Source organism: Cupressus sempervirens, chromosome 4 (genome assembly GCF_028749045.1).
Source record: "Cupressus sempervirens isolate cs-2001-9-10 chromosome 4, ASM2874904v1, whole genome shotgun sequence".
Classification (NCBI taxonomy): domain Eukaryota; kingdom Viridiplantae; phylum Streptophyta; class Pinopsida; order Cupressales; family Cupressaceae; genus Cupressus; species Cupressus sempervirens.
The window spans coordinates 407,914,810-407,986,898 of NC_143121.1; the positions used below are offsets into that span (position 1 = coordinate 407,914,810).

General features: G+C 35.9%; 3 pseudogenes across 3 annotated transcripts; 1 reads left to right on the top strand and 2 right to left on the bottom strand.

Annotated features, from left to right (window-relative positions):
* Positions 1-7,982: 7,982 nt before the first annotated feature.
* LOC149561776 (beta-phenylalanine coenzyme A ligase-like) lies at positions 7,983-13,172 on the top strand (annotated as a pseudogene). The gene is made up of 6 exons (XR_016363469.1): positions 7,983-9,154; positions 10,621-10,810; positions 12,173-12,318; positions 12,420-12,487; positions 12,684-12,786; positions 12,893-13,172. The product of XR_016363469.1 is annotated as a beta-phenylalanine coenzyme A ligase-like (transcript).
* A 1,890-nt stretch (positions 13,173-15,062) lies between these two features.
* On the bottom strand, positions 15,063-17,015 carry LOC149561777 (heat shock protein 82-like; annotated as a pseudogene). Its single transcript, XR_016364243.1, has 4 exons — positions 16,745-17,015; positions 16,584-16,635; positions 16,395-16,518; positions 15,063-16,300 (listed from the first exon to the last, which is right to left on the bottom strand). The product of XR_016364243.1 is annotated as a heat shock protein 82-like (transcript).
* Positions 17,016-28,630: 11,615 nt separating this feature from the next.
* Positions 28,631-31,561, bottom strand: LOC149561778 (pentatricopeptide repeat-containing protein At1g11290, chloroplastic pseudogene; annotated as a pseudogene). The gene has a single exon (XR_016363854.1). The product of XR_016363854.1 is annotated as a pentatricopeptide repeat-containing protein At1g11290, chloroplastic pseudogene (transcript).
* Positions 31,562-72,089: the final 40,528 nt, after the last annotated feature.

Genomic DNA, 72,089 nt, shown 5'->3' on the forward strand with positions numbered 1-72,089 from the left:
ATTAGACTAATCTTCTTCATTTGAATACAAACAATCTATATCTCTTTTAGGTTTGAACTTTCCTTTATACTTTTTCTCTTTTTTAGGACACTTACATGCATAATGACCAAATTCATTATAGGTCCAACATTTAAAGATTTTCTCACCATCTTTTCCTCTTCTTACTAGAAGGGCTACTCCTACCATTTTGTCCTCATTAGATCTGCTACTACTACCAAAATCTCCTCTAGCACTTGTGTTCCCTGATAGAATAGGTCAAATTCTTAGAGCACTGAAAGTTGTCTCTGTTCTAGATAATTCTTCGAACTATCTAAGCTCATTCTCGATTGCTTCAAGTCTCCCAAGTAATTTTTTCTTAGTGAAATCTTTGGTAGAAGAGATTAGCAACTACATCATTTGAACTATTAGTTTAAATGGTGGAGTTGAACTCTTCAATATCTTCCATATCACTTCATCATCTTCCATGGTTCCTCCTTGCGATTTGATACCTATAGCAATTTATAATATCCTACCTACATATGTTCTTATTGATTCATCTTCCATCATTTTAGCATTTTGAAATGCACAAATCCAATTTTGTAACCTCATATTCCTAGACTGTTCATCTCCTTCAAAGTTATTTTCCAAAGCTTTCCAAATCTTATGAGAAGTATCAAGTGATTTTACCTAGTTGTACTATATTTTAGGAAGTGCAGATAATAGTGCTTCTCTAGCTCTCATGTTGCATATGAAAAGTTCTCATCCTTGGTACAAGTTTCCAATGTACTTTCAACTATAACTGACTTTTCTAATTTTGTCAAAGATCTAATATCCCAAACCCATACACAGAAGATGTGTGTTCATCTTTTCTTTCCAAATGTCATAATTTGTTCCATCAAACCTTGGACTATCCTTTTTGAATAGGTTAGCCATGGATCTCCCAAAGTTGTTAAACTTTATCTTCGAGGACTTGATGCTTTGATACCAATTGTTAGAAATAATAGTCCACCAAACTAATTGAGGGGGGTGAATCAGCTATTCAATTAAAACATTTATAAACCTTAATTAATCTTGACCATTCATTCAAAGTAAATAGAAACCATAACAAGATGCACATACACAATTACACTAGATTTGTTAACTAGGGAAACCCTTGATTAGAGGGAAAACCCTAGTGGGAATGATGCCCACAAAGATATACCAATATTGTTAGAAATATAGAATATTGAGAGGGGGGGTGAATCAGTATCCACAAACTTTAGTTGCCATTTGGATATTATTAGTTACTTTAAACCATGCATAACAAAGCAATAAAGATATGTTGAACAGTAATAGTAATAATGCACAAGGATAACTCATAACACCATATTTTGTTAACTAGGGAAACCCTAGCCAAGAGAAAACCCCAGTAAGGATGATACCCACTAGATAATATACTGATATATAAGTTCTTTGTTAGAGGATGGACCCTATTAGGAGTCAATGAGAAAACTCAGTATAAGTAGTCATTTTTAGGAGACTTTGACTCCCTATTAGGAGATTCCAACCCTATTAGGAGTTATAGTACAATGAATGTAAGATGAGCCCACTGCCGAAAAATGCACTTCTAATTACAAGTAGAGCTCACTGCTTAAACAAGTAATCAAATTGAACATAAGTAATGTATCTTCTTCCCCGACTGATCTCTGATCTTCAACTCAGTCTCAGATCAACAAATAGCTCACATAAAACTTCACATATATTGCTTTCACAATAAGTTCACACATCACAATATTTGCATAACTTACATTACAAATTCACTTCTTATTGCAAAATGTCCTTTGCATAAATACTCTGCCTTTTCACAAATTGTTGTTGGGTCAGCTAAGACCGCAATCCACTTTTCCAACATAGAGTAAACATCTAGGATGTATCCCTAATTGGACAAGTAATTATCTTGTAAACAAAACAATTCTTTCCTTCAATTATGTTGTCTTGTTTTGCTTCAAACATGATTATCTATATTCCATACAGTTTGTACTAACTTCTTAGGTTATACATGTCATCACCAACATGTATACTATCTCTATGTAACTTTGCTAATCATAATATGACGTTAGCAACAAGTTATAAACAAAACAAAACAATACACTAATGTAAACCAAATTCTATACTTAGACAATTTTATGATTACCAAACACTAAGTATCTTTATTTTTTAGGTTTCCTATGAACATGTACATCATATGTTGCCATAAATGACAACAATTACATATCACTATTAGCCAATTGTCAACAATCTCTCCCTTTGGCATTGATGGCAACAAAATAGGGAAAATTGGCTAAGTGACAAAAACTTAACACCACAAAAATAAATAACACCTTACATTACATCTATTACAACTTGTTCATCTTTACATATGCTCCCCTTTACAATATACTTTACACTTTTATCTTCTCTTTACCTGATTTACAATTTTCACATTGTATCTCTCCCTCTTTGACATCAATGACAAAGGTCAAAATATCAAGATTCTATTCAAAAACTGTCCAAAAGTGTTGTCCTTCCTTATGTTGATATGATCTTCATGCAATCATCAAAATTAGCCTTCAGACTATCCATACCCTTAGTTCATGTTTCCTTGGTAGGTTCAGATGAAGTAAGAATTGCACATAAAGCATATGATGCAATCTCAACTACATCAAGATCTAAATACAAAAAGTTGGAATATGTGTCCTTGGCCTTGACACATTCCTCTAACTGCTTCTCAACAAAAGATAATTTTAGAGCAATAGATTCTCTGAAATCATATATCCTCTTCAAAATATGTTCCTTCTAAAGTTCTAGTTTCTTGATGTCACTGTGAATACTAGCCACTTGTCCTTCAAAATCATCTACTTTGTAAGATGGATGTTGGATCTGGCTGGATAAAGCCTCTAGCTCACTCATCTCTATCTCTATCTGACTATCAATGTCTTTAGTCAGTTTGTATGATAAGGTACACTTAACATACAAAGTTTTCCCATCTTGCTAGCATTTCCAAAGTTCTTTTATACAAGTATCAAGATTAACCAAGTCATTCTTGATATTCTAACAGCTGGTGCTAAACAAGTTAGCATCATGGGAAATTTGTGTCTTTGGCTTTGCAACATTCAATAAATTGGTAAACTCTTCATCTAATGATTTCAGCATTGCTTATGCCCTTTGTTCAGGATCTAGTTTTGTGTGTTGTACTGTCAAAGTACTGTGTAGTCTATTTGTAACTTTCATTAGGGTTCTTTGTAAACTCTTCACTTTCTTGTTCTTCTCGGGATGAGATTAGGTATGTTTGATCATCATCATCAATAGATAAACTGGCAAGAGAGAGCAGAGTGGATGAACTAGATGGTTTAGTATCATCCTCCCTTTGTTTCTTCACTGCTTCTTTTGTTCTTCTCTCTTCTTCTTTATTTTCTCTTTCCTCTCTTTCTCTCTTCTCTTCCAATCTCTTCTTTTCATCTTCCTCAATTTTCTTTCTCATCTGTTCTTCTACAATTCTTCTTTTTTCTTCCTCTTCCTTTCTTTTATTTTCTTCCTCAAGCAATTTCTTCTTGGCTTCCTCTATTTTCTTCTTCTCTGCTTCAAGTAGCCTCTTCTCTTCTTCAATTTGTCTCGACTTGACTTCAATATCCTCGATGTCTAGTTCATTAGGTTCAGAACCACCAAATGGATTGATATCATCAATGTTAATGGTAACATTGGTGTGATCAATTTGCATAGTGTCACCACTCACTAACACTTTTGAGGTTTTAGGTGTTGGAGGAGATGTTTTTTTTTACTCTAACATCATTTGACTGATAGTTGTTGTAGTCTCATTCCTTAGTTTATCCTTTTCACCAACCATAAATAGAAATGGTTTCAATTTATTCATTAAGTATGGTGTGAGGTTATTCAACAATCTTTTGATTTCATCTTCATCATTAGTCTTGCAAATAGTCCTAAGCATAGACTTCCAAAGTTCAAGATCTTCTTCCCTTGCAGGAGCCTTCTTCTGAATGAGTCTCTCATTGACTTTTTGGTTTATTAAGCTCTCAAGATCCTTCAATTTCATATTGTTTTCTATAATGTATCTCACAATAGATATATCAATCTATTACTTTTCAAAATTGTTATACAAATCATAAAACTTATTCATGTAAACAAAGTTACCTTCATTAGCAATCGTTGTATTGATCTTCTCTATCTTTGGCTTCCAAGGTTGCCGAGCTTTTCCTACTGCTTGCTTAAATGGAGTCACTTTTTCTGCTTGTTTGGTTTCTTGTTCCTCATCTTCTTCATCACTAGAATCAATTGTCAACAATATTTTCTATCTTTTTCCTAGTCCGATGGCCTGTTGTTTGACTCTCTTTGTCTTAGTAGACACTGCTTCTACCAATCTTTTAGATTTTCTTTTTAGTTCTCTAGGTTGGACATCAGACACTATTGCATACAGAATGCTCTGTTCTGAAGATGTCTCTACAACTGATACTGAAAAAGGTTGAATGTTCAGTATACCTTACATCATTGTTTGTCTTACAGCCTCAGATTCACTCTCTATCATTCCGGCCTCTGATAGTGCCTTCTTCATTATAGACTCAACTTTCTTGTGTGATGCCCTTTCTAAGGTTGCTTGATGAGCTAACTGTGTGATCTCATCATATGTACCAAATCTATATTCTAATTTATCTTTGTCATAATTTAATAACAAATCAATATAGCCAACTGCTATATCATCATTTAGTTCATAGCTCAAGGGATCAAGAAATGCTTCGAGAGGTTCCATTGCTTGAATGTATGTATGATCTGTATCAACCAAAATACAAATGTCTTCCCTAAATCTATCCACAATTGTAGGTGCAATTCTAAATCTCTATTTCATTTCATTCTAAAATGTCCTCATTATCAGGTTGCCACTATCTAATATCTTGTCTGCATGGTGCCTTCTGCATACCTCTGTAATCTTCTCCATTGTGCATCTGTCACTACTCATTAAGGACAATCCCCCGTGGCGAAGATTTACAAAAGCAGAATTGTACATGTAGCGGCCCTCCCTCCTACCTTGCCTTGTCCAAAATTGGTCATGGAGTGTGCATCCTGGTTTGATTTGGTTCGTCAGTCCATCATTTTTTATGAAGGGAATAGAGTGTTAGCCAGCATCAAAGAACAAGTGGTCAAAGAAGCATTTAGTATTCCCCAATACAAAAGCATGACAATGATAATGATGGATCAAGCGGCTAAGTTATTTCAGGATAATCAAAAGGCTTACTTCATTCATCTAAAGTAGAATTGGCTACACGAAGGCAAGAAAGGAGTCACTAGGTTAGATTTCAAATCAGAGTATGGTGATCTCATTGTGCTTCTCAACCGAATCATGGCCTTAACTCAAGGTATGCAATTTGAAAATTGGATGTACTTCTTTATTGATGAAATTGAGAATGGAAAAAGAAATTTTGATTGGGCTAGGATCATAAGCAAAAATTTAGAGTTGCAACTTAAGACTGTGCAAAATCAAAAGAAATTATATATGGCATCCTATCTTTTCTATCTGATTGTGAGACTATATGAAAATCCTAGACTTAAGCCCTTAGAAGTAGTCGGTAATGGGTTGGGGCAATATTTGGTGCATGAGTGCTATCCACAGCTTCATTTGCACAACACCAAAGATTATAAGTTGTTTTATGATGCCTTTGCCATGAAGACGGTAAGGATATTGCAAGGGACACCTGCTAAGAGGCTCTCAACAAAAGCAAAGGTAAAAGTTAAGAAGTATGAGAGTTGGTTCATCCAATTTCTATAATTCACATATATTAGAGTAGTAGGAAGTACAGTTTGTCCCAAGAGACTTCCAAGGTACCCACTTGACAAGGTAGTTTTGATGGAGTTGGCTAGGCAACTTGAGCATTATGACAAAATGATGAAACTTCAAGGTGAGACAGGGATTACCTTCTCATTTGGAATAGGCAATGATACTTGCCCCAATTTTGTCGCCTTTGCAGCTGCGGAGAAAGAGTTAGAATGGTATCATCTAGGATGGTACAGAGCAAGGCAAGGATTCGATTCTAATGGTCTTATCAAGGCATCTCATGGAAATACATTCAAACATGTTCCTACTATAGAAGATTTTTGGGCCAATGCATGGGATGACTTTCATTTAAGGAAGCTAGTTTTCTCAAGGTTATTAGTGAGCATAATGAGGGCAATCAGATGGAGAGGCCTTGATATTCCCGATCAACTAGAAGACGATGAAAATGTGCTAAGAGGAAATTATGATACAGTGGATGGAACAGAATTGAGTTTAGTAGATTGGGATGATCATCAGGATCCTTCCTTAGAGGCAGTTACAAGGATAGTTGATTTACACACTGAGTTGTGGTACAATGGGAAGTTAAGGAAATTACAAAGTCTGAGGGTACACCTTACTTATGGGAAGATGAAACCAAAGGAAAGTCCAAAGGAGTCAGTCAAACAGAAGGGTGATGGCAGTAGCCAGCAACAAAAAACAATTAAGAGCAAGAAGAGAAGTTTGGAAGTTGAGAAAAGTAAAGAACATCAGGAACCTCCAACAAAAAGACAGAATGTAGCACCATCAAGGGAGAGCATAATTGAGGCTAGGAGTCGAAAGGAGAACGTCAATGAGACAGAATTTGGATCAAGATTGGATGAGTTGGAGAAGGTTTCCATCAAGAAGAAACATTTGGGCACCCTTGCCTTCCTCAATGCCTTTATCGGATATGCAGAAGAATATGAGAATGATCATGAGAAAACACTGCAAGTAGCGAGCAACATGATGAATTCAGCTGAGCTCAAGATGAAACATACACTTTGCCCTCCCATGAAGGAAGTCAATGACATGTTAGCCAAGTGCATCACATTGGCTAAAAAGATGAAAGAAAAGGGTAGAAGTATATTAGATCATTTGATGTAAGCCCAAGTGGCAAATTCTCCTTCTTAGGTAGGATAGGTGTCTGATTCTAATTGGCTACCATTTTAGTGCCTTCTCACTGGTTGCCACTTTTTCTTCTTTTTCATTGGTCCATTGATGAGGCAGTATCTTCTTATTGGTCGATGGGGGTGGCAACCCTAATTAGGGTTTCTAAGATCCAATCTAGTTCATTGGTTTTGTCTTTTAATCTCCACTGTCGATCATAATTTTGGGCTTTTATATAAGGCCATTTGCTCTCATTTGTAAAGGGTCGAAGAAAATTGTTGCTAAGATAATACCAAAATTGTCTCTCGTTATCATTGTTGTGACTTGCATGGTGATTAAGAACATTTGGTGTTATTGCATGGTTTCTACTTCCAATAGTTAGAATTAGATTTCCTTTGAAGTTGCTAAAGTAAATTTCATTTTGAGAAAGTTGTTAAGTAAGAGTAGATAGATAGTTGCATGGTTATATTAGTGGATGTTTGATAAGGATCTATAACTAGGCCACTAGCATCCTAGCGGCCTGTTGGGAAGCCTTGTGTGGTAAACTAGTTCTTTTTTCTTGAATCATTGCATCTATAGAGGTAGAGCCGCTAGTTCGCTTTCATTAGATTTGATCTCTATCCATTTGCTAATCTTTCCATTCATAGGAGTAGGAGTAAAATAGCAAGTAGTTGAGTAATTGGATTTCATTCTAAGAAAGTTAAGAAGGTAAAAGTCATTAGAAGCATTATTGCCTTCTCCTCGCGCAATCAACATTATCACCACCACCATCAACATCATCTAGCACTAATACAAAATCATTACCATCACACCTAAAAAATCCAAGTCATCCTTGAACGAACAGTGTAGAGCTGCTTACGTGATTACCAACTAATCACATCAATAACTTACTTAGTATCCACAAGTATAAGGAACATTAGAGTTTTCTTCATGTCTTCATGAGTATTAACTTTTCAAAAGAGAAATTGAGTGTTTGATATTCTGTATCGGGAATTCAATTGTTATATGTTATGTAGTGATACAAAACTGGCATCAACAACATCCCACGAAATTTCTGATAAATCCATATTCTAATCTCAAATCGTAAACAGACCAACCAACCAGGCTACTTAATCTTATTGTATCCCCCACGCCTATCATGTGAAACCAGTTGTTTACAGAAGTTTTCTTTCTGAAAGCGAGAAACAGTTAGTTCAAAACTAATGGCAGAACCAACGGTATTTGGACCTAGAGGTCTCAAGATCGATCCCAACAGCGGGTAATGCAATACGAATTGCACCTACTACAGCAAACGAAAGCCACTAACTTTACCACAGGATGAATACCTGGACCTCCCAACCTTCATCTCTTCACAGTATCACTGGCCAAACAGCTCTAATTGACTTTGCAACAGGCGAAAAAATCTCCTTTTGCCAGGTATGGCGAAATGTGAGATCCTTAGCTGCAGGCTTAACACGGATTGGTGTCAAGAAAGGCGAGGTGATTCTGCTGGTTTGGCCCAACTCAGTTTACTTTCCCATCATCTCCATTGCCATCATGTCCATTGGTGCCATTCTCACCACAACCAATCCGCTGAACACTGCAACAGAAATCGCAAAGCAAGCGGCCAATTCAGAAGCAATACTGGCTTTTGTGACACCAGAACTGAGGAGCAAACTGGCCCACACCAATTTACAACTAGTTCTGATATCAACAAGAGATAATCTGTTTCCTTCAGATGTTCAAAAGGGGACAAACTCAAAGAATTTGAGCATATGGTCTTTAACAGAGCTTATGGTTTCAGACAGCACCCAAATGCCCAGAGCAGAAATCCATCACGATGACACTGCCATGCCACTTTACTCTTCTGGCACCACTGGCCTCAGCAAAGGTGTGATTACAACTCACAGAAATCTCATATCCATGGTGTGTATTGCGCTGACACCTTTCAAAAAGGCTACTTTTGTGTGCACTGTACCTATGTTTCATGTATTCGGCCTTGGTACCTTTGCTTGTGGGTCACTTTCCTCAGGATCTACTACAGTTATTCTGTCCAAGTTTGAGCTAAGTGATTTGCTTGGGGCTGTTGACAAGTATAGAGTGAACTATTTACCACTGGTGCCTCCAACTTTAACGGCTCTCGCAAAATCAGATATTATCGGCACCTATGATTTGGGGTCTTTGCATACTGTAGTCTGTGGAGGAGCTCCCCTGGTCAAAGAAACGACTCAAGAATTTGTTTCCAGGTTTCTCAAAATTGTAATATTGCAGGTGCGTTCTACTGATTTGTTTTCTTTCCACTTGTTAAGTCGTTCTACATAATGTCAAATCTAGATTTATCAACTCCTAAGTTCTCTAGAATTAGCAGCAAGATAACCTGTTATTAAAGCCTTTCACAGTCCACAACTGCCTGAGGTGGGTTTCCCCAAAAACCATTGACACCACATTACCAATTACCTGGACAAATAATGTGTTTGAGTTGAAGAATCAAGCCCCTTAAGGATGCCATCTTGTCTCAGTTTTGCCAGAAAAAATAAATTCAGACATATTAACAGCTAGTTCATCCCTCAATGCACATACGTTGCCAGTTCATCCTTTTGTGCATCACTTTCTATGCATAGTATTAGTGATTTTTTAATCAGTTTTCCCTGCATTGCTACTTTCTAGTTTAGCACTTCCAACTTCCAGATTGTCAATAGATTCATTCAAGTCTACAGTTTGGATCACACAACACAGTCCATCATAGAGCTACACATACCAGAGTTACCTATATAAAAAGCTTTACTCTGCAATCCAGAGAAAGTTTGTGTCTGGTGATGGATCATTTAACATTTAAAGAAATGTGGATTTAGATAATACAAATGCATACGCATCACCAACTTTTCTCTATATATAATATCGGCAAAATGGCTGCCTGTGTGTAGTTTTGGTTTTCTGGAATTGCAACATAGGATGCTATTGTCTCATAGTGTAGATTTACATTAAAAAGTAGCAGAACGTGAATCTGGATCCCACAATAGCCTGCTCTGGCCAGGAAAGCTATAAGCTGGCCATTGAGTTTGATCTTTGGGCACAAATCACAGTTTCAAGTAAAATGAGTTGCATTCAAATTCCGTAGTTTTCTGTTCTATGCCAGGCAGGGTTTAAACTAAAGACTCTAATATATTATATGTTCAAATTTCACAGTGGTGAAGTCTATGTCTACTGATGGTATGGATTCACCTCTACAAGTAATGATTCCAGTTCAATTCCCACAGTGCCCTGTTTGAAGAACTGTGGTTTCTTTATGTTGGCTTTCATTTTAACCTACATATTCAGTTCTAATTCCAAAATTGACTATTCTAAGCGAGAAGCTTATATTTTTCGTGGGGATTTGTGTTGAAACCAATCCTGTTCTGTTCTAAAAGAGGTTTGGCATGTTGGTCTTGGATTTACATTTTTAGGATGATTTGAATCTAGAATTTTCTGCTACTCTACATGCTCATCTCATTTCAGTTTTTTATTACTTGTTTGAAGGTGTTTTATTTGGATCAGTTTATTACAAACCTATTTGATGGAGATCAATAGCCTTTGTGTTCATTTTGGATTACGAATCCTTTCTTCAATACAATTGGCCACACTTAGCAACAAATGGACATGAAAATGAAATTGAATCAACTTTAGTTTTGTTCATGTCTATCTCTGTGAGATGTAAGGCTCTCGAATGATATTTTGAAAGCCCTGTTCTCCTCTGGCAGGGTTTTGGGATGACAGAAACAATGGGAATGGGCGCATTTTGAAACAGCGTAGAGGAAGGCAAACACTATGGATCAGTTGGAATGATCTGCCCAAATACTGAGGCAAAGATTGTGGATCCTCAATCTGGCATTGCTCTTCCTCCAAACCAAAGGGGAGAGTTGTGGCTTTGTGGCCCAACAATCATGAAAGGTATGAATTTTTCTAGTCCTTTATTTCTGTCAAGCAGGTCATAAAACACAAGAGATTTACAATTAGAGATTAAAATTACAGCAGAACAAAGTGTGAGAAAAGATAAAACAGTAAATTGATGCAAAATCTCCTGGTATCCTGCATACATTATATTAAGCAGTTTTAATCAAGTTTAACTTCTTTGGCTCCATTTCTTTAGTGATTGAGGCCAGGTAATGCAGGCGATCCTAGAAGAGATGCTTATTGTTTTTCAATTTAATTAGTGAGAAAAAACTGTCCAATCAGCCGAGTTCTGTGGCTGCACAGCCAACTCCAAACGCAGATACCTATAAGTCTTAAGTGATTATATCATAGAAATCCTTGATGTTGCTAACAGCCTGATAGTACAACATAGAAAATATACTGAGTATCAGTTATAGATAAAAGGAGAAAGTACCTTTCTTCCAAACAGAAGATTGATCAGCTAGGTGGTTTCCTAACCATTCATCAAATGGGAATTCTTGAAGGCATACAAAATAAAAAGCACTCAATAGGCTAGTCCGGTTTGCTTTAGTATTTGCAGCCTTTTCTCAGTAATAGATTTCTTTCTGTCTCAAGAGCTAGTTGTGTAAAGTCTTGGATTCTTATGTGTGTGTTAGAGTTTCCTATATGTTCAAGCACTGTCAAGTTAATATGCGAATTCCAGTAAACTTGATAGCATGACATTTATATCACAATTCAACCGCATGATCTTTCAGTCAAATTAATTGATCTATAAGTAATGGTTCACATAAATCCATTTCTTATGAGAGTGAATTATCTATTTAGCATTCATTCATTTAGCTGGCGCTCTCAAGAGTGACATAGGAAACTTCCGGAAAGGTTGCTTATTCTAATACTACTCCAACACAAGTGTACTTATTGGCTTCCCCCGAGATAAAGTCATCTTAAATTGGAGAATACTGGATGGATGATCTTCCAGGAAGTCATTAACACCTTACTTCTATGAATGCCATTTAGATTAAATGAGTGCTAAATGGACCATTCATTTTCATTAAAAATAAATTTCTATAAATAACTGTTTTAAAAAATATGGATCACTGACTAAATGATTAAATTCAATAAACTTCTTTTATAAAATATGGATCACTAACAACATAATTAAATTCTAATAGAAAAATCTTAATTTTAGTACACAGTAGAAATTACCTCATGCTTGTCAAAAGCCTGATATTAACTTAGTTTGAACATTGATAATTGCATCTTTTGAATGCTGAGATTTTTTACAGATATATATTCTTGATAAATACTAAATATCATTGCTATCATAGCCGAAAAAATATCCATATCACAACAATAATAACTGATGCTATTCAATGGCAGGCTACTTCAGCAATCAAGAAGCTACTGGTTCAGCTCTGGACAAAAATGGCTGGCAACATACGGGAGATATCTGTTGAATCGATAACGAGGGCTATGTATTTGTGGTAGACAGATTGAAAGAGCTAATAAAATTCAAAGGATATCAGGTATAAATTTTAGGTGTTTAGCATCTTACATGTAATTAATAAATTTTCATCTTATCCAAGACTCATAAGATGATTTAGCTTTGCTCTGCATCACATTGTAGGTTGCTCCAGCCGAATTAGAAGCAGTTCTGCTTTCTCATGCTGAGGTCACTGATGCTGCAGTGATACCGTAACCTATAATACCTTTTGCAAGCTCAATTTTAGGATTTAACTCTCTATATTTGGAACACTCTCTTCAACTCTGAGGATTCAAAATTTTGAAGGCCTATATCAACACCAGCATTCTCAGGGATAATATTAGATAATTTATGAGGATATTATTTACTGTATGACATTGATATTTAAAGTTCTTATGATGGGGCCAGGTTTCCTGACAAAGAAGCAGGGCAAGTTCCAATGGCATATGTAGTTAGGAAACAGGGCAACACACTCTCTGAAGCTGTTGTAACTGTTTTTGTTGCTAAACAGGTCATTTTCTCTTAAATATTGTTTGTTTTATGCATTTGAATACTCAATCTTGCTTTCAAACTCTACAACTGTCATAAAAATCCTAAATATTTATGTTTCATTGCAGGTTGCAGGCTACAAGAAAGTTAGAAGGGTGGCCTTTGTGATTAGAATTCCAAAAACTGCAGTAGGAAAGATATTAAGAAAGGATTTGATTAAACTTTACACGTCAAAGCTCTGAAACTCCCAAGAACAAACGAAAAATAAAAGGGATTGGAAGAGTATTAGTCGCTTAGAATAAGCAGGAAGAGCAATATGTTGTGAACACATGAACCACAAATAGGTTACTTTCCTTTGTATGTGGGTTGTTTGTGATAATAAAGAGTTGAAGTTAAGAGTTTTCCTAATCAGCGAGATAATATGATGAGGTCAAAGCATATTTAAAAAAAATTTTGTAGACATGTAAATAGTGTTGAGTTCAAATCTTTTTTAATATATATAAAGGAAATAATGTAATGATGGAATGAATGAACTATTAAAAGAACATTTAATGAAGAGAGAAGTCAAAATGAAAGTTATAGAAATATGGGGTGATAGTCGATTGATATTATATGTTCATTAAAATTTAAATCTCATAAAAAGATGATGATTTTTCTAAGTTTGTAGGGTGAATGATGATAAGAAAGGGGGAGAGTCTTCAATTCATGTTCAATCAATGTCTGACTAATTTTGTTTACAACCTGAAATGATGGAGTGAGAATTTCACTGAATTGTTATTTCAGCCATACATGTATCCTTAAAGTAGTTAAAACAATTTTCTATGTGGACTTCAAATATGATTTAATATGTTTTTCTCCATTTTCAATTGTCCTCTCTATTTTACAAATCGGTTTATTTGGCTTTTGCCAAGTTGATTTCAGTTGTGGACTTAAGATTTTGTTTGGAAATGTTTGAGAAAATTCATAGATTTTTTGACTTCTCTAATTTTCTCCTTATAATATTTTCGAACGGACTAATGAATTCAACTTAGATAAATGTTCTAAAAATGTTATATCTTATCTACCCTGCCCTTCTTATAGTTTTTCTACTTCGATTTTTGTATATTTCTTGTATGTTATGATATGAATATTTGAACTCTCTCTCTCAAAATTCTCCTAATTTTTCAATAGCCATCTCCTTAATTCTAGCTTTGATCCATACCCGTACAGGAAACACGTCCCCATCCTGGAAACTTCGTGTAAACATACGCGCACACACACAGATATATATGTGTGTGTGTGTGTGTGTGTGTGTGTGAGAGAGAGAGAGAGAGACATCCAAAATAAATAAATAAAGATCATGCATCTGCCCATCAGAATCTGGTAACCACATCAGCATCAGAAGCAGAATTGGGAACTTAGTAAGATAGTGAGCCTCCTCTTTTGGGTGTCTGTGATTTGTATAGAGATTATTGCAATAGCTGACTGTTGGAGCTTCTTCTAGCAGGGGATGAAGTGCTTCCCAGCCTCTCCATGCCTCAGAGTGCATTCGGTAGCCATTGCATTATAGCTGAAAATCTTTTAACCTGTTGTTTTATTGTAAATGTCCCAATGTATTGCAGGTTATCAGGAAATTAACAGAAGTTAAAAAAATATCTAAAAGTTTGACATTCACTTCAAGACAAGTTGAGTAAAAGAACAAGGAATACTATCACTGAAGCTTCACACAAGCACATGCATGTTGCTTATTATGATATCCATCTTCTTTATGGAAGTGGAGAGAATAGTACACTGAAGGGTGTAACTCTCTTCTTGATTTTTATTTCAACATTGTTCACCTACGCCATGTGAAGTTGATTAAGATTTGTTGGTGTTAGACTGAGCATAAACTGTTAATGTTAGAAACTCATTATCTAAATATTTAATGATTTGCCATCAGTTACGCTTTCAGCTAAGCATGAGTGTAGCAAGTGGTTTACCCAAGACTTACACCACATTTTTCTAAACTAAGTTTCTTCTCAAATAGTTTTTTTCCATTAGGAGAAATCCAACTCTATGGTATAGAGCTCTTATTTATTTTTTATTAAAAGTATTTCAAAGATTTTTTATTCAATTACAAATTAGTTGAACTAAATTATATAATATAACATCTTCATTTCTAAATCTGCCTTAAATAAAAAGAAATTCTCAGTTTTCATATATACTTCGAAAAAAAATTGCCTTCGAAAATCTTATTTATCTTAAAATATACGTTATTGTTATTTACCCCACACATCATTCTATGTTCGCTAAGCGAACAATGGCAAGCCTGGACCTTAATAATCTCAAAGGATTGCTTTAAAAATATATTAATGTTTGTTTCGTAAAATTTAGAAAAGTTTAAAAGAGGATTTCTTCTAGCTATGCCCCACCTGACACATATTAAAACAGAAAGCCATTTCCCAACTATAGATGGCATACACCAATTCCCACAAGACTACCTCTGTTGATTGTTTCCAACTCTAAGCTACACAGAAAAAACCCAATCCCCCACTGAGGCAGAGAAGAAGCAAAAGAAGAGGATTAATCTACCTCTTCCCTCTTGCTCTCCTCCTGGGCAGCAGCTTCTTCAAGAGGCGGCATCTCAGAGTCCACCTGCACAGAGAAATCCTCATCTATGTTGAGTCCCAACTTCAACATCCCGTGCTTTCTGGAAGCAAAGGTATTGGGATCATCAAGGCTATCCTGCAGAGCCTGAGCCTTCATTATTCTCTCCATGTTTGCAGTCCACCCATATTCCCCTGTCACAAGCACGCATGGGGATACCACAAACATGGTCAGATACCACGACCTTCTCTACCTTGTCTCCCAATATGTCCTTTTTTACTTTGCACTGGCTCTCAAATGCAGTTTTCCTCTCTTCTGCTTCTCTTCCTCAGCCTTCTTGCTCTCGTTGATAATGGAATAGATAAACTTCTACCCCTTTTTCATTCTGGTCACATAGTCTTTCAAACTGGTCATCTCATCACCACTCTTTGTAGAGTGGTACCTCAGCAGATCAGCCAATTTAGTCCTGTTTTGGCTGTCCTTGTGAATTCCAAGCTTGATGTTCTTGGAAAATGCTTCATAAAACTTGGCATAATCTTCCTTGTTCTCTGCAATTTCATTGAACAATTCTCAGCATTTCTTCACCAAATTCTTCCTGATTACCTTCAGAATCTTGTTCTGCTGTAGTATTTCTCGAGTGATATTGAGGGGCAGATCATCAGAGTCCACATAACCTTTGACAAAGCCCAAATATCGGGAATCAGCTCCTCACAATTGTCCATTATAAACAACTTTCTCACATAGAGCTTAATGTTGTGGGGCTTTTGCCTGGTGTCAAACAGGTCAAATGGAGCCCTCCTTGGAACAAACTGAATGTCCTTGAATTCCAATTGCCCTTCAACAGAGAAACGCTTGACAGCCAAGTGATCTTCCCAGTCATTTTTAAAGCTCTTGGAGAAATAAGCATACTCTTCCTTTGTAATCTCCTCTGGCTTTCACATCCAGATAGGCTTTTGCTTGTTAATGAGGATCTGCAGAAAAGCCAGAAATGTTGAATTAAGTACGGAGAAGCCCAAAGTTTGTTATATAGAAACCAGAAACCAGTATTGAGAAGAGATTTAGTACGTTCTTTGGCAGCAAAAATGGCAGGTGCTTGCAGTTGCCATGGTATTTGCAGCAGGGCTTCACACGGTTCAGGCAAAAAGCCAGGCATGGAATTCTTCCGTTGTGGAAAATCCAGAGATAGCCACTGAAATCATCGAAAGGTCATCAGGAATCTTCATTTTCTAAGGATTGTTCTCATTTTTGGTCCACAGATGAAATGATTGTTCTGGTTTGTTTGCAGAATATTTTCTTCTGTGTTCATCTGTTTGTTTAAACTTTGCAGAGACATTAACAGTTCCAGACTAGAGCTTGGCTATTTTAAGAGTGGGACAGGAAACCCTATTGATGATTGTTGGCACTGCGACTCAAACTGGCAACAAAACAGAAAGACTCGTAGACTGTGGCCTCAGATTCGGCAAGAAAGCCATTGTAGGAAAATTTGGAAGATTTTATGTCATCACGGATGCTCACAACGATGATCCAGTGAATCCCTGACCCGGCACTCTTTGACATGATGTGATTCCGTCTGAACCTCTGTGAATAATCTTTGCTGGAGACATGGTGATCCAGCTGAAAGAGGAGCTCATTATGAACAGTTACAAGACCATTGACAGAAGAGGCACTAATGTCCATATTGCTCATGGCCCCTGTATTTACTGTACAGTATGTGACTAACATTATTATCCATGGCATTCACATACACCACTGCCGCCCTGCTGAAAATGTCATGGTGCAGAGCTCACCAACTCATTATGGCTTGAGAATGATGTGCGACATTTCAATCTATTGTTTGGCAAATTAAATCTTTCCTTTGTCAAAACGGCTTTTACCAACACCTTTTAATGTTTTACCCAATGTGAGGAATTGGATTCCATTGGTAGGTCTTCCCAAGAAATATACCCTATCAGCTAATTAATCTAAACAAACGAAATATGCAAAATGACAAGAATTGATTGTGAGCACTGAGACTCTCCCATTTCCTCCTGATCAAATCATCTTTCTATTTACTTGAAGTGTTTCTCAACTTTTGTCCTTTTGCCATTCTCTAATCCAGACTAGTTGGATGAACCACTATAATTTCTGTGTCTGTTCTTGTATCTTTGAATTCTGTTTAGTTTTTCAGTTCTACTTTATTTTTGTATCTTTTTATTTTAGCTCAACAATTGGTATCAGAGCTGGTTAAGCTCGTTTGATTTTCTAGAAATCGATAAAGATTTATAGACGCCATGGATGAGGCGGATAAGTGGAAAATTGAAAAGTTTTTTGGTCAAAACTTTGGGCTATGGAAAGTGCAGATAGAGTCTTTACTCATCAAGCAAGATGTACAACCTGTGTTGCTTGGTAAGACAAAGGGCAAAGGATCATTAACAGACGAAGCATGGGAAAAATTGGATTTGAAAGCAAGGGCAATGATTTTCTTGGTACTCTCAAGTAACGTGTTGTTTAACGTTTCAGCTGAGAAGACAACTAGAGAGTTAGTTGAGAAATTATCTTCATTGTATGAGATACCTTCAGCTTCGAATAAAGTTTTTATACTGAAGAGGCTATATAATCTAAAAATGAAAGAAGGGGGAGTGATGTTGAATCATCTAAATGAGTTTAATACATTAGCCAGTCAACTCATTTCAGTCGGTATACCATTAGAGGATGACATAAAAGCTATTTTATTATTATGTTCACTTCCGAACAGCTGGGAAGGTGTAGTAATGGCTGTGAGCACTTCAATAGCAGCCAACAACACGCTGAAATTTGATGAAGTCGCAGCTACATTATTTAGTGAAGACATGCGAAGGAAACACTATGAATCCTCTTCCGGTGATGCTCTAACAATTGTGAGCACAAACAATAGAGGAAGAAGTCATGAAAGAGGTATAAATAGCAACAATAATAATGGAAGAGGCAGATTGAATCATCACTCGAAGTCTAGAGGAAGAAATGGCACTTGCTGGTTTTGTGGTAAACTAGGCCACAACAAGAAGCAATGTTGGAATTACAAGAAGGCTCAAAATAAAGTAATTCATGATGGTGTAAATGCTGCAACTGATGGAGCTTTGGTACTTGCAACTGGTGACATGGATTCAAATTCGTGGGTTCTCGATTCTGGCGCATCTTTTCATGCTACTCCATGTCGGAGTGCATTCATAAATTACCACGAAAGTTATGTTTGGTAAAGTTTTTCTTGGAGATAACAAAGAATGTGACATTGTTGGCAAAGGGGATATTTTATTGTCGCTGAAAAATGGCAGTCAATGGCTTTTAAAGGATGTTAGGCATGTTCCTACACTTAAACGTAATTTGATTTCAGTTAGTCAATTGTATACACAAGACTATAATGTAAATTCTGATCTTGATTCATAGAAAGTATCTAAAGGTCAGTCACTTTTGGTTAAAGGAAAGACATCTTAAAGTTTATATGTTTTAGAGTGCAATAGTGAAGTGGGAGCAGCCATGGCGGTTGTGGAAAGTAATGCTAAACTTTGGCATAAGAGGCTCGGCCACATGAGCAAAATGGGTCTTGAAGTCATGCTTCGAAGAGACCAGCTTTTGGGTCTTAAATCTCTTGATTTGGAGTTGTGTGAGCATTGTCTTTACAACAAGAAAAATCGCACCAGCTTCGTAAGGACGGGTCATGACAAGAAATCTTCTCCATTAGAACTTGTGCATTCCGATGTTTTCGGTCCTATGGAGGTACCTTCTCTCGGTAGTGCTAACTATTTTGTCACATTTCTTGATGATTGCACTCGAAAAGTTTGGGTTTATATGTTGAATAAGAAATCAAAAGTATTTTCAAAGTTTAAAATTTTTAAGGCCATGGTGGAAAATTAAATCGGGAAAAAGGTGGTAAGTTTTTCTCTTTGGAGTTTGATACTTTTTGTGCAGATCATGGTATTTGGAGGATTAAAATAGTCCCTTATACACCTCAAGAAAATGGTGCAGCGGCGAGATTGAATCGGACTATCTTGGAAAGGGCTCGATGTATGTTATCTAATGCCGGTTTGGGGAGAGAATTTTGGGCAAAGGCATGCAATATAGCAATTCATTTAATTAATCGAGCCCCTTCATCACGTCTTGAATTTGATATTCCGGAAAAGAGATGGATTGGTAAAAGAATTTCATTTTCTCATTTACAAGTGTTTGGTTGTGATGCGTACGTTCATGTTCCTAAAGAGCGCGAACAAAATTGGATTTTAAATCTAAAAGATGCATATTCTTGGGGTATGGTGAAGATCGATATGGTTTTCGATTGTGGGAACTAGTAGTTCAGAAAGTTGTTCGCAGTCACGATGTTATTTTCAATGAGAAATCATTCTCAATTTTGCAAATTCTAAATAATCCTACTGATTACATTCAATTTGATTTATTTGATAATGGGGGACAAAATAAGAGGACTCCTCGAGCTACATTTAATCCTACTCCTAGTATTATGTCTTCACCACAATATGGTCTCCCCACTTATACAAAATCTGCATCTTGCTCAATATCTAATTTACCTCTATCTACTAATTCCCCTGATGCCATTGCCACAAAGCATTACAATTTATTCCCAAACACTCACCAGCAGTAGTCCTCTTCATCTGAAATTGATATAGAGCAAATTGCTCTACCAATCACTACACCCACCCCATGCCTACACACCACACCTCTATCTCTATTTTCTACACCGCTACATATAGCTGAACGGCCACATAGTATAACGTCTCCTACACAAGACGTTACCTTTCACTCCACGCTAGGCATTCATTGCCCCAACATAGGCTCTGCACAACCCATTGAATCTGCGGCAACCCACACTCCATGTGGCCCACTGCCTAGAACGCCTAGACTCAATGATCCCCTATGGCAACATTGCTCCTATTCGCCACATCTAGCCGGTGACCAGCTACCCTCCAATCCCATGTTGACTGGTCCTCTCCAAGTCTGTGATCCCTCCATGTTGATGTCGATCCCATATAGATCCAAATGCCTATCCTTCGTCCACAACCACAATTTACTGTTGGAAATCCGAGTACTGAAATTGCATAGAATTTCAATAAGCCACAGCTCAAATGGATTTTGGCAATCAATCTCATCATACAAATCGAGCAAATAAACAAGGTACTGATACTGATTTTTCCACTGAACATAGAGAAGATGTTAATCAAATCCTACAGCAAAGGAAATCTACTAGAAAACGAAAATGTCCACGAAAATTTGATGATTATAAACTCTTATTTTCTTTGTGTTCTGATCAGACAGAACCTCAAACATATAAACAAGCATGTATTGATGTTAATTCAGCATTCTGGATGGATGCTATGAAAGATGAAATTGAGTCTTTATATACAAATCAGACATGGTATTTGGTTCCTCTTCCACCAAATCGTAAGGCATTGAAAAATAAATGGGTCTATCGGATAAAAGAGGATGGAGGACGTAAAAGGTACAGGGCCAGATTGGTAGTGAAGAGGTTTGCTCAACAAAAAGGTGTGGATTTTAATGAGATTTTCTCTCCAGTAGTTAAAATGAAAACCATTCGTTTGGTTTTAGGCATGGTAGCAGCTTGGGATCTTGAGCTTGAGCAACTCGATGTCAAAACAATGTTTCTACATGGGGATGTTGAAGAGGAATTGTATATGAAGCAGCCACAGGGATTCATTAAACAGGGGCAAAAGCATTTATATTGCAGATTAAAGAGGAAACTATATGAGTTGAAGCAGGCTCCACGTCAATGGTACTTAAAATTTGATAATTTCATGACACAAGAAGGATTCACACGCTACGAATCAGACCCGTGTGTTTACCACAAAAGGCTTTCTACTGGTGAGTTTGTGATTTTACTACTGTATGTTGATGATATGTTGACTGCTCAAAATAGTATGAGAGTTATTTAGGAGCTGAAGACGCATTTGGCTCTACGTTTTGCCATGAAAAATTTAGAGGCAGCGAAGAGGATTCTAGAGATGGATATAATCCGTGATAAGACATAAAAGAGAAATTAGATTATCTCAAGAAAAGTATATTCTCAAAATTTTAGAAAAGTTTAATATGTCAAATGCCAAATCAGTTGCCACTCTATTGGCTGATCATTTTCGATTGTGTTCAAAGATGTATCTGTCTACTCTAGAAGAAAAATATAACATGGATGGTATTCCTTATTCTTCAGTAGTTGGAAGTTTAATGTATGCAATGGTTAGCACACGTCTAGATCTTGCTCATGCAGTGGGAATCGTAAGTGATTTTATGAGTAATCCAAGTAAAACTCATTAGCAAGCAATTCAATGGATTTTTCAGTATTTGAGAGGCACTTCCTCTCATGTTTTATGTTTTACTAACAAGACTCCTTATATTTGCAGATATGTCGATTCTGATATGGCTGGAGATTTAAATAAAAGGAGGTCTACAACTGAAATGTCCATTTTTTGATTTTGTATGATATTTTCAACCTCTACGCAGATCTTTAAGATCAAACAACTAATATCACAAAGATCCACCAAATTTCTCAAGAAACCCCAAATCGGGTATGCTGAAAATAGTGCCAAAAGCTTCACAACTTCACAAATTATTAATAAATCTGAAAGTGGACATTTTTACAGAAATTTCAGCAGCATAACAGCCTACAAAATGACATTTCCAAATCTGTATAGCCTTTACACAACAATTCTCAAATGTAGGACAAAAACTATGCTCATCGGGCTCCCGAAATTAACACAAAAATGCCCGAAAACACCACAAAAACACTAATAATCTATCTCAGAAGTTTAATCACGTCCCAATACATATATTCAGCTCTATTTTAACACCTTAAAGTCTGAAATACAGCAGCAACCCAAACTGATATGAAATAATCAACTGAAAACACCAAACTCATACAAAAAACACACCCCAAAACCCACAAATCTGCACTATTCAGCACAAAGGCAAACTCTGTATGAGCATGCACATGGAATGGCTTCAAACTCCCGTCCTTAGCCTTCCTAGAAACCTACAAACTCTCGTTCTTGGGTCTCCCTAAAAACCTATAAACTCCCGTTCTTGGGTCTCCTTCTCCACAAGTTTGGCAGCCTCTGAAGAATAACAAAGAAAATGAGCAAAATCAAGTTCTGGAATCCGCCCAAAATGCTTCCAAACCCCTTAAAAGAGGGCATAACCGTAACTCACGTCCAAGAGAGGTTAATGAAACATATTTTAATAATAATTTTCATTTATTAGTCCAACGGTTTCTAAAGATTAACCCCCTTTTTTCGAAACTTCACTTTCTTGGGCCTACCTGCCTTAGCAAAGATTATTTTTTTTTTAATTATTTGAAAAGGGGACATGACAAGTCCTCCCCTCCCAAACATTGCTTGTCCTCAAGCAATGGTTGAACAATAAACCAATCAATCAACCTGGATCCCAAATGTAGTCATGAACTATACTACTACTAATTAACACAGGCTCCTGCAATATCCTCTGCAATATGACCAAGAGGAATCCATAATCAAACTGACAATTATAGCTCAACCAAACTCCAAAATCACCACTACCACAGTCAAAAACCCATGAGACACAAACTCTTAGAACATCAAAACCCAAGTAAAGTGGAAAAATCAAACTACCAACACAGTAAATACCATCAACGCATCCCATTGGCCTATACGGAATGTACAATCCAACTCTGCAGCAATGGTGAATGCTCTCGAATGAAACTGTACCAAGTATCGAGAATCCACACACTGTACAACTCCTGCAGTCAACACAACTCTGCAAATCACCGGCCACTATCTCATAACCATAACTCCCATGCACTGCTGATGGTGAAAAGACATTACAAGATAAAGAGTAAGAAATGGAATCCAAACCAAATTTGCCTGCCATCAACTCCTCAAAACAAGGATCAAATGCTAACTGATGTACATACCCTGCAATATAATGTTGATTAAAAAAACAAACCTCAGTCAATAGCTCACCATGAACAAGTGATACAACCCACTGTGACTGATCACTAGCTAAGTCAGGAGATGTCATAGCCAAAGGAGTAGAATCAATAACAACACCCACTGAAGCATCACTCCCAAACTCCTGCTCTAAGTCACATATTATCAAGCTGTCAACTGCAGAACCTATCACCATGTCATGCCCATCACAACTCTCATCTTGAGGCATCAAACTGTCCCATAATTGATGATAAGCACTAGGAACCAAAGTACATCTCTGTATCATCATCTCATCAACATGGTCATCAAAGGTAAATTGATGAGCGTACCTCATAGTGTAATGCCGATAGAATTCGCCAATCTCAGTCAGTGGCTCCGACTGTAATCTAGATGAAACTAACTGCAATTGATCATTAACCATGTTGGAACTGACTACTACCTCCAAAGATATCACCAAGGGAGTAGTATTACTAGCCGGAACCATGCCAACTGCCGACTCACCAACATCACACATGATCTTTGATACATCTCTAGTCTTCGTGCCATCAGTACTAGAGGCCACCACCATGTCAGGCATACAACAATCTGCTACAACACCCAACTCAACTAAACCTGACTCTAGTGGGAATGAACCTGATATGCCAATGTTAGTATCAAGGATGGATGCATCCCTATCTCCATTGTCTCTGAAAATCTCAGCCATGGACATCCTCGGATCACCAAACACCACAACTTGTGACTGTATAGAATCAGGTAAAGACTGTAGTCACTCTAACTCCATGGTCACCTTAGCCAAATGAAACTGTGACTCCTTGAAATCCAACAGTGTACTCTCAAGAATCTCAGAAGTCACCTCAAGCTGCTCAGTAAGCTCACTCACCTCATCTTCCTTGGCCAACAATGCATCATATGCTGTACTGCCCCACTCCATAAGATAATCTCTGTCGGCTACCAACTGCATATAATTCTGTCTCAAAATCCGAATAACCTCCCATAAAGAGTGGATCTCTGTCAAGGAAAGATAACTGCCTTCCTGCTCATCACTAGTAGGAGAACTCCATCCATAAACTGCTAACAACTGACGAGCAGCATCAAAATGCTGGCAAGTGACAGCAATGTCTCGGTCACTAACTCTCAACTGATTAGACACATGATGGCACTGGCTTGACTGTCTCCTACAAACCTCCTCTGATGCACTGTCTAAAGGAGTATCCTCAAAGTTACTAGTCTCTAGAGTATTACCATCCATATCCTGTGAATCAAATCTAAAGCTCATATCAACATACAAAGTATCAAAAACATTAGCACTGCTGTCCAACTCCTCTATACCCAAGGAAACTAAGTCTTCAAAACTGCCCATTGCATCCTCCTGGATGTCATCAATGCCAATATGATCTTGGGACTCATCTGTACACACTACCAAATATGAAATATTATCAACACATTCCAGTAAGTATGGTCGACTGGATATATGAACAAAGCCCAACACCGGTGTATAAAAACTAATACCAACATCGGATAAGCTCCTGGCACAAGAAAAGACAACACCGTGCAATCTGCTAATCAAATCCATGATAGCACCCAAACAATCACTGCTACCAAAAAGTGTTAAAGATTTCCAGTCAACTGAATCCCAAATGCCAATATAACAATCTCGAGTCCATATCCATAAACTATAATCAGTTGGTAACTCAAGAAAAATCTTCACCTGAGTAATATGACCAATACCAACTAATTTCACATACCTGTCATGATGAGATAATGTAGTCACAATACTGTCTTCACTCACCTTCAGCTGGCGGGATAAATCATGTGAAGTACTACTAGCCTCAACCTCATGTGACGAAACATCTAACTGTGCCTGGTACTCTCTCTTAGAAAAGTCATGAATGCTCAATGTCTGCTCATCTCTACCAAGTATCTCACCATCATGGACAACAACATCCTCATAATCATCATCCTTGAGGTCAAATCTATCTATCACTCTTTGACTAAAATCATCAAATGTAGTTACCTGATCATGACCTTGAGTAGTCATTCCATGATACCACCAATCATAGGCTGCATCTTCCAAGTGTAAACTTGCAATTTAAACAGCATCACTCTCCTTCATGGGGTTAAGTGTGAAGAAGGTCTGTAATTTTTGTAGTCATGCTCTAGCTGAAATTTTATTTGTTCCATCAAAAGTAGGTGCTATAAACTTGCTTATTTTATTTTTGAGCTCTCTTCCACTTATGTCATGCTCCCTTCTGTACTCTTTCTTGGGCATCAAAGTGTTCATCATATCCACATATTCTCTAAAAGGAACCGAACTACGAAGGTCATCATCTAAGCCATTGTAAGTAGCTCTTAATGTAATCTCTTCCACAGGATAAATGGTTGGATTTGGTACTGGTGGCTCATCTGCAGGCAAGAAAATAGTTTTGGCTGATTTAGATGGTGTGGATTTCAGATTTCTTGGCTCCTTTGAAGTGCTCCCTTTCTCATTAATAGATGCAACTCCTTGTAATTTTTCTGTCAATATTCGCAAAGCCTCTCTAGTTTCTGCCAAACTATCCACTGTTTGCTTCTAAGTATTTTGGATGTCTTGGAAGAATTTCTTTGCCATCTCATCTGGATCAGCCATACTTTTCCCTTCCTTGGATTTTGTACTTTTACTTTCAACTGGAAGTTTGATCAAAATTTCTTTATTCTTTTCTCACTGCAAATATCTTTTTTCTCTTTCACTTAGTTGCATGCAACCATAATTTTTGACATGCAGCTGATTAGAAGCAACATGCAATCACCAAATTCACCAAGAACTAACATGCAAATGATTAGAAGTAGAATGCAACCATAAATTTTGGCATCCAGCTGATTGGAAGCAACATGCAACCATAAATTATGACATGCAAGATTTGGGTAGTTATCAAAACTGACATGCAAGATCTGGGTAGTTGTCAAAACTGACATGCAACTTCTACAAACCCTCAGGCTGGCAAGATCATGGCTCTGATACCACTGAAATGTCCCTTTTTTGATTTTGTATGATATTTCCAACCTCTAAGTAGATCTTTAAGATCAAACAACTAATATCACAAAGATCCACCAAATTTTTCAAGAAACCCCAAATCGGGTATGCTGAAAATAGTGCCAAAAGCTTCACAACTTCACAAATTATTAATAAATCTGAAAGTGGACATTTTTACAGAAATTTCAGCAGCATAACAGCCTACAAAATGACATTTCCAGATCTATATAGCCTTTACACAACAGTTCTCAAATGTAGGACAAAAACTATGCTCATCGGGCTCCCGAAATTAACACAAAAATGCCCGAAAACACCACAAAAACACTAATAATCTATCTCAGAAGTTTAATCACGTCTCAATACATATATTCAGCTCTATTTTAACACCTTAAAGTCTGAAATACAGCAGCAACCCAAACTGATATGAAATACTCAACTGAAAACACCAAACTCATACAAAAAACACACCCCAAAACTTACAAATCTGCACTGTTCAGCACAAAGGCAAACTCTATATGAGCATGCACATGGAATGGCTTCAAACTCCCGTCCTTAGCCTTCCTGAAAACCTGCAAACTCCCGTTCTTGGGTCTCCCTGGAAGCCTGTAAACTCCCGTTCTTGGGTCTCCTTCTCCACAGGTTTGGCAGCCTCTGAAGAATAACAAAGAAAATGAGCAAAATCAAGTTCTGGAATCCGCCCAAAATGCCTCCAAACCCCTTAAAAGAGGGCATAACCGTAACTCACGTCCAAGAGAGGTTAATGAAACATATTTTAATAATAATTTTCATTTATTAGTCCAACGGTTTCCAAAGATTAACCCCCTTTTTTCGAAACTTCACTTTCTTGGGCCTGCCTGCCTTAGCAAAGATTATTTTTTTTTTAATTATTTGAAAAGGGGACATGACAACAACATGCTATGTTTTTACTTTTGCTGGGGCAGCGATTAGCTAGGCTTCTCGTAAACAACAAGTTGTTGCTCTTTCCTCTACCAAGGCCGAATATATTGCTCTTACTAAAGGGGCCAAAGAGTTGATATGGTTACAACGATTGTTTGGAGAGTTGGGATTTCAACAATCAAACTTTACTCTATTCTCTGACAGCAAGAGTGCCATTCACTTGGCGAAAAACTTAGCTTTCCACAGTTCGCACGAAACATATAGAAACCAGATTTCATTTTATCCATCATGCTCTTGAAGAAGGAAGGCTATAGTTAGAGAAGACTGATACAAAGGTTAATCCGGCTGATGTGTTTACAAAGGTTGTACCTCAAGAGAAGTTTGAATTCTGTAGAGCTTCTCTCGGTGTTGTCACGACATAGCCATAAGAATTCCAAGTTGGGGATTTCTCTGTGCAGCACTGATTGGACTTCAAGTGGGAGATTGTAATGGTTCTGACAAGGGAATATGAAACTGCTCTGATTGTGCAGTCCAATCATTGTGACTCTTCCTCTTCTCAGCCCTTTTGTCTTCCATTGAATGTGATTAAAAGAATATGTATAATAGTTGATTGCTGCTGTTCATTGTAATGTATGCATTATCTAATAAGAGAAATTCCCCTGCTTGAAGAGTGGATGTAATCCAGACTACTAGATGAACCACTATAATTTTTGTGTCTGTTCTTGTATCTTTGAACTTTGTTTAATTTTTGAGTTCTACTTTATTTTTGTATCTTTTTATTTTAGCTCAACAATCCAGCTGAAAGAGGAGCTCATTATGAACAGTTACAAGACCATTGACAGAAGAGGCGCTAATGTCCATATTGTTCATGGCCCCTGTATTTACTGTACAGTATGTGACTAACATTATTATCCATGGCATTCACATACACCACTGCCACCCTGCTGGAAACGCCATGGTGCGGAGCTTGCCAACTCATTATGGCTTGAGAATGATGTGCGACATTTCAATCTATTGTTTGGCAAATTAAATCTTTCCTTTGTCAAAACGACTTTTACCAACACCTTTTAATGTTTTACCCAACATGAGGAATTGGATTCCATCGGGAGGTCCTCCCAATAAATATAGCCTATCAGCTAATTAATCTAAACAAACGAAATATGCAAAATGACAAGGATTGATTGTGAGCCCTGAGACTCCCATTTCCTCCTGATCAAATCATCTTTTTATTTACTTGAAGTGTTTCTCAACTTTTGTCCTTTTGCCATTCTCTACTTCTCCAGCTTTTTCATTCGTATGCAACTTTCCAAAAAACAATTTAATAAACGTTCATATTTTGAAAAAATATTAATACCTTCAACAGATAACTCTCAATAAATTAATGATCTACATTAGACTCTGCATATCTAATTTTCGAAAGACAACAGCTTGGGACATATTATAACTGCCAAATAATCAAAACACAAACCAAAATAAAACTTCCATAGAACTGAAAATGAAACCTTGTCCCCTCACTATAACTGCATGTCTGAATCGGTGCACATATAAAAAAAATTGTTCGGAATTAGACTCCATCTGACATTATTGTAGACAATGCACATTGTTTTAGTGCAAGCATTTTTTTCCTGATTTCTCTATTGAGCATCTCCAATAACCTTTACAAGTCCATTGTCCCTGTTTGAAATGATGGAAATTGTTTGCATCTCTCCCACAAAAAATAATTCCCCAAACAATTCTGGAGAAAAATTTCATGGCTGCGTGGCAATCAGGACATAGTCTAAGGTTCTTAACAACTTTGACAGTTGTTCTAGGGAGCATGTTAACGAACCAAAAGAAAATGCCAGCTTTACATTATGATGGTTCTCCCCCTTCCTCCATTTAAGTAAAGGCATTGAATCTGGAAAATACCCTGCTGCCATCATTTCCCAAGCCCATTTCTCCAACTCTGCCTAGGTATCCTGTGTCTTTGATTCGTCTCCTACACAGAAAGTATGCACCATTTTATGTCCTTCAATCCAACTACATCCAGGGGTCTTCTTAACTCCTCTATCTTTCATCAATCTCCTTACGATCTGAACCTCACTCCACCTGCCCACTTCTGCATACATGTTTGAGAGTAGAACATAAGCTGCAGAATTTTCAGGATCCAAATCAAAAAGTAACATCGCTATAAATACTCCTAAGCCTATATTCATATGTAATCTACAGCCACCAAGAACACACATCCACACATCCACCACAGGTTTAACTGGCATCTTAATAATAAGATTTAGGGTTTCTTCAAGATAGCCAGCACGGGCAAGAAGGTCAACCATGCACCCATAGTGATCAACTGTAGGTGTAATGTGATAAGGGTCATTCATATGATTGAAATATCTACAGCCTTCATCCACTAAACCTGCAAGGCTGCATGACCGTAGAACACAAGCAAAGGTTACAATGTCAGGATATGCTCCAGAGTGCTTCATCAATTCAAAGATTTTGAGAGCATCCTTGCAAAATCCATTTTGTGCATATCCTGCAATCATGGCATTCCATGAAACCAAATTTCTTTGAGGCATTTTGTCAAATAGTTCACGTGCCTTGAGTATGCTTCCACATTTTGCATACATGTCTACTAGGGCAGTTGCAAGTCTAACATCTGACAAAATTTCGCTGTCCTTTATGTTTTGATGGATGTCCATTCCCTGTTCCAAAGCTCCCATTTTGGCACAGGCAGGGAGGACGCTAGCAAAGGTTGTGGAGTCTGGTTTCACACCTATCAATTGCATTTGCTTGAAAGCTTGTAAAGCCTCATCAACAAATCCATTTTGTGCATATCCTGCAATCATGGCATTCCATGAAACCACATTCCTTTGACATATTTTGTCGAACACTTCCTGTGCCTTATCTACACTTCCACATTTTGCATACATGTCTACCAAAGCAGTTGCAAGTATATCTGACAATATTCCTCTATCCGTTATGTTTTGATGGATACCCATGCCCTGCTCCAGAGCTCCCATCTTGGCACAGGCAGGAAGAATGCTGGCAAAGGTTGTGGAGTCTGGCATTATACCTGCCAGTTGCATTTGCTTGAAAATTTCCAAAGCCTTTTCAGCAAGTCCAATTTGCACATATCCTACAATCATGGCATTCCATGAAACCAAATTTCTTTGAGGCATTTTATTGAACAGTTCACGTGCCTTGTCTGTGTTTCCACATTTTGCATACATGTCTACCAGGGCAGTTGCAAGTACAACATCTGACAAAATTTCTCTATCGTTAAGGTTATGATGGATGTCCATGCCTAGTTCCAAAGCTCCCGTTTTAGCACAAGCTGGGAGAACGCTGGCAAATGTTGTGGGGTCTGGCTTCACCCCTGCCACTTGCATTTGCTTGAAAATTTCCAAAGCCTCATCAACAAACCCATTTTGTGAATATCCTGCAATCATGGCATTCCAAGAAACCATATCTCTTTGAGGCATTTGGTCGAACACTTCACGCGCTTTGTGCATGCTTCCACATTTTGCATACATGTCTACTAGGGCAGTTTCAACGACAACATTTAACGAGATTTCTCTATCATTTATACTTTGATGGATGTCCACACCCTCATCCAAAGCTCCCAATTTGGCACAGGCTGGGAGTACGCTGGCAAATGTGAACTGATCCGGTTGGAGGCCTGTTCGTTGCATTTGGTGAAACAGTGTGACTGCCTCGTCAGGAAATCCACGTCTTCCGTAAGCAGAAATGATCGTATTCCATGAGACGCGGTCTCGTTCTTTCATATTGTCAAACACTTTACGAGCATCAATCAATCTTCCGCACTTGACATACATGTTAATCAGAGTATTATGAGAACTTGTGCGAGTAACAAATGCAGACCACCTATGCCAGAGAGAAGAATGTAGTTTTACCCCATCTGAAAGCGCATTTTTGAGAATGCATGTCTGCGACAATTGAAGATTTGTAGAGAAGTCTCTAAGGTTTGTGTGTATAGGAAGCAGAATCCGCAGCATCCCTTTCAACATAATACTCTGAGATTGAGATTAGTAGTGAATCTTTTTGGCATTTTATGATTGTAATTGGGGACGGGAATATTGTCAAGTATTATTTAGTCAACGTGAAATTAACAGTAATTTGCTGGGAGCATTTTCACTACAATTTGATGCATTGCTGCCAATCTTTGCGCTCAACGCAGAGCTATGGATTAATCTGGACTCTGCCTCAAATATGTGATTGCGAGAAAAGGAAAAAAGAGTAAGAGTACTGCTCTTCGATTCTTAACCGTCAAAGGTAGATGTTGAAATGCTATGTTCAACAATACCAGGATATTTTTGCAGCACACCTCGATAAATTGGAAGGAATCAAATTTAGAGGCAAAATGAGAATATGTATTGCTGTTAGACGCACCAAACAGAAAATAGAAAATGTATTCTCAATTTCCTATCTTTATTCCAACAACCAAACGGGCCCTTGTTGAGTTTGAGAAAAGTTATTTATGTGGGTGGATCTTTACCATGAGACACTATTTCATTATCATTCTTTAAAAGTTGAGATTTTGATTAGTAAGGTTTTTGATTTACTAAAAGAGTTATTCAATGAGGAGATTACAATCATGTTTTAGATTACTTTGTCAAAATAAATATTTTCTAATTTTTAGTTTCACTTGAAGAGGTTTCACTCTAACAGCACATGTTCTTATATGAAATAGTTAAACAAAATTTAGTAGATGATATAAAATTTTAAAATATATCAATCAAGAAATTTTCCCTTACAAAGATTTTAAGTTAAATAGATATAAGAACAAGCAAATTGTGGGGTTATTTAAAATCTCTTCAAAGTCTTTTTAAGTAATGTGATTTCTTAATTCTAACATGTTAAAGATTGCGAGTAGTGTTATTCCTTTTACTCAAAGCTCTTGATAATTTATTAATTTTGGTATGTATAAGATTGAGGTCCCTTTGTTAAAAATAAGTCAAACATAACATAGACAAATGATGGGTTGGGCAAGAGGGGCTATTAGCTCAATTAAGTAGATCACTCTAGTAACAAATAGAAGGTCTTAGGTTTGAGTCCTAACTGGTCCAAATGAGATGAAACTCAACAAGTGGTATTAGACTCAGGCTAGAATACCTAACCACCAATAGTGTGACTTACAGGGTTGTTGGAAATAAGCCACACTTACACTAATAGCTTAGTTGGTAGAGCACTCTAGTAGGGAATTTGATTGTCTCCTTCCCCTTTAGCTTTTTTATCCTAACTAGTTGTTTCTTTATAACTACCTTCAATTTATTAGTTGTGCTCGTGCATTGTCTTTTTAGGATGGTTAAATTTGTATATTTTCATTTTCTTCATCTTTGTCAACATCCTAAGAATTTTCATAATTCACTTTGTTTACAAGACATGATACCATTTATTACAATTGACATTTATTTTTTTGAGCTATTCTATTTCTATTATGTATTATATTCAATACTTTTTTATTTGATATCGTTGCTAATATAGTTTTGATCATGTTAGGTCATTGTCTTTATTAAAATTAACATTAATTTGGTTCTATGTTTAAGTTTAATTAAATATTATTTTTAAAAATTGTGTTAATTTAATTAGTATTAGTATTAAAATTATTATTGTTCTTAAATATATTTTTAGTTTGTTTAAATATTTTGGTTAGTATCTAGGTCATTTGATTCATTATTGTAATATAATTGTTCATTTGCATCTTTACGATTGTTATTTTTCAATCTTTTATAAAATATATATTAGAGTTTCACTTATTTATTATTTTCTATTTAAAATTTCAAGTTGTTCCCCTTATCCTTTCTCTTAATTTTCCCCTTATTCCTAATAGTGTCCACTTTCATTTGAAGAACTATTTTTATGATATTGTTCACCATTTCCCTCAACCAAATGATGTATACTAGAGTGTGATTTGAGTTATTGACTAAAAAATATTCATACAATAAAATTATTAAAACTCACTCTTTAACATGTACAGATTGTAGAAATATTAGGCCTTTACTTGAGTATTTTTATTTTCAATAACTTATTTCCTCATTTTATGACCTAATTGCAAATAAAATATTTTTCTTCCAAATCAAAAGGAATTCCACCACTAGATAAAATAATAATAATCTAGAATATAACCTAAGAAAGAACTTCAACACACAAAATGTAGTGTCTCTCCCATTTGATTTATGTATGCCTTCATGATGGATGTGACCTTGACTCTATTACTTCTTGAATGATCATATTGGCACTAATAAGTGGCCTACACCCTTGGGGTGATTTGATTTAAATTGTTGTATTAATAGACTGATTATGCTTTATGTCTTACTTATGTTGTATTCTATGGTTTCAACTTTCAATGATGTATGTGCCAATGGTTACCTTGACTAGTATGGTATCACAATGTTATTCCATGAGTACCCTTGAGATATGAACAATAGTTGCATTGTGTGATGCATTAGAGTACTGCACCTGATTTTAGTTCTTGCAATAGTGTTGACTTTTATGTTTGATTAAGTTATTAGTAGTCTTTTGGCCTTATCTTTATGTTGATAGTCTATGATGTTATCTATTGTATTTTACATTTGAGATTATTGATGTTGCTTCATGATGTCTATCTATAATTTGATGTGATAGTATGTCATATATGTTGTTAAGTAATTCAATTAGTTGTTTCCCATGATAGATGCTTAGCATATTCATAAATGATTTATCTATATTCAGGTTTGAGATTACGGGTTACATTTTCATATTGAGATGATTTAATGACTATACATTATTTTGATTACTAGTATCATTATTTTGCTTTTGTGAGATCTACATGATGTCTCATTATCCTTCACATGACTGTGTGTCTTTATGTGCTTCGAGTATTTATATATTGAGCACCTGCACTTGATATTTTCTTATTTACTGAATAGATACTAGGTACATTCACCCTAAATTCAAGATCTAAGTGTTAGAAATATTTAGAATAAATGGGAGAGTGGGGGGTGGCGGGGAGGGGAGTGGTGGAAGGTGAATGAGTTACTCAAGGTTCATAAATACCACTTGAACAATTAAACATAAAATATTCACTTCTCTTCTTATCTTGTTGTTGCTCAATCTCTATCATACTGATAAAAAAAATTATTCTCCTAAACATAGCATACTTTTCTAAATGTAAAATTTATCAAATATAAAACATATAAAGCATTCAACACAAGTTTGACACTAGGATTATACATGGAAATCTAATTTGGAAAAAACCACCAGCAACATATTACCACTTTTCACTCTTTCAAAGTGAGCTTTTTTAGGAGCCAACCCTATTAAAGGTTACTGTTGACACAAAGGTCTGCACCCTTGCCTAAGGAATTACTTCTCAGGCAACCTTGTGTAACATGGAAACAACCTCCAAGTGTGACACTTGCGCTTGGAGGTTGAATCTTTGGAGAAGGCTGACTTCCTTACAATCAAGATGCACCTAACTACTCTTTGAAGGAAAAGGGAGAAGGAGATGCATGAAATCAAACTACTTAGTCTACTCTAAAGGGGATGATGCACCTAGATTGAATGGTCACAACTCTACCTACAACTGCACTAAACATCAATGAAAGCCCAAAATACACTAGACATGACTTCAGTCTATCTCCTAAAATGACATGTAGGTCTGAAAACTGAGGAAAAAGTTGAAAGAAAAAATATTTCTCACTTATGCAACAATTGCCAATAGATGAAACACAACATGTAAACTTAAGAAAATAGAAAGAAAAATTTACTACAAGGCATATACATGCACAAATTAAAGAATGGCTAGAATAGGTAAGAATAATGTTTTTTCATTAATGGAGGGCAAAAAATGTAGAGCATAATGCTGTTGCAAAATACAAATAGAGAAGAACCTAGAAAAAGTATTTACAACTTGCCTTTATAGATCAAGCATAACTCAAATCTAAACTATGGAGTTCAAACCCCAACCAAAGTGGAGTTGAGTTGTAGAGAGCAATAATAAATGAACATCATAACTAAATTTGATCATGAAATACGATATGTTGTAATGAAGTGGCAAGAAGGGAAAAACAAATGCACCCAACCATAAGAAATCAAATCCCATGAGATTTGATCATTATAATCATTAATGAGGGATGGAGATGCATAGATGTCGTGCAAATAAGGCCAAAGAATGTTGTTCAACATTAAAGAACAATCCTTGTAACATGTCATGGCCATGAAAAATAAATTTGCACTGTTGTCAAAAAATGTGGGATGGGATAACACACAATGGTAACCCATCACAAAAATTACAAAGTTGACCTATGTGGAATAAATCTAATTTTCCTAAAAAGTGTGAATCGTCGATGTAGATCTTCATTTTGGAATGAATGGCTCAAATGCTACAAAAATCTCCTCAACAAGTGATTAAAACCCAACTGTAGATCAAGGTCTTCTTCAAAAGAATGGATAGCCCAAATGCATCTGGAAAATATCCAAAGATTTGCAACTCAGCACAAGAAAGATTTTCCATGTGGCAGAAATTTGTTGCTCAGCACATTTCTCAAATGCACAATTGAAGAGGCAGTAACAATTTTGTGACTTCATGGAAGCAAAAAGGTAAGCCTTCTGAAATAGCAAATTTCACTATTTCAGAAAGAGCAACAATGTCATTCTCCAAAATGGAAAAAATGGTTAATGCAAAATGTTTAACCTCGAAAAAAAATGTGTGTTAACCTTCAAATTGGCAAATGAAGGGAAAAAAAGCTAACTCATTCAATGAACAAACTAAACTAGCTCAGCTCATGAAGAAATCAAGTTAACACGAGATGTTAACCCAACCAAAAAGCTTGTTAACCCACATCAAAGAATCCAACCCATTGAAGATCTCTCAGATCGGTTATCAATGATGGGTTGAATGGGGGACAAAAATGGCCAACATTCTTGGTGACTCAAAGGGGATGCTTGCCTGCTAAGCATAGAATAGTGGCCTTAAGCAATTCATTGGGCATAGAGTCACTACCAAGAATTGACGCATTATCCCACCTACAACTTCACAAAATCTACAACCAACAAAAAACAAAAACTCCAAGGAGCTCTAGAAAGGAAGCAAATGTGCTAGTGCACTTCTTGGAAAGATGAAAACTCCTACTCTACTATGTACAAATATTTACAATGTAAAAAATCAAACAAAGCCATTGACTGGCTTGTTGAAGTAGCTTCCCTTCCTCACAAGTTGATTTTTCCTTCCATGCATGAGGGCAGCTAAAAATGACAACAAGCATGACAAACACATTGCAGCATGGAACTCCTTGATGTATGAGCATCTTGGGTTTTCTCAATGGCTACTTTGGAGTTCATGGGAAGAGGCTCAGTAGTTGCTTTGGAGTGTTCTTGGACTAGTACTTGGTTAAAGAAGGACTCGTGTGCAACATACTCTGGGAGCTCGGCATGGTCTGGGAGCTTGACATGATTTTTGATTGCTTATCATGGTCTAGGTACTCAGCATGGTCTTGGAACTTGGCATGGTCTTTGGTTGCTCGGCATGGTCTGGGAACTCGGCATGGTCTTTGGTTGCTCGACATGGTCTATGGAGCTCGACCTTGCTTAGGAATTTTCTGCCTATTTTAGGCCATGTAACTAGTTTTCCAAAATTATTTAGAGGGTGAAAATTTTAGGGATTGAAGAGAGCCTAGAGTAATAACTATGGTTTGAAGCACAAGTTCTAATTCAATTGGAGCTAAGAGATATCGCGATTTTACTCAAATATTGATTTTGGGCATTTTATTGTTGTTGCAGGCCAACTTGTGGCATTTAATTTATGCATTTGTATTTAATTTGTGTTCTAGGCTAACTTTTGGCTTAGGTTGGTATAAGTAGGGGTTGTGGGGAAGTCTTTTGTCATTATTCATTCATCTTGGAGGAGAGGAGGAGCTAGAGGAGAGAATTTCGAGAAGAGCTAGTAGTCGAGGCTTGGAAAACAAGGAGATTTCTTAGAGGCCTGCAAGCACAAGTTGAGATCTTGGAGGTTTCTACTAAAGTGTGGATCTATACTAGCTAATGTTTGGATTAGATTTTGAGGGATCTTGTAGAACTGTTACTTGCTTTGTATTTGGCCATAACTGGGAAGGCCAAATAGCTTGACACATTGCATATAATGAGTTATATCTATTACTAAACTATTGTGAATTGGCTTCAAATTTTGGATTTTTGTTTGGAAAACAAGGAGATTGCTTGGAGGCTTGCGAGTACAAGTTGAGATCTTGGAGGTTTCTACCAGAGTGTGGATTTGGACTAGCTAATGTTTGGATTAGATCTTGAGGGATCTTCCAAAATTGTTACTTGCTTTGTATTTGGGCGTAACCAAGAAGGCCTTACAGCCCAACACATTGCATGTAATCAGTTATATGTATGAATAAACTATTGTGAATTGGCTTCAAATCTTACATTTTTGTTTATCTTCTATTGTGTGGTTATTTGCTAGGGGCTAGGACATCTCCTTTCTAGATTTTCCTACCTTGCACTGCATCAGATAGTATCAGAGCGAAGGTTGTTCTTGAGTGTGTAGATAGATTGTCGAAGTTGTGGCAGTTTGCACTAGGACTTGGGTTTGAGAAGTAGATTTGATTTGATCTTGATCTAGTGGTGGATTGTTCTTTCTGGAGTCCTAGATATCTTGATTGTGAGGTGAAAAATTGTGGTTCTAACTTGCAATTGTAGAGGGCTTATAGATGGATCAATGGATGGAAAGATGGAAGAATGATCTTGTTGAGGCATGATCTAGAGGGTTTGTGGATTGCAGATCTATGGTCCTGGACTTGTGATGTGGTCCTTGATTATTCATGCGAGGTGGCAAGTTGTGATCTGACTTGTAAACAATTTGAGGTTGCCATAAGGAGCATGGGATGGATTTTTTGCAAAGGGTTCATGAAGATCTTGGGAGATGGCTTCGAGAGGATTGGACCCTAAGATGATTGTGAATCTATGTGATGTGGTGGAGAGGAGGTTTTCTGAGATGTTTTCTTATTTTAAAGCTAGTTTGGTTGATCAAGCTAAGAAGGTGGTTTCTTAGTTTGAAACTAGTTCAGATGATCAAGATTAGGATAGGATGAGGAAGGTATTCCATATATTTTTTTGGAGATGGAGTCTACCAATCTGGAAGAGAGTTGTCTGGTTGGTTAGAAGACTTGTTCATGAGAGAAGATGGCATGACAAGATTGAGTTGGAAGAGTTTGGTTTTGTTAATCAGATTGTGGAGCCTAATATAAAACTTATAGAGCAACTAGAGGTTGTTTCTAAAGATATTCCTATCCTTGTTGATGTTGGGATAAAGGTTTCTTTTCATGATCAATTGGCTAAGTCTAACATGGAAATTGTAGATCACTTGGTCGTGGATGATCTGGTTGTATGTTGCATAGCATCTTGTTGTGAGCAATGAGGTTGTTGGTGTTATGAGTTTGGCATGTGTTGATGGAGATCTTCATATTGCTACTGATGCAAAATTTGTTGCTATTGATGTGGAGTTTGTTGTTGCTAGTGTGGATTCACTAGTTGTTGCTATGGATGGGGATTTAATGTTGAAGCATTATGTTCAGTTTGTTCCTAGGAGTGAGCATGCTAATTGGATGGTTGAGATTCTAGTGTTTGACAGAATAATGTAGATGTGGATGATGTACAAATTGGCTTTCTTGTCCTTGTTGGAGTGGAAGCCATTGGTGAAGATAAAGTTGGTTGTTGATCTTTCTTTGGGCATCAAAGTGTGGGACACACTTTTCTATTTACCTAGGGAGATTAATGCAAGAGCATCTTGGGTTTGCTCGGTGGCTACTTTGGAGTTCATGGGAGGAGGCTAAATAGTTTCTTTGGAGGGTTTTTGGACTAGTACTCAGTTAAAGAAGGAGTAGTGCTTGGCATGCTCTAGGAGCTTGGGATGGTATTGGAGCTCGGCATGGTTTGGGAGCTTGTCATGGTCTAGGAACTCAGCATGGTCTTTAGAGCTTGGCATGGTCTAGGAACTCAGCATGGTCTTTGGTTACTTGGCATGGTCTAGGGACTCAACAAGGTCTTTGGTTGCTTGGAATGTTCTTTGGTTTCTCGGCATGGTCTGGGAACTCGACATGATCTTTGGTTGCTTGGCATGGTCTATGGAGCTCAGCCTTGCTTAGGAATTTGGTTTTTGTTGTAGGATGTGTAACTAATTTTCCAAAATGAATTAGAGGATGCAAATTTTCAGGATTGAAGAGGGCCTAGAGTATTAACAATAGTTTAAAGCGTGAGTTTTAATTCAATTGGAGCTAGGAGATATCGTGATTTTATTCAGACATCAATTTTGGGCATTTAATTATTGTTGCAGGCCAACTTGTGGCATTTAATTTATGTATTTGTATTTAATTTATGTTCTTGGCTGACTTGTGGCTTAGATTGGTATAAGTATGGATTATGGGGAAGTCTTTTGTCATTTTTCATCCATCTTGGAGGAGAGGAGAAGCTAGAGGAGCAAATTTTGAGAAGAGCTAGTAGTTGGGGCTTAGAAAACAAGGAGATTGCTTGGAGGCTTGTAAGTAGAAGTTGAGATCTTGGAGGTTTCTACCAAAGTGTGGATTTGGAATAGCTAATGTCTAGATTAGATCTTGAGGGATCTTGCAGAACTATTACTTGCTTTGTATTTGGCCATAACTGGGAAGGCCTTATAGCCCGATACATTGCATGTAATCAATTATATCTATGAATAAACTATTGTGAATTGGCTTCAAATCTTGCAACTTTGTTTATCTTTCTATGTGTGGTTATTTTTTGGGGGCTAGGACATCTCCTTTGGGGATTCTCCTACCTTGCACTACATCACTCCTTTCTAATGCTGAAGATAGTGAAGCTTTTTAGCACTGGGACGCCTTGTTGAGCAAGACTTACTTGCTCCTCTTTATGAAAATCTCCCTCATGCTCTGGAATAAGCACGACTGGGGAAAACTTGCATTGCTATAGAGCTAGATGCTTGATGGGGCATCCTCTTGATGGCTTCAAGTTTAAGCAATTGGCCTTGACCTCACTATTGTGCTTTGCAATAGTTGTGTCCTCATGGCCAATAGGGGGTGGCTCTAATGGTGTGGTTGGTCATGTGTGTGTCTCCACTTGCTGCCAAAGGGTGGGAGGACTACTTTGTATGAAGTAAGAAATTTTCCTCCTTGGGGGCTCTTGTGCTTCAGCTACTTGCAACTTGGCAAGCTTGAGCCTTGTCACCTTTTGGTCTGCAACAAACCATCTGTTAAGGTCCTCCTCCAATTGGGTTAGCTTTTCTACCCACTCTAGAGAGTGGAAGTAGGAAACACACTCTTCTTTAGTCTCAGAATATGGAGGATTGAAAAAATCAACTTCATGGAGGGGATCCATGAAGAAGCGTTTAAACCAGGAACCTCATAAAAAGTTTGAGAAACAAAAAAAAGATCAAAAGATCTTTACAAAAACCAACACTTGGTCTATTGAAACCAGTAGATGCATAGACTCACCATAGTGTTAGATAAAATGCCTCTAAAGGCTGATTTCACTGAGAATAACACCCAAATTCTCAATGCCTAAGATTGGATTGGCTTTTAGTGGAATTGTGTAGCTGAAAATGTTTGTCCCACTAGACATGCCAAAAGTTGTTGACACAAAAGTTTCCACCCTTGATTGAGGAACTACTTCTTAGGTAACCTTGTGTAACATGGAAACAACCTCCAAGTGTGGGACTTGTGCTCTAAAGTTGAATCTCCAGAGAAGGATGACTTCCTTACAATTAGGATGCACCTAACTACTCTTTGAAGGAAAAGGGAGAAGGAGATGCATGAAATCAAACTACCTAGTCTAATCTAAAGGGGGTAATGCATCTAGATTGAATGGTCACAACTCTTCCTACAACTGCATTAAACATCAATGAAATCCCAAAATACACTAGACTTGACTTTGGTCTATCTCCCAAAATGACATGCAAGTTTGAAAACTAAGGAAAATGTTGAAAGGAAAGATATTTTTCACTTATGCAACAATTGCCAACATATAAAACACAACATGTAAACTTAAGAAAATAAAAAGAAACCATTTACTAAAAGGCATATACATGCACAAATTAAAGAATGACCAAAATAGGTAAGAACAAGGTTTTTTCATTAATGAAAGGCAAAAAATGTAGAGCATAATGCTACTACAAAATACAAACAGAGAAGAACTTAGAAAATGTACTTACAACTTACATGTATAGATCAAGCATAGCTCAGATCTAAACTATGGAGTTCAAACCCTAACCAAAGTCGAGTTGCATTGCAAAGAGCAGCAATAAATGAATATCACAACTAAATCTGATCATGAAATACAATCTGTTGTAATGAAGTGACAAGAAGGGAAAAATAGATGCACCTAGCCGTAAGGAATCAAATTAATCCCATGAGATTTGATCATTATAATCATTAATGAGGCATGGAGATGTATAGATGTAGTGCAAACAAGGCCAAAGAATGTCATTCAACATTAAAGAATAGTCCTTGTAACATGTCATGACCACAAAAAATAAATTCACACTATTGTCAAAAAATGTGGGATAAGATAACATGCAATTTTAACCCACCATGAAAATTACAGAGTTGACCCTCATGGAATAAATCTGATTTTCTCAAAAAGGTGTGAACCGTCGATGTAGATCTTCATTTTGGAATGAACAACTCAAATGTTACAAAAATCTCCTCAACAAGTGATTAAAACCCAACCATAGATCAAGATCTTCTTCAAAAGAATGGACAACCCAGATGCATTTGGAAAATATCCAAAGATTCATAGTTCATCATAAGAAAGATCCACCACGTGGCATAAATCTTTTGGTCAAAACATTTCTCGAATGCATGGTTGAAGAGGCAGTAACAATTTTGTGATTTTGTAGAAGTAAAAGGTAAGCCTTCTGAAATAGAAAATTTTTCTATTTTAGAAAGAGTAGTAAAGTCATTCTTCTAAATGGAAAAAATGGTTAATGCAAAATGTTAACCCCAAAAAAAAATGCATGCTAATTTGGAACTTGGCAATTGAAGGAAAATAGGCTAACTTGCTCGATGAACAAACTAAACTAGCTTAGCTCATGAAGAAATTGAGTTAACATGAGATGTTAACCCAACCAAAAAGCATGTTAACCCACATCACAGAATCCATCCCATTGAAGATCTCTCAGATTAGTTATTAATGATGGGCTAAATGGGGGACAAAAATGGCGAACTGTTACAATACACATTGTTAAATGTGACTTGGTTTGAGGATTTAATCACTTTGTTAGGAGTCACCTTGTTAGATGACTTTGATCATTCCATTTAGAATGTCACCTTGTTAAAGGATTTACATAGACTATTAAGTCTTTCAAATGACTATTAGGTCAACTTCTATTAAAAGGATTTCAATATAAACTGTTTACAATTATTAGAAAGAAAAAAATGGGTTTGATTTGTATGATTACAACTCACTTTTGTAGGTTCAAATCTATGTTCAATTCATGTGCTGATTTAATGATAGGCTTCCCATTGTCATCTATGTTCTTGGTTCACTTGGTGACCCTTCAAATAATTGATCCCCTCTTCTCATCAAAATTTAACCCATATGCTCAGATTCACTTATCAATATTAGCAACATATGCACAAGCAATCTCCTTTTTCTTCACTCTCACTCGTAGACACTTGAGTTCACCTTTGTGTGTGTCTAAACCACCTTTCTTTGTGTGCCTCTCACTTTTTAAGTTTAACTCTATACCTCCTTAAATAGGTATTTCTTTCTTTTCCATTTTCTATGATCACCGTAGATCTTAGGGCTTACGATCTACTTTATTAGGATTCACTATATCTGTCCACCATCTTGATTGTCCACTAGAAACTTCTCTAGAATTCATCTATTAGGTCTTTACCTAATGCTCGCCTTAAATTTAAGGATCCAACTTATCAATCTTATCTTCAACATGGTTTACATCTTGTAAGAGATCAACCGAGTCAGCTAGGAATCATGATTTCCTCAAATTCATTCAAAATATTGTTACTCAAAATTCACTAAGTTCTCACACTCGGTCATCATTTAATCACTCAATCGCTATAAATTTTTTGGCTTAGCATCAACTATCTTACTCAACTGATACTGATGCTCGATCAATACTAGATTTGCTCAACACTTATTGTGGCTTGGTTGACACTAGCATCACTCGACATTCCTTAATATTTTACTCTATTTCTTAGCTTGGCTTTACTTTCTTGATATAAACAATCACTTTTTCCTATCAAAGTCTAACTAATCAAATATTCATTGTAGCTTCCTTTCCATAACTCAATCTCTCCTCTAAGTTCTATTGTTATGAGAAAATCTCAAATCCTCTTCATCAATCAAATAGACATGACATTTAGATTAGGTAGCAATACGTCTTATTAGTAGGTTTGATATAAATGAAAAAACAACAGTTATTGCAATTGTAAGTTTCCAAGAATCTCCCTCTTTGGCATTGATGGAAACATCTCAATATCTATTTACTTGGTTACCTTACAATCCAAAAGATTTCACTATCATGAGTGATCAATATCCTTAATTTCATTCTGATTCTCATTATTGATTTTCTCCCCCTAAGGCAATAGATCTCCCTCTATTTATCTTTATATCTCTCCCTCTTTGATGTATCTTTCCCTCTATTGTTTCTCTCTTTAGGGTATATCTCTCCCTCTTTGACAACAATGCCAAAGACACATAGTTTTCTTTAGCTTCAATCACTTCATATGCCTAAATTGTTGGAAATATAAGGTAGGTTAGCTTATTGAGAGGGGAAGGGTGAATCAGGAACCAATAAAACTTTAACTCACTTCACCAATTAATCCTTCATATATTATTATGATTTAATTGCATGCATGAAAGAATGAAAGCAATAAAATATTCATAACATGTTGACACAAGACATGGTGACCCAAAAACCTTCTAAATAGAAAGTAAAACTAGGGTGGGGATAATACCCACAAGCTTTAGTATTATAGTATAAAGTTGGCTTGTTAAGGCTTACAATTGACCACTTTTGGTGATCTTTCCTATTAGGAGCAATAAGGATTGTTAGGTCCACCTTGTTAAAGGATTTACAAACATATAGTGAAGTATGCACTCTATTAGGAGATTGAGAAAAAGATTGTTAAGTCCACTCAGTTAAAGGATTTGACTAATGCACCCATTAGAATGAACCAATGGCTGATCTCCAATCTATAACTATGATTTTTTGAATGATATTCCTTGGATTGAAATGATCACCTGATTGTGATATATAAGTCTTTGTTGTACCATATACTACTTGTATCCTTTCTCAACTCACACTAATATGCTTATACTTATTCATATTCTCATTGGATTACATTCTGGATATGATACAATGAATTACATATATATCAATCTAATTAACTATTTACTGGAGTGAGCTATAATACCAAATTCATCATAATTCACAAAGTCAGCCCATTGCTACAACTCGAGTTCTGAAGATAACTCAATAATTTTTTGACACTCATAAAACATTGTCAACACTCGGCATACTTTGGCACTCAGTTGAAGCTGAAGCTTGGTCCATACTAATCACTTTAAGTAGCAAGAACTCGGTTAACACTATATGACTCAGTGAACACTGAGAAATTCAGTAGATACTTAATCACTCAATCGATATTGCATGACTCAATCAACACTGGATTCACTTCACTAATACTGCGAGCTCGGTAGACACTGTAGAACTTGGTTAGGACTATAGAGCTTGGTTCACACTATAATCTTCATCACTTCTACTTTTTCTATGCTTAGGCTATATAGTAAACTATCTCAGATTCTTGGTAGACATTGTGAGGCTTGGCATGAACTATATTCTAATTGCTTAGCTTGATAGCAACTAAAACACTTGGTTAACACTACTAGATGAATGATGAGCTCGATAGCAATTGTAGAGCTTGGTAGCAATGTAACCAACTAACTAAGTGTTAAGTCACTAATAGACAAATTGACCTTAATGTCAACATGAATTATGTAGATATTTGCATGTCTTACTAATTTCTATCACATGTCTATGATTGATCTATTATGCTATTCTTAATTATCTACATTAGGCATCTCCCAAAGTAGAGTTGTGTTGCATCAATGTGTAAGATATTCTGAGTTAGCACATTTGATGTAATGCACCTTTTCTCCTTAAGTTTATTTTTTTAGGTGAATCAACCCTAGTTTACCTCTAAGATTTTCATGAACATCTTTAGGTAAGGCTTTTGTGAATATGTCAAAAATTTGTTCTTTGGTGTGCACATATTCTAACTTCACTTCTTTATCTTGAACTAGTTCCCTCAAGTGGTGATACTTGATAGTAATGTACTTTGTCTTAGTGTGCATCACTATATTCTTTGAAATGTAAATAGAACTTGTACTATCACAATAGATAACCACTAGATCTATAATGTCTTCTTTCATTCCTTTCAGTAATTGTTTGATCCACATAATGTTTGAACAATTCACTGTAGCTGCCATATACTCAACTTTAGTTGTTGATTGGGAAATAGAGTTTTGTTTCTTGCTTGTCCACAACACCAATAGAAAGAATGCACCACTGCTAGTGCTTTTTCTATCATCAATATTCCCTTTCCAATTAGAGTTAGTGAATAACTTCAATTCAAATCTATCACTTATCTTGTAATACAATCCATAGTCTTATGTACCTTTTAGATATCTCATTATCCTTTTCACTAACATCATGTGATTCTCCTCAGAATTTGCTAAAAATCAAGCAACTATCCAAGCTACTAATGCTATATTAGGTCTGTTGTGAACAAAGTATTGTAATTTTCCAATCATGGATCTATATAATGTTTGATTCACATCAGCAGATTCATCATTCTTAGATAGCTTATGTCTTGTAGACATAGGTGTGCTCATTAGTCTTGAATCCTCCATGCCAAAGAGTCTTTAGTATCTCCTTGATATATTTGGATTGAGTAATGAAAATACCAAACTTCATTTGACATACTTGCAGTCCAACAAAGAACTCTATTTCACCAAACATAGACATTTCAAATTCCTTCTTCATTTTAGTAGCCAAAAATTTACATAACGCTTCTCTTCCTCCAAATATAATGACATCAAAAAATATTCCAGATAGCATTACTTCATTACTCTTACCTTTCTTCAAGTATAGATTATTGTTATAATTTTTCCTTTCAAAACCAATCTTCACTAAATAATTATGTAGTCTTTAATACCATGCTCTTGGGGCTTGTTTCAATCCATATAGAGCTTTGTTCAATTTACAGACATATTCTTCTTATCTGGATCTACAAATCCTTCAGGTTGTTCAATGTAAACTTCTTCCTCAAGCATACCATTCAAAAATGAAGATTTGACATCCATTTAACATACCTTGAAATTATTGTAGGGTGAATATGCAAGTAGAGGTTTGACTCTTTCAAGTCTTTCCACAGGAGAAAACATTTCACCATAATCAACTCCTTCTTCTTGAGCATATCCTTTGCATAGTAGTCTTGTCTTGTTTCTTGTAACTTCACCATTTTCATTGAGTTTGTTTTTGAAAACCCATTTTGTGCCAATAACATTTTTGTCTTTAGCTCTTGGCACTAGAGTCCAAGTATTATTCTTCTCAATTTGTTGAATTTCCTTGTTCATTGCCTGAATCTAATCTTCATTGTCTACAACATATTTTACTAATTTGAGCTCAAATTCAAAAATTAAGCATGTATCATCTTTGAGTCTTTTCCTTTTCATAACACTTGATTTAGCATCACCAATGATTTGTTTAGGTTTGTGGTGTATTCTTACAAATTTTTCTGGCACATGTGGTTTCCTTCTTTGTTCGTCTATAGGTTCATCTTGGAAAATAATCTCAAGCTCATTTTCTCTTTCTTGTTTAGGTTCTAGTCCAGATTATGCATGCTCAAAATTATTTCTTTGATGGTTGCCATTGCATGTCTGTGACTTAGCATCTTCAGTATGTTCATTTATTTGTAGGGTTAGGAGAACCATCATCCATATTGATGAATTTATAGTAATCTTTAGGTCATTTATTGCATGTAATGTCACTTCATTCTGGAAGCTCATCAAATTTTATATTTGCACTTTCCACAACTTTGTTAGTGTTAGAGTTCAAACACTTGTAAGCTTTACTCTTGGTGGAATATCCTAGGAATATACCTTCATCACTTTTTGCATCAAGTTTTCCATTCCTATTATCTTTAAGTATATAGATTTACTTCCAAAGACTTTGAAATATTTCACATTAGGAGCATATCCATACCATAGTTCAAAAGGTGTAACATTTGTACCTTTCTTGACTTGTACTCGATTCAGGGTATAAACAACAATGCTAATAGCTTGTCTCCAATACCTTTTTGATATACTCTTCTCCATCATCAATGTTCTTGTATAGTCCATTATTGATATGTTTCTCCTTTTAGCTATTCCATATTGAGGAGGGGTCCTTGGTGCTGATGTTTGTATTTTGATTCCTCTGTCATTGCAAAATGTATTGAACTCATTTTCATTGCCTCTATCAGATCTCAAGAACTTCAGACTTTTTCCTGTTTCTTTTTCAACTTTGGCTAAATACCACTTGAATAACTAAAAAGCACCGGATTTAGCTTTAAGGAACATCACAGTCATTAGTAAATAGAATTAAATACATATCTCTACAATACCTTTGAACATCAATAGGTCAACATAGGTTAGTATGAACCAATTCCAAAATATCCCTAGAAGTGTATGTTTTTCTCTTGAAACTAGATTTGGACATTTTTCCTAATTGACATTGTTTACACATAACATTGTTAGGATTCTTTAGTTTAGGAAACCCTCTTTCTTCAATTTACTGATATTTCCTAGATTTTCAAAATTCACATGACATAACCTCTTGTGCCATAACCAAACATCTTCTTGTTGTGCAAACAAACATATCTCATTAGATAAATCTAGATAGAACAAGTTACCTCTTATTTGATCACTATTTCCAACCAGATTATTATCAACATCATATATCTTTGCATTCCTATTGTGGAATTTAACTATGTAACTTGCTTTGTTTAGTTGTGAAATACTCAACAAAGTTAAAGTTAAGTCCTTCGACCTAGTAAACATTGTCACATGTTATCTTGTCATTTAGTTGAATAATACTTTTACATTTGTATGGTCCAATATCCTCAAATTTGTTTTTATCATCAGTCATATGGTTAGAGAAACCACTGTCAATTATCCATCTATCACTTTTGTTCACTTAAGAGATTAATGCAATTTTTTCATCATCACCAGAATCTTCTTTCATAGAAACATAGACAAATTCATCATTATTACTATCAAATTCACCGTCAGTTTCTTCTTTGACAATATAACAAAATTTCTTGCCTTTGTCATCTTTTTTTTTCTTGTAGTCTCGGTCATCTCTTCTTCCTTTATACTTGCTTTCCTTTTTTTCATCCCTATCCTCTCTATCAGGGCACCTAGCAACAATATGACCAACTTTATTGCATGAGAAAAAAATAATAGGTAGTTTACCTTTATATTTACCTCTTCCTCTACCAAATCTTTTCGTAATAAGGGCTTCAAGTTCATCATCATAACTATCACTGTCACTCTTCACATGTTTTCCTTTCCTTTTACTAAGAATAAGTTCGAAATATAAGAGTAATTGAGAGGGGAGCGTGAATAAATTACCACAAAATTTTTTTAAAAATCCCTTAAGATGTCAATACAATTCAAAATCAAACTCTGTTAAAGCTAAAATATTGTTGTAACTCAGTTAGCACTAAATCACTTGGTTAACACAATAACTCAGTTAATACTGAAAATTTGCATTGTTACTTGGTTAACACTGAACATGCAGATCTTATGATATTAAATGTGATTGTACCCTTAATTAACTTAGTTGTAGAAACATAAAGCAAATAACATGAACACATATGAAACCCAAGATTTAACATGGAAACCCAATTTGGGAAAAACTACCAATTGCAACTAGTCACTGTTTTGCACTTTTATGAAGTGAGCATTGTTAGGAGCCAACCTTGTTAAAGGTTAAAAAACACATTGTTAGGTGTGACCCTATTAAAATATTTAAATCACCTTGTTAGAGGTCTTTAGATAGTTCAATGTAGAAATGTCACCTAGTTGGAGGATTTGGAAAATAGTTGTTAAGATAACTCGGTTAAGAGATTTGATACACTACTGCAATAATTAGAGAGTAAAAATGATATGACCTAATTGCTAATGCAACTATATTTCTAATTTTAGATCTATGTTCTAGCTTGAGTACTTGATCCTCCTTGATTAGATAAAACTTTGCAGCTCAATCAACTTAGGATACTCTAATATCCTTCCAATTCACTTCCTTGATTTATCTTTTCAATCCCATGCTTCTTGCTTTCAATCTCACAACTTGACCTTATAATTATATCATTTAATTTGTCAAGTTAGATTGGATACACTTTCAAATATTCAATATTCATCATTTAAGTTAGCTAGACTTAACAAATAAATTCTTCAAACTAAATATGATGACTCAAGAAAATCCTTTGTTAGTTGACCCAACTCGGTCAATACTAACTCAGAAAATACTTTCTTCATACTTCCTTTGTGTTAACATTGCATCCTAACCTAAATTTCCTTTGGTAACTGAGTGAGCTTAGCTAACATTGGTTCCCTGCCAACTTATCTTTAGTGCCTGAGTTAACTTGGTAGATATTGTCTTCCTACAAACTTCCTTTGGTGCTCGAGTGAACTTGGAAGACACTATCTTTGAACTTGATTATCTTTGAAATAGTTGGCATATACAAGAAACTATCTTCATCACTCGAGTGAGCTCGACAAACTCTAACTAGTAAAGACTTGACATTTTGTGTAACATCAAAGACAATATACATTTGTTTTCAACAATCTCTCTCTTTGGCATTGATGGAAACACATGTCATAATACAATAAAATTTTAGAGAAAAATAAAAGTAAGGATAATATATTTAGTTTCATTTTGATTCTCATCCATGAGAACTCCCTCTATCAGTGTGAACTCCCTTTGATATCAATCTCTCTCTGTGTGGAATGATTCTCTAATTACTCTGATTATAATTTCTCCCTCTGTCAACAAACTTTCCTTCTCTACTCTTCATCTAACTTGAAAATGAACTCTTCCTTTTTGAAAATTCATGCCAAAAACATAAAAAATCACAAAAATTATTGCTATTGACAAAAAAACTCTCCCTCTTTGACATCTCATGCCAAAGATAGCATTCAGTGAACTTCCCATGTACCTGATGTACCGATTCATATGCAATCTACCCTTTATAATACTACATCAACTTAACTGATCTTCAATATGCTTGGTTGATGAATCACTAAAATCTTATTAGTGAGCTTAGGATAGGAGAATGAACCCTAGCTTACCTTTTAGATACAAAAATGCATCCTTAGTTAATGGCTTAGTGAATATGTTTGCAATCTATTCTTTTGTATTCACATATTCCAATTTTACTTCCTTGTCTTGCAACAATTCTCTAAGGAAATAATACTTTATTGCAATGTGCTTGGTTTTGGTATGCATCACAGGACTCTTGGAAATGTTAATTGCACTAGTGTTATCACAGAAAAAAACAACTATATCCTTGATTTCTTCCTTCATACCTATCAATAGTTGTTTGAAATAAATAATATTTGAAGAATTGACTACAACAATAACATATTCAACTTCTTCTGTAGATTGAGAGATATAGTTCTACTACTTGCTTGTCCAAGATACCAGCTTCTTTCCAAGAAAGAATGCTCCACCACTACTTCTCTTTCTATCATCAATGCTTCCTACCCAATCAACATTAGTGAATACCTTTAATTCAAAGTTGCCTCCTTTCTTATACTACAAACCATAATCTTCAGTACCCTTTAGATATCTCATGATTATTTTTATTGCCATCATATGATTTTCTATTGGGTTAGCAGAGAATCTTGCCACCATTCCAACTACTAATGCTATATTAGGTCTTGTATGCACCAAATATTAAAGTTTTCCAATTATTGATCTATATGTAGTCTAATCTACCTCTTTTAAATCATCATCTTTGGAAAGCTTATGTCCAATAGACATAGGTGTTCCAATTGGTCAATAATCCTCCATTCCAAACTTCTTCAGTATCTCCTTGATGTACTTAGATTGAGTAATGTAGATACCATCTTTCTTCTATTGAATCTACAAGCCAACAAAGAATTTGAAGAATTTGATCTTTCTAAACATTGAAATTTCAAATTCTTTACTCATTTCATTAGAAAAAGGTTTGCACTAATCATCATTTCCAATAAACAATGTATCATCCACAATTATTTCTACCAACACAATCTTCTCATTTGGTCCTTCTTTGATGTATAGGTTGTTGTTATCATTAATTCTTTGAAAACCAATCTTTATGAGATAATTATGTAACCTTTCATATTAGGCTTTGGGGGCTTGTTTGAGACCATAGAAAACTTTGTGTAATGTGCAAACCATGTCCCTTTTGCTAGGATTTGTTGGCACTCAAAATTGCATTCCCATTTTGAGCATCCATTTGAAATTTTGAGAAAGTTAAGCCCTATGAATGTCCATAATTGAATGTGCACTCAGCTATCTATTTGAGATCCTTAAGGTGTTCAATGTCTCTAACACTTTTCATTCAGTTTGCCTAAGCCTTCCATGATGATAATTTGTCATTCTGAGTTATATGACAAAGTTTTATTTTGAACAAATCCTAAATTTGCTTTCTACCCCATTTAATATGCAAAATTCAGTCAAGAACCTATTACTTTATACAAATCCACCATGTCCTTTGAAATCCTTTAGCCCCTTCTCATTTTCTTGCTCAGGGCATGCCTTTTTAAACCTTAGGCAAACTTGAAATAATGTTTTGATTAAATCTATTTTAAGTTTAAGGTAATCATGGTTTACACATTTTTAAATCCAAAAAGTTGCTTTTCAAACTTACCATGCAAGTCTCAGCGATCGTAGATCTTGTTCAGATCGAGGGACCATGCATTCCCGCATTTTCAAAATGCGAGGAAGTTACAAAATGCGGGCAAGCGCATAAGTGACATCTGTCCCTTATGAAGACACAAGGAGATGTTCGTATGAGCGAAGAGGACAAGTTATGAACATCGTTGATCTATGTGAGATTGACGAATGAGGCATACCCGCATTTTCAAGATGAGAGGTAGATAAATATTGCGGGCGTGCCACTTTGCAATGCGTGGCATAGTGGGACCAAAATGCGAGGAAGTAACGATGTCATGGGCACCGAAGTTTTGAATGTCGCGATCAGGTTTGTCAGAACACGTGCAATAAAAGGTATTTTCTCATTGGTTAGGATCATTGTGATGGGCCACCTATTATTGAAATTCTAAATCACCATCGATCTAAGCCAACATCAAGGGCTAGCGTTTGCCCACATTGTTTTATCTCCGTATGATTTTATAATGCGGGTAAAAGGATTGTGGACTCGTATCGCAATTAACCAAATCATGCCATTTTGAAGTGTCATGTGTTTTGTGATAAAGGAACACTGCAATGGTTATTCAAGAATTTTTTCATCAACCGTTGATCTTCTTTAGATTGACGAAGGGCGCTGGCCGGCTATATCAACATGCTCGCAAGATAAGAAGTGCGGGAGTGCGCAAGCCTGACATGTGGGGTGGACTGAGGTCGTTGATTCAATTCAAATCTACGGTTCTTGCGCGTTTGCATTTCTTAGAAGCAAGAAGTGCCCACTAAAAGATAAATTGAACACATGGCTAATTTTGATTGGGTTATTCCAGACCAGCTTGCCTAGTGAATTTCGAAGCCATCATGCTCACAGTTTCAACTTATAAGATCTTCAAGATTGGCGGTGCACATTTTACTATTGAAGGTGGTATCATTATGCATATTAATGAGACATGAAAAACTTCATGTGTGAAAGTAAAGAATAGGGTGTAACAAGTGAGATTTTCCCAATATCAACTTGTGCGAGTAGAAATTCGTGAGTCATCTCTGAACGAAAAAAATTACTGCTGGGATTGAGGTAAATTTGGCACGAGTGTCAAGTAGTTGGCTCAAGGATAAAATGCAGAAGTTACAGAGATAAAAGAAAAGGCTTCAGGTAAGTTTGTATACCATAGTCTCTGCATTTCTCAGTCCTGGTGATTTATTTAAAAGATGTTTCTAAAGATTTCACTAAGTCTAAGGGTATGGATAGCGGAAGGATTGTTCGTTAAGAGTAGTTGGTTCTAGGACACTGATACTTTGAAAAATGATTTATTTATTTTCAGAGGATGGTTCAGAAAAGGAAAATGGTTAGCTTCGTATCCCTGTGTATGGTTTTTTGATAGAGGAAAGCTAGTAATCTGGTATCGTAGTCAAGTCACCAAGGTGGTAAGAAGAACAAGGAATAGACTTTGTAAGCTAACAACCATTTTAGCAGAAACATCATCTTTTAAACAAATTTTCAAAGCATCTTAGTTTGATGCCAGGGTAGCAAAAATATTTGAGACCCTATGCATAGTTTTGGAAGAGGGTGAGGAAGATTTTATACCCTTGGGTATAGTCTTTTTCACTTTTTGTGTGTGTCCCCCCTTTTTGTGTCAATAGATGGCAAATTTTGGCAAGAAGTTGGTTAAGGAAGCAGACGTGGCTGGGGATCAGAGCATCCTTATTTTGTTATTTTTAATAACCACATTGTTTTTTGGCTTCTGTACTGCATGCTAAGTAATGATTCTGTTATTTCTAAAGCCTAGCATGATCAGTAAAGAGTGGGAAGTAAAGATGATTCTCATTTAGTAGTCATCTTGACAAAACCCATGGGCCTAGGTTGGTGCATATTTTTTAGAGTTGATTTTGTCATTGATAGGGTGGTCTTAGCAATTACGCATACAACAAATCAGTGGTAGAGTCGAATCAGCAAAAAGTGGTAATAGAAAAGGAGCTTACAGGAGAATATTTGATCTACATGATGTTCTGTTAATCATTTTTCTTCTTTCTTTTGTTACAAACTTGTGATATCTTTTGTAAAGGACACTTGTCAGTTCTCTAGGCCTGAAGCTTGTTGCATCTCATAGTATTTAAGTGAGATCCCAAGGCTAGAGGGGGAGGGGTTGGTTGGTTTTCTATTTTTTTCAATTCTTAGAGCTCTGCTTAGGCTGTGAAAGCCACATACCTAGCATGTCTTGTATGAATAGCATATGGATTTCACAGATAGTTCTGATATAGTAGTGTGATCTTGTATCTTGTTTTATGCATTCCTAATGTACTTATTTCAAGGAGATAAATACAATGTGCAGAAGGTTTTGAATTTCAATATAATTTTGTCTCCTTTCTTATTGAGTTTGTAATGTTATATGTTCAAGAACAAAGATCTTGAACCTATTTGCAATTGCTCGGTTGTATGTTTTAAATTTTCTTGCCTTTAACTCAATGAGTCATATAATTTCTTGTGGTTTCAGACAAGTTTGCAGATTTAATTAAGAAGGATGTGAGAAAGTATGGGGTTATATTGGATATTGTTGTCTAATTCATAAGGTGAACAGACTAAACATGAATGTCTTAACGTATGCCATATGTTGATTGATGTTCAAGGATGCATAATTCTGGAGTGTAGGATTGCCCTAATGGATAAGGCACTAGTCATTTGTAGGATCATTAAAGTTTTTGCTGCATATTGAACATGCTGTCTTTTCTCAATATAAATCATTTTTTCATGTTGAAGTGGACATAAAAGTTTTAAACCCTCACTTAGCTTATGAATAATATCAGTTTGCATCTAGCTATTGTAGAATCTATGTTGTTTCATAAACCACTAGGAGATATTAGGGGTTTCATATGCTTTTCTAGATCCTGAAAATGGTTATTGCACTAGTCGCATAGTCAGATCTAAAGAGGTTCACCCACCTAGGTTTTGCAGAGCTTGAAGTGTAGAATGGTCATGCCTTATAGTTGGCCCTGTGTCTGAAATGATATGTTGATAATGGGAGTTAGCTGCCCCTAGAAGTATCATATTCTCATGGGGATAATTGGAAACGGGTAACATTTTCAAACACCAACAAAATGGCGACTCTGCTGGGGAGTCATGAAGAAGTTCATTGATAAAAGGACAAAGATCTCTGGTGTAATATATTTCAGTCCAGAAATTTGCATACTTAGTTTTGTATGCAAGGTTTCATGTTTCCCAGTCAAGAATGTGTTCTTTCACTTTGTTAAGGGTGTATTGTTCCAAGGTTGTGTGTGAGTTTTCAAGTACCTATTATAAATTCTGGACTAGCTTGTCATCTTATGCAAGCTAGGAAAATCTTTTCTCATTTAATGAGTGGCGACTCTAAAGTATATCTCTGCACCAGTGTAATTTGTGAAGTGAAAGATATTGTGAAAGTTGCAATAGTTGGAATGCAGATTTGAAGAAGTTATCTCAAGCCCTTGGCAGTGGTTGAAAGAAAAGGGTGATGTTGTTCTTTATAGCATTGAAGAAGTTGCAAGCATCATGGTTAAGGTATTTTCCTCTTTCTTGAATTTCTTTTTCAAGAAAGTAAGTTATATGAAAGTTTTCTCCATCAAATGATTTTAAGCACTATGTAGGAGAAATGTTTTATGTATCTCAACATGTTCTGTGAAGGATTGTTTTAGAAAGTGTATTTACATCTTGGAATATGTTTGGAGATTTGAGTTGGTAAATAAAGTTTTCAGATCTACTACAAGTCTTAAATCTAGAAAGATATTTGGTGAAGTTGTTAGTTTGCAAGAGATGGCAAATTTCTGTTCACCTAGTATGCGGTCCATTGACCAAAATCATAGATCCTTTTCTACCAAGAGATACATTCCATTGAAGTTTAATGGTATTCATGGTTTTCCAAATATTATGCCTTATGATCTCAGAAAGTATTTACCTAAGTTTAGTGGAAACCATGAAATTTCAGCCAGTCGTCATGTTCAGTTGTTTAGTGACTTGGTTGGTGATTTTGAAATTGCTCATGAAGACATTCAGATGAAATTGTTTGTTCAGACTTTAGAGGATGATGCTAGGGACTGGTTTTTGTTCTTACCAACATGTTCAGTTTCATCTTGTGATGAATTGATGACAACCTTCATGATGTAGTTTGGGGAAAGAGTAAGCATCTCTAATTATTTTGATAAGTTTTTGAAAATTGAAATCAGGAATGGTGAGTTAGTTCCTGAATTCAATATTAGATTTGCAAAGATTTTAAATGAAATTCCTAAAAGTTACAAGCTGGATGATCAAATGTTTTTAGTGGTTTATCTTGGTGCATTTGATAAAAAGATGAACTATCTGTTGAGAGATAAGGAACCTAGAACTTTGCATCAGGCATTCATGATAGCAATAGAGATTGAGAATAACATAAAATATGGCTTAACTCGGAGTCACTTCTCTAGAAATGTTTGCCGGCAAGATGAGGTGCAAAGAAAAAATCAATGTCATATAGAATGTTTAATTTTAGATCAGCAAATAAGCACTCCTGTTATTGTAAATAGTTTTGTTGAAGATTCAGAAATAAAAACATGTGAACATGATATCTCTTTGTTGCAAAAAGGAAATGATTTCATTCATGCTGAATTGAATGCACATGTTTATGGTGTTACAACAGCGAATGATAGAATTGATTCATTTGATGAGTTATCCAGGCAAGATATAAATCTAGTCATTCATTTTCCCATTGATGATTCACATTGTGTTGAAAACATAACGAATCAGAAAGAGGAAAGGTATTTATCTTAGTATGAGGATGAAGAACCTAGAAGTGATGCATCAAGTGATAAAGATGAAATTGCTGATCCAACATATTGTGAAGAAGCATCATGTGAAGACAATGGCGACACTTTTTGCTCAGGTCAAGAAGAGGATTGTCATAGTACATATGCATCTTCATGTGAATCAGATGCTGATTGGGAAGAAGAGAGCAATGACAGAAGTGAGTGTTCTCTTGCTAGTAAAGATATGAGTACTATTTCTAAATCTAAAAGTGAGCTTCCATTTCAAAATTGTGTAAATTAGTTTGAGATTACAAGTTATGAAGAAAATGTGTCTACACAATATGAAGACAAAGAGGTTATCTATAAGAACATATTACCTAATTGTGTAGAAAAATGTCTTGAAGATGCGTATAGTGATGATTAGTAGGTGATTGATCCTGAGATTAATGCATCAGCACCTATTGGTAAGATAAACGATGATTTTCTTGCAAGACATTTGAATCACCTATATGGAGACAATGAAAGTAACTTTGATTTGTTTACTACATGCTTCATTGACGGAGTGGATGTTGAGTCTTCATATGATTCTGATTTTTCTTCTTCATATGCTAAAAGTGTCCATGACAGTGATGTTAGAAATGGTTTCAAAGCTTTCACTAATCTATTATATGGTGAGGAGTTTGATGTTGATCAGCACATCACTTGTCCTAATGTTTATGACGCTGCTTTGCATGGAATTATCAATCCTCTTTTTGAAGAGCACATGGACGATTCAGATTTAGTAGAGAATAAGTTTTATGATGATACTTTGTCTTACTATTGTAAGAGGTCAGACTCTTCTTTTTCCAAATATGATAGTGAATATGATCATGATGTTGCATCTGATTATGATAACAAGGTGTTTGGTGGGACAGTTATTGAAAATTTGCCTATACCTTGCAATGATTTTTATGATGAATATTTTACTATGATGACTAATCCACTTGCTGATCTCAAAGAATCATTTGAATATCCCAGATTAGTTTCAAATGTTGATATTGATGACATATGTGAGTATCAGTCAGATTGTTCATTTGATTCCTATCCAGTTATGCAAAGGGATACACAGTTTGAAGGTATGTATGATCCTTTTCCCCAAGTTGAATATGAAGCCTTCATATTAAAAAATGATAGCATGCGTGAGTCATTAAATAAAGAGAGTTTTCAGTTTTAGTCTGATATGTTTAAGCATGCTGATAAGAACTTTCGTAATGAGCAAATGGTTGAGGACGAAGTAAGTTTTTATATGCATTATGAAAGTAAGAGTGATGATTTTGTTTTGCCAAGTGATCTGTTATATAATGATAATATGATTGGTGAAACTGATAGGAGAAGAAATTTCAGTTTACCTCATGAAAGATCAGATGAGAATCATGTTTATGATAGAGATAAACAATTTTGTCGAAGTTTGATGGCCCAGGGTCATCGTTTGTAAATAGTAGAAGTAGTTGTTTCCTTGCTTTCAATAAGCTGTTCAAGAGAAGTTTTGTTGTTTCAGGTATGTGGTCTGCTTCTCCCAGAGATCTGGAATCTTACCATGCCCACAAGGGACATGCTTCCCCAGAAAGAGCCACTATTGGCGCTCAAAATTGCATTCCCATTTTGAGCATCCATTTGAAATTTTGAGAAAGTTAAGCCCTATGAATGCCCATAATTGAATGTGCACTCAGCTATCTATTTGAGATCCTTAAGGTGTTCAATGTCTCTGACACTTTTCATTTAGTTTGCCTAAGCCTTCCATGATGATAATTTGTCATTCTGAGTTATATGACAAAGTCTTATTTTGAACAAATCCTAAATCTACTTTCTACCCCATTTAATATGCAGAATTCAGTCAAGAACCTATTACTTTATACAAATCCACCACGTCCTTTGAAATCCTTTAGCCCCTTCTCATTTTCTTGCTCAGGGCATGCCTATTTAAACCTTAGGCAAACTTGAAATAATGTTTTGATTAAATCTATTTTAAGTTTAAGGTAATCATGGTTTACACATTTTTAAATCCAAAAAGTTTCTTTTCAAACTTACCATGCAAGTCTCGGCGATCGTAGATCTTGTTCAGATCGACGGACCATGCATTCTCGCATTTTCAAAATGCGAGGAAGTTACAAAATGCGGGCAAGCACATAAGTGACATCTGTCCCTTATGAAGACAGAAGGAGATGTTCGTACGAGCGAAGAGGACAAGTTATGAACATCGTCGATCTATGTGAGATCGACGAATGAGGCATACCCGTATTTTCAAGATGAGAGGCAGATAAATATTGCGGGCGTGCCACTTTGCGATGTGTGGCACAGTGGGACCAAAATGTGAGGAAGTAATGATGTCATGGGTGCCGAAGTTTTGAATGCCGCGGTCAGGTTTGTCAGAACACTTGCAATAAAAGGTATTTTCTCATTGGTCAGGATCATTGTGATGGGCCGCCTATTATTGAAATTCTGAATCACCGTTGATCTAAGCCAACATCAAGGGCTAGCGTTTGCCCACATTGTTTTATCTCCGTATGATTTTATAATGCAGGTAAAAGGATTGTGGACTCATATCGCAATTAACCAAATCATGCCATTTTGAAGTGTCACATGTTTTGTTATAAAGGAACAGTGCAATGGTTAGTCAAGAATTTTTTCCTCAACCGTTGATCTTCTTTAGATTGACGGAGGGTTCTGGCCCGCTATAGCAACATGCTCGCAAGATAAGAAGTGCGAGAGTGCGCAAGCCTGACATGTGGGGTGGACTCAAGTCATTGATTCAATTCAGATCTACGATTCTTGCGCATTTGCATTTCTTAGAAGCAAGAAGTGCACACTAAAAGATAAATTGCAGACATGGCTAATTTTTATTGGGTTATTGGACCAACTTGCCTAGTGGATTTTGAATCCATCATGCTCACAGTTTCAACTTATAAGATCTTCAAGATCAACGGTGCATATTTTACTATTGAAGGTGGTATCATTATGCATATTAATGAGACATGAAAACCTTCGCATGTGAAAGTAAAGAACAAGGTGTAACAAGTGAGATTTTTCCAATATCAACTTGTGCGAGTAGAAATTCATGAGTCATCTCTAAACGGAAAAAATTACTGCTGGGATTAAGGTAAATTTGGCACGAGTGTCAAGTAGTTGGCTCAAGGATAAAATGTAGAAGTTACAGAGATAAAAGAAAAGGCTTCAGGTAACCATAGTCTTTGCATTTCTCAGTCCTGGTGATTTATTCAAAAGATGTTTCTAAAGATTTCACTAAGTCTGAGGGTATGGATAGCGGAAGGATTGTTCGTTAAGAGTAGTTGGTTCTGGGACACTGATACTTTGAAAAATGATTTATTTATTTTTAGAGGATGGTTCAGAAAAGGAAAATGGTTAGCTTCGTATGCCTGTGTATGGTTTTTTGATAGAGGAAAGCTAGTAATTAGGTGTCATAGTCAAGTCACCAAGGTGGTAAGAAGAACAAGGAATAGACTTTGTAAGCTAACAACCTTTTCAGCAGAAACATCATCTTTTAAACAAATTTTCAAAGCATCTAAGTTTGATGCCAGGGTAGCAGAAATATTTGAGACCCTGTGCATAGTTTTGGAAGAGGGTGAGGAAGATTTTATACCCTTGGGTATAGTCTTTTTCACTTTTTGTGCGTGTCCCCCCTTTTTGTGTCAGTAGATGGCAAATTTTGGCAAGAAGTTGGTTAAGGAAGCAAACGTGGTTGGGGATCAGAGCATCCCTATTTTGTTATTTTTAATAACCACATTGTTTTTTGGCTTCTGTATTGCATGCTAAGTAATGATTCTATTATTTTTGAAGCCTAGCATGATCAATAAAGAGTGGGAAGTAAAGATGATTCTCATTTAGTAGTCATGTTGACAAAACCCACGGGCCTAGGTTGGTGCATATTTTTTAGAGTTGATTTTGTCATTGATAGGGCGGTCTTAGCAATTGCGCATACAAAAAATCAGTGGTAGAGTCGAATCAGCAAAAAGTGGTAATAGAAAAGGAGCTTACAGGAGAATATTTGATCTACATGATGTTCTGTTAATCATTTTTCTTCTTTCTTCTGTTACAAACTTGTGATATCTTTTGTAAGGGACACTTGTCAGTTCTCTAGGTGTGAAGCTTTTTGCATCTCACAGTATTTAAGTGAGATCCCAAGGCTAGAGGGGGAGGGGTTGGTTGGTTTTCTATTTTTTTTAGTTCTTAGAGCTCTGCTTAGGCTGTGAAAGCCGACATACCTAGCATGTCTTGTATGAACAGCATATGGATTTCACAGATAGTTCTGATACAATAGTGTTATCTTGTATCTTGTTGTATGCATTCCTACTGTACTTATTTCAAGGAGATAAATAAAATGTGCAGAAGATTTTGAATTTTAATATAATTCTGTCTCCTTTCTTGTTGAGTTTGTAATGTTATATGTTCAAGAACAAAGATCTTGAACCTATTTGCAATTGCCCAGTTGTATGTTTGAAATTTGCTTGCCTTTAACTCAATGAGTCATATAATTGCTTGTGGTTTCAGACAAGGTTGCAGATTCAATTAAGAAGGATGTGAGAAAGTATGGGGTTATATTGGATATTGTTGTCTAATTCATAAGGTGAACAGACTGAACATGAATGTCTTAATGTATGTCATATGTTATTGATGTTCAAGGATGCATAATTCTGGAGTGTAGGATTGCCCTAATGGATAAGGCACTAGTCATTTGTAGGATCATTAACGTTTTTTCTGCATATTGAACATGCTATTTTTTCTCAATATAAATCATTTTTTCATGTTGAAGTGGACATAAAAGTTTTAAACCCTCACTCAGCTTATGAATAATATCGGTTTGCACCTAGCTATTGTAGAATCTATGTTGTTTCATAAACCACTAGGAGATATTAGGGGTTTCATCTACTTTTCTAGATCCTGAAAATGGTTATTGCACTAGTCGCATAGTCAGATCTAAAGAGGCTCACCCACCTAGGTTTTGGAGAGCCTGAAGTGCAGAAGGTTCATGCCTTGTAGTTGGCCCTGTGTCTAAAATGATATGTTGATAATGGGAGTTAGCTGCCCCTTGATGTGTCATATTCTCATGGGGATAATTGGAAATGGGTAACATTTTCAAACACCAACAGGATCAATGAAACTTTCTAGTTTCTCAATATAGACTTCCTCTTCTAAGATTCCATTCAGAAATGTTGATTTCACATCCATCTGATATACTTTGAATCCTATGTGTGTTGCATATGTAAGGAGTATTCTAACACCTTCAAGTCTAGCAAGAGGAGAAAATTTTTCTCCATTGTTAATACCTTCCTCTTGAGCATAACCCTTGTAAACTAGCCTTGCATTGTTTCTTGAAAGTTCTCCATTCTCATTTATCTTATTTTTGAATGCCCATTTTTTACCAATTACATTTATATCCTTGGGTCTATTGGAGTTCATTCTAGTAAGGAACATATCAAGTGGATTTAAACTAGATACTAGGAAACAAAGATAGGGACAAGCCTAAGGATGTGCTAAATCCTATATTCAACAAGGCTAAAACTTAGTTTTGGACCAACATTAGTAGAGTCATCAGGACTCACTTCACTTTAGGCTTTGCTAAGCCAAGGTGGGAAAAGCTAAGGGATTTATCCTATTAACTTGATATTCTTTTCTACAAGATTATCCCATATAGTAGAAATGGTCAATAGTCTTCTATGATTTGCTAATAAACTTCTCAACTGTAATAGCTAAATACAACTAAAGAAAGAAACAAAAAATAAGCTATGACCAACAATTCTAGCTCTTCAATACATAAAAAGTAAATTGATTTGTTATTGTGACTGTTCTACAAATAGGTGAATCAACAATGTACTCTTGAACTTTAGAATGGACTAGTACTTTATCCAATGGGATATATAGTCAAAGATTAGCAGATTTGGACCTTTTTTCAATCAGCTTGTGATTAAAATTTCAACATTAAACTTTAAGTTTCATTCTAATTCTCATCCTTTTCACAAACCCTAAACCTTATCAATTATAGAAAGCAATTACCTAATTCTTTAAATCAACAACAATCAATAAGAGATATACAATCTTTTAAAATTGCATTAAATTGAAGAAAACTTGTTCATTGAGTCCCAAGGCTATAGATATATGAAAAAGAGACAAAACTTCAAAGATAATGATAATTAAGGATAAATCCTTCTCATTTTAATCTTAATATTACAAATAAAACTCATAGTATGACACAAAGATAAAACCATTAGTCCCAAATGTTCCTTTTTGTATTCAAGTATGCATACATATGAACTCATTTAGATAACTACAGAACAAATGGATAGAGTGCAAAATAATACGTGACATATGTGAAAAATTCTATAGACAACCAACCTCTCCTTCTCATCTTGGAAATCCATATATAGGATTGCAACAAGCTATAGATGAGAGGAGGACACATGTCCAAAATTTAATGGATACACAAAACTTCTGGAAGATGTGAACAATGAATATATAGAACATTCTTCCAAAATATCAATAAAAAAGATAAGTAGTTGAGATGATAGAAAAACACTTATATTGAATCTTTGATGTTTTCTTCTCTGTGTACTTTATTTGTCCTGTTTGCAGAATATCTCAGCTACCTCCTGTTGACAGAGCCTTTATTTGTCCTATTGCTTCCCAAACATAAATTTCCCTTTTAGTGGGCCATTATGTACCTTTCACCTCTTATAAATCTTGAGTGGCTTTAGTCCACCTAGCATCCATGATTGCTTTTGATTCAATAATAAACTTATTCAAATTTATTTTTTCCTTAAAAAGGAAATCAATTAAATTATGGAATGGGGAATCAAACATATCTTGAAAAATTGCTACTATAGCCTCTTGGATCAAAATATTATCAAAATAAATTGACCACTTTTGCCAATTTTTAATGAGCTGGTAGCATCCATAAATGATGGTATACAGGGCTCCACTCCCTCAGATATAATCATTAACTTTCCTTGTATAACCTGTAGTTTCCCAGTAAAGATTCCACTTAATTCTTTTACCATCTATAGGCTTTCCTTTACAGTAAATATCTTATCTAGAAAGTTTGGCTTTTTAGCCATCAATACAATTAATCTATCCAAAAATTGAATATATGCCCCCCACATACCGAAAGTGGGTGCTAGCCATGAAAGTTCTTCATTGCAAAACTGCTCAGCACTTTGTAAAGAAACATATAAACTATGAGCCTATTATGATATGTTCTTTAAAACTTCAACCCTATGGCTCATCATATTTCTAAGGATCCCTATCCTAATATCTCCTTCGTACTGAATTGATTGAGTGTCAATACTCATCATTCTTGGCTCTGATGCCTCCCCTTCTTCTACATCCTCTATTTGTACTAGGGCTTCAGCAATATCCTTGACTGGAAATGGTCTTTCCTATTCCTCTTCTCTCTGAGCTGGAACCACCTTTTATTCTACCTATGTAAGTTGCTCCTTGAGAGATGTAATCTCACTTTCAAGTTCCTAAATTTTAGACTCAATTTAAACAATATTTTCTTTATATACATGGCTATTTCTTAGCTCATCTTCATAAATTTTTCTAACATCAATGTAATTATGTATGGACTTGGCTAACCTTGTTTCCATTTCTTCCACTTTGACCTCATTCATGAATGGAAATTGTTTCAATGCTTTGGATATTTCTATGCCAGAGGTGCTCTGTAAAGTCCATACAATCATATTACCCTATTTAGTGGTTTGCACATCCATCAATTTTGGCTTGTTGGAAGCAAGGGCCATACTAAAAATAGCTAGGAATTTGGTATCAATGTTGAAACTAGTCCCTCTTTTTAATCCATCTGCACCAATTACCTCATAAGAAATGGTATTTTGTTGCCTCCTGATCTGATCAAGCATAAATGCTTGCTCTAAATCCCATCTTAGCACCAATAACATGCCACTCCTTTGGACTAGATCTTTGGCCTCCTCTAAAGTAATTAACTCACTTTTGGGATAATAGGCCAGCAACTTCTCTATCAATTCCATCTTCTGTTCATCAGATTTATGTGGTTTCATCTTCAAAACAAGCTCACTTTGTTTAATCTTATATAAGAAACTTTTGAATTCACTAGATTTAATGAATTCATCATCCTCTAGGAATTGTTCAGCTTGGATGATTCTATCATCTAATCTGGCTATAGCTAATTCCAAGTCTATGAGGGTGTTTTTAGCTACATTAGCCCTACTCTACAAATAGTTCTATCTTAAATTAGACAAATATTGACTATTTCCTGGTAAGATCTTTAGGGTCCTTTATTTGACCTAAGGAGTTATGTGGATAATATTTTGCCTCTTATTCCCCTTTTCCATCCATGATGCCTAAGGTGCATCATCTTCTCCTACTTCAAGGGTCAAATCTGGTTCAGGGTTATCAGAATAAACCCTATCCTCTTCCCCTATTGGACCCTCTAGCAATTTAGCCATAATTTTAGTATGGTACATGACCATCTTCCTAATCCTTTGAGGATAAGGGATATCCATGTAGAATCCTACAAATTGGGGATCTATTCTTTTCAGATCTCTTTCTACCCTTAGGACATCATCAAGCTTTGATAGCCTATCAATTGCCTCACCCTCTGCCACTATGTTTGGAATGATGTCTTTATGGGGCAACTCCTTAGTGCTTGGCAACACATAATTCCTCATTCCTTTAAGGGTGACCCTCATCCAATTGTCAAGGTCATACATTCGGTAGGGGCTAGTGCACAAATTATAATGATGAAGAAAATACTGAACTTGCTCTAGGGCCTCCTTGTGAATTGTAAAATCACCAATCTTAAAATAGCTACACAAAAAGGTTCCCCTATGTACCTTGGGTCCTAAATACTCCCTATTAACCATGAATAGTTTCCAAATAAATTCATTTATTCCTAGTCTAGGAGGGATAAATTTGGGCAATATATGGGGTGGTTGGGGACAACCATAGACTCTCATTAGATAAAAAGTGGGAAATAAGAAAATATCTCCCCAATTATGATCCAATCTCTTTCCTTCAAGAAGTAGGTCTGGTCTTAAAAGACCTTTCAAAATTATAGGAGCCCTAAAATATCCTAGGTCTAACATCCTCATTATCACAACACTAAAATTATTTAAAAATGATATGGAATTAGAAAAATGGTAAGTACTGTCCCATATCCGTGTCCACAGCTACACTAGAAAATCTCCATCTATGTTAGAAGTCTGATCAATGAAATTAGAACTGACATACCCCATATTCTTATAGACAATTAAATACATTAGTAGTGAATAGTGGGGGAAGATGAAGTCTTTCAAATCTCCAACCTGAGCCTAGCAATATTTTCCTTCATTATTTCTAGAATATGATTGGAATAATCATATTTTCCACCATGGTAGGAGTCTTGTACTTCCCTTGCAATTATGTATTCTACTACATAGACCACATTGGACCCATCTTTACCCACCACCTTATGAACACTATACACAATTTTGACAAAATAATTTTTCAATTTGTCCAGTGGCATCATCTTGTCAATCTTCTTTGGGTAATCACCCACTTCTTTTAGGTCCACAGGAATCTGTTGTAGCATTGATCTCCCAATATATGCCTTGGTATTTGCTTCAAATCTCCTTTGTAAATCTTTCAAATCCACAGGCTGACCCATAGCTCCATCTAATCCAAAAACCTCCATGAATGATTCTCGATCCAGGGTACAAAGCACAGTTCAATCCCTCCTATGGAAAGGCTTAGTGGCTAGATTAAAACATCAAAATAGGGCCTTTATTAAGTCTGCATCTACAAAAACCTCTGAAAAAATAATCATGGTGAGGTTCTTCTTCCATGGGTTGCACACAAGAATTTTCTTCTCCCTGTTCTGATATAAGTATTTGAAAAGTTCAGAGCCCATAATACCAAGGCATGTGGCATCTTTGCATTGGGCATATGGGTTAATAAAAGCTTGATCATCTACATAGTTTGCATTAGAAGAACCAAAAAAAAGCTTCATCCATTCATCTACAAATCTACTTGGCTTCCTTTGTCTTGTTTTACCTCCCTTAGAGGTTGAAGTTTCTAAAACTGCCATGTCCGGAGCTTGAATCTCCTCTACCTCTTTATCAAACATTTTAATAGTTTGTAGATGAATACCAAATGTATCAACTACTCTATTCTCAAAGGTTTCTAGAATGACAAACTAGAATGCACTGAAAACTTTGGAAATGCTCAAATTTTATATCTCTATAAGCGACAAACTATGATTGTAAAAATGGACAATCTCCACAATTTAATATGCAAATGAACATTTGGTTTGCATTAATTTTAGCATGCTTGAAAAATGATATCAATCTATTCTGTCAACTCAATGGAGCATCACCATTACTATCTAACAAAACACTTTTTGTACTATAGTCAAATCCTATTGGTCAAGAACTTACTATTGCTTCCAACTTAGAGAAAATCTTTATTTCACTTGTCAAAACAAAACCTACGATGCTATGACAATGATAGATGAAAAGACCTTTCGTAACATTGCATTATAGCAAACTCAATTTTTCAATCTTACGAAAACTCTTTGTCAAGAAGTCAGGCATAATGGTGAAATACATTATGATCATATGATTCTCTTATTATCACAACATTGGAGCAAGTTTTGTCTTTCTTTATGATCACATGACAAGCGGCTTCATAGCATTGCAGATTACCCTTTCTTAGCCTACGATCATATGATCACAGTTACTTTTACCTTTTTGTAACATTGCCCGAGATCTCTCAAGCCTTTACAATGGCACGATAAACCCTTAACCCTTCATACCATGGCAACGCTGACGTAGCAATTTTCATGCAGAATCCTATAGCCACACCCTTTTGTAGCTTTGTAAAACACCTTGCAAAACCTTAAAATCTCATGATAAAACTTTTACTGTAAGATCGAGAACCATCACTTGTCACTTAAAACAAATTATTATATTATTTTCTAGTCCCACTAATGCTGATAGTGCACACATCTAGTACTTGTATATTTGTTCTAACCAATCAAGAAATAGGCACCTATCTAACATCACACCATATTTATTTTTCGTTATCTTCTTTATGATCTTACGATAGTAAGGCATCATATCATCACAACACCTTAACTTTTCCCTTACAATCCTTCAATCAACCATCTCTTTGTAGTTTCATAGCTACTAATTTCACTGCTCTCAACAAAATGATAGACCTCCTTGCCATAACATCAGAGGCCATTAAAAAAAACCTTTAAAACTGGTATACGATCATATGATAAAAGGTAATCATGACATCAAGAAGATAGATTTTATCACCAGCGACACTATGACACAACATTTATCATGAGATCAGGAAAGCTAAAACCCTTGCTTGTGATACTCCACTAACCCCCATCGTAACATCGTAAGAAATGATGTAATTAAATAAAATGAAAAACTGCTCACTTATATAGCCTAGAGTTAGGGTTTAAACTTGATGAAGACTTTGCAATATGAGACAAAAATGAAAACCCTAGAGCATTGAACCCTTTATTTGGGAAAATCAAAAAATTAGACTAGGGAAAATTTGCTAGGGTTCTTCTATGAATGGAAACAAGATAAACGCAACTTTATTAAAAAATTTCACACTTTCACCATAAAATTGAAAATTTATCATTAGTAGAAAAAGGAGCTATCAAGGTCTAGAAACAAGAGTCCAAGTTTTGTTTCTTTCAATATAATTAATCTCTTCATTCATTGCTTCTATCCAACTTTCATTCTCTAATGCATCTTTGATAGATCTAGGTTTAAATTCAATAATAAAACATGTACCTTTTAATTTTTTCCTTGTCATTGTACCAATTTACTAATCTCCAATGATTTTCTCAGGTGCATGATGCCTTCTGACATATCCAACAAGTCTGGGCTCCTTTCTAAAATCACTAGTGATGCAGAGCTCTACCTTATAAAGGAAACTAGGTTGTGGTGTGGCCTTAGGTTGTTTAAAGTACCCCAAAATGGAGTCAAGAGAGGACTCTACACCTTTAGAATAAAGCTTCCCACAAGCATGGCCTAGGCACCCAAAAGAGTACAACTAGGTCTAATAGCACAAAAACACTAAACACTAGGTTTATGCTTGAAATGGGAACCTATATGTTCAAAGGGGAATAAAAAGCTTCCTAGAAATTCAAAAAACTCAAAACAATGGGTTAGAATAGCCTATCTTGTTCCCAGAGGTTATGAACAATAAAAATGGCTTTAGGCCTAAGAGCCCAATTAGCCATATCAATGAGGAATTTAGGGTTTAGTTTGAAATTGTTCCAAAGGACCAAGAAATTAAAGTTCATATATGGATACCCTTTTGGAAGAAGCTTCTAATTCCAAACTTTCAAATTCCTAACTGATCAAATTACCCCTTTACCCAAAATGCATCAATTAGCATTGTTGGGCCTAATTAATAGGGTTTATGAAGGAAGTATAGGTTGAATGATTGAACAAGTTAATCTACTAACTAAGAAACATGTAGGATCTATAATATTTCATATTACAGCCTTAGAGAGGTTTCATCGATCCCCCAAGTACCTACAACAGTTCAACACCTACTGTCATGTGCCAAACACATAGATATGTTTGGCCTAGGGTTGGCTAGTAAACCTAGATGCCTCGTTTTCCATCTCCTATCCTTCAAGATTCCTATGGTACATCCTCCTAACTTGCATTATACCAAGTGGCATGAAGTTCTCATGGTGGAAATGCAGGTTAGGGCAGTTTTGTCAAAATTGGTCACTGAATTGAGGATTTTGGTGCACTCGAGAAAGAAACTTGAATATCTTTTGGTGCAAATCACTTCCAAACCTCAAACCACTTTAATTATTCTATTAAGACAATAAATATTCAAAATAAAATGTTTTTTTGTCTTTGTTGATCCAAACTAGTCTATACACTTGCATTTTACAGTGAATTACAAGGAAAATGGGATCTTTTATTGATTCAATTTGTAAATTTACATCTTCTTTGTTTGTGTCTTCCACTCACCTGAAAGAGATATTTGAAGACCTTTCCCAAATAATCCAACTGATTTTCAAAGGTTTTAACCATTGGGAGAGATTAAGTGAAAGTTTGTTAAATGTAACAAGAAATTGTTAGCCTTTATCGAGCAATTAATGTTAACTAAGCTCACTCTAAAGATAGTTCCTTGTATGTGTTGAGCATTCAGTGTTAACCGAGTTTGGAGATAGTGTTGACTGATTTTTTTTGGTTAATGAAGGAATGCCAACATAAACTTTATATTAATTTAGTTGGATCGGTTAACAAAGGGATTCCCTATGTTAACCAAGTACACAGTTTAGGAGCCTAGGACTAAGATCTAGCTAATGACCATAGTAAAAAACCCATGCTTTAGAGATCACCAAATGGGGACTAGATCTTACAAATAGGCTTATTTCAAACAAGAAACTACTTCTACCTATAAAAAATGTTTCTTAGGTATAATTTCCCTTGAGAGGAACTCATTAAGAGTTAGTTATTGTAGATTCTTTGGAGAGTGGAGGAATAGGTGCTCCTATGTCGTACTCCCTTGCTTGAAAAATTAAATTCCCAATTGAGGATAGTTGTTGAATAGAAGTGTCATGCTTGGTAATGCATTCTTCACTCATCCATGTAGCATCTATGTCTGGAACACCCTTCCATTTGACCAAGTAGTCTATGTAGGTCTTCTTTCTTATCTTTTTGACCACCTTGGAATCCAAAAATTTCTCCAACTGAAGTGGTTGGCTAGGTGGAAAATCCTTGATCCATTCTTCTTGTTCATCAACATCCTTCATTACATCATTAGTTCTTATATCACCTTTAAAAAGGGTGAGATCACAAACATTAAAATTAGGATGAATTGATATGGTTGGGGGAAATGAATTTTCATATGCATTTTCCTCAAACTTGTGCAATATCTAAAAAGGTCCAATCTGCCTCATCTACAATTTTCTATGTCCCCTTGGTAGCCTTTCTTTGTTAATATAATCCCATACTTGGTCTCCTTCCTTGAAAGAAACATGTCTCATTTTCTTGTTTGTCTATTGTTTGTATTTTGTAGTATTCTAATTCAGAGTATCTTTGACCTGATCATGATTTTTTTTGATCCATGCCAAGAATTCTTCACCTTATGTACTAGTTTTGAAATCACTTGGTAAATCTCTTAGTTTCATGACTCCTCTAGGATGAAGTCCATAGTTCACTTGGAGTGGTGTCTTCCCTATTGACCTGTTCACTGAGTCATTAAAGGAACATTCTGCTTGAGGGAGGATCACATCCCATGTCTTCTCATGTTTCTTTGTTAGACACCTTAAAAGGTTGCCTAATGATCTATTGACTACTTTAGTCTACCCATATTTTTGTGGATGGTAGGTAGAACTAAAAGATAAATTTGTGCCCAACTTTTTCATTAGGGTCCTCCAAAATTGACCTTGGAAATTCACATCTCTATCAGAAATAATGGATGTTGGTAATCCCTAAACCCTGACCACTTCCTTGAAAAATAGGTTAGCAATGTGTAAAGCATCATTAGAGCTCTTACACAGAACAACATGATCCATTTTACTAAATATGTCTACAATAAAATAAATTCTATCAAAGCCTTGCCTCATCCTTTGGAAGGCCTAAGACAAAATCCATGTTCACATTGTCCCATGGCTTTTTTGGAATAGGTAAGGGCTGATAAAGACCTTGGTTTGTCCTTACTCCCTTGGCTCTTTGACATATTGTGCAAGTTTCTACAAACTTTTTGACATCGGTAGGTAACTTTGGCTAGTGATAGTTTCTCCTTAGGAGTTCTAGAGTTTTTTTAATCCCAAAGTGTCCTCCTAATGTGTCACAATGCTTCTCTTTGATTAGGTTTTACCTCATGGAGTATCTTGGAATGAAAAGTTGTCCTCATTTGAAAAAGAGACCATTCTACAACAAATACTCATAATACATTGTGTTATATGCACCTGATAATGTAGAACAAACCATATGGATTTCTCCAAAGTCTAGATCATCTTTGTATAGATGTTTAAGGGCATAAATCTCCATGCTTTGCACTTGAACTTCTTCCACCAAGGTGAATCTCCTGCCAAGAGCATTTTCTACCTTGTTTGTAGTGCCTTTCTTATGTTTTACTAGAAATGTGAAGGCTTGGAGTTGCTCAACCCACTTCATGTACCCCCAACTCAATTTGTCTTGGCA